General features: G+C 41.7%; 1 protein-coding gene across 2 annotated transcripts; it reads left to right on the forward strand.

Annotated features, from left to right (window-relative positions):
• Positions 1-3,378: 3,378 nt before the first annotated feature.
• On the forward strand, positions 3,379-24,509 carry ccndbp1 (cyclin D-type binding-protein 1). Of its 2 annotated transcripts, XM_014131695.3 has the most exons (11): positions 3,379-3,573; positions 3,903-3,962; positions 4,111-4,190; positions 4,404-4,485; positions 5,856-5,952; positions 8,805-8,878; positions 11,707-11,783; positions 12,198-12,451; positions 18,891-18,951; positions 19,275-19,321; positions 23,861-24,509. In XM_014131695.3, the coding sequence occupies exons 1-11, from the start codon at positions 3,390-3,392 to the stop codon at positions 23,967-23,969; spliced, it is 1,125 nt and encodes a 374-aa protein (XP_013987170.2). In that variant the 5' UTR covers positions 3,379-3,389; the 3' UTR covers positions 23,970-24,509. The 2 variants fall into 2 exon arrangements, with proteins under 2 accessions (XP_013987170.2, XP_045547345.1); XM_045691389.2 differs by lacking the exons at positions 18,891-18,951; positions 19,275-19,321.
• Positions 24,510-55,190: the final 30,681 nt, after the last annotated feature.

A 55,190-nucleotide genomic window follows, 5' to 3' on the forward strand; every position in this document is an offset into this window, starting at 1 on the left:
GGTCACAGGTCCAGGAATGGCTCAAGAATTGCAACATTTACCTAGAACTAACGCTGCAGATAGCAATACTGGGTGATTTGAAAAGTCATAGTCAATCAATAATGTAATTATTTTATCAAAAATGTTTCTTTAATTTACAATCTGCAGAAGCTATGAGAATAGAAAGGTGCAGTACTTTTGTGAAGCATCACAGCACAGTTGAAAAATATATGGCAAATAGAAATCCAAAATGGATGGTGTTAAGAGATAGACGGGAAGGGTTGAATGGAGATGAAGGGTGGAACTAACAACAATCATTGTAAAATATATGGGGTCTGTAAAATGTATATAGGTTCAGAAATTGTGAAATACCGGTTACAAATAGAAATCAAACTGGATGGACATCAAAAATAGAGGAAGGACTAAAAATAAACAATATTGTGTCTGTAAAATGTGTATAAACTAAAGATAGTCTTGTAAGTGTTATTGTTTATTAGTTTACTCCAATTGGGGGAGGGATGGTAGGGTTTGCGGGGAATAATAAAGGTATATTCTAAAAAAAGTATGTGTAATACATGAATACACAGACCCAAAAAAGATATGGGGGATTGGAAATGCAGACATTTACATTGATGGAAGTGTAACCGATGTGAAATGGCTAGTTAGTTAACGGTGGTGCGCGCAAGGGTCGCTGGTTCGAGCCCAGGTTGGGGCGAAGAGAGGGACGGAACATACACTGTTACATTGATGCTGTTGACCCGGATCATTGGTTGCTGCGGAAAAGGAGGAGGTCAAAAGGGGGGTGAGTGTAACCGATGTGAAATGGCTAGTTAGCGGTGGTGCGCGCTAATAGCGTTTCAATCAGTGACGTCACTCGCTCTGAGACCTGAAGTAGGGTTTCCCCTTGCGTTGCAAGGGCCGCAGCTTTTGTGGCGCGATGGGTAACGATGCTTCGTGGGTGTCAGTTGTTGATGTGTGCAAGGGTCCCTGGTTGGGGCGAAGAGAGGGACGGAACCTACACTGTTGCAGAACCAACAATCTTTCCTCAATATTAAAAAAAGTCAAAACCAGGAGGACGAGAGACTGGGGAAAACCAGGAGCACTGCTAGTTGACTTGGCAAACAAAACAAACTGGCACAAACAGACAGAAAACACATGGATAAATACCCAGGGGATAAGTGGGGAAAATGGGTGACACCTGGAGGGGGGTGGAGACAAGCACAAGGACAGGTAAAACCGATCAGGGTGTGACAGACAAAGTTCCAGTGAAACTCTCTGCTTTTCATTGGCAGGTTTTCTTGTCATGGTCCTTAATTTATAAGCATAATTTTTCTCCACACAAATACATATATGGAATAATCGGGACATATTGTATAAAAATACTTTTAGAATATTGTTTTTAGAATATTGGTTCTGAAATAATATCCTATTGGGGAGCCAACTTTTAAATGCAGAGGGTCTTTTACTTAATTATAAGGAATTCTTATCACTTTACAAGATCCCTGTTAACTTAAAGATTTTGCAATTGTTTTAGATGCCATGTGTGTCAAGACCTGACCCTCAGAACATACCTACAATTAACCCCGTTGACTCATCAGTAGGAAATATTTGTTTTTCTTTTAGTCCATTCAACAACAATAGAGCTATACGAGCCTTGTTTCAACAGGATCTATATCTTATGTCATGCCTTAATTGGAATGGTTTTATTGATGATGTCTGTTGGAAAAACGTTTGGATGTTGCCACACACATACCTTGTGTGGCACATAACTTTGGGGCGGCAGGTAGCCTAGTGGTTAGAGTGTTGGGCCAGTAACCGAAAGGTAAAAAAATGTAATAACGACTTATTAACAAAATTAAGGAAGTTTATTTTAAAATTATTCATAAATATTATCCTGCCAAAGTAAAAAAAAAAATACAAAAAAATTAAAAATGTACCTTTTGTAATGACCACCCAGAAACACGGTTGCATCTTTTTTGTAATTGTATTCGTGTAAGTAGATTTATAATTTAACACATTTATGAAGATTTTACACAATTATGGAGAGATGTGCTGCTTGGATTATTTACTTTTGATAGAAATAAGTAGAAAATTGTATGTAATTAATTTAATTATTCTTTTGGCCAAATGTCATATTCACAAATGTACATTTACAAACGAAACACCACATTGTATTACTGTACAAAAAGAAATTGAACTATATTTTAAGAGAATTAAATACTGTTATAATGATAAATGTGTGTATGTCCCTTAACGTCGTTATGTAATGTGATATTGTACCCCCTAGCCCAATTGTCCTTTGTATATTCTTTATATATACTTTTGTTCCCCATGTACTTTTTGTATTGATTTGTTGTTAATAAAATAAAATATAGGAATACGACTTTTAGATCGTGAAAACTTCTATCATACATTTTTAATACTGGCTGGTAGGTTGTCTTCTCTCGAAGGAGCCATTGAGTTCTACCTCGAGAATGTTTTATTTAATAACAGAGGGTCAAACACATTTCTCCTATTTGTCTGCCTCTTCAGTCCAGAGTGCATTGCATGGTGCGGTACGAATGCCAGACTCCACTCTATGAAGCACATTGATCTGTACTGCAGGTCGAACATTGGGATATTGTAGACTCCTAAATTGATAGCGCAGTTTGTTTAGGTGATTTTACAGCTAATTAGCTACTTCAGATGCAGTTATTGACTTTGGTATTGTTGTGTGTAGCTACTTTTGCTAGCTAGCTAGCCAGCCATACCATAGAGAGCATTGCATTGTGGACTTTGTAGTCGATTTGAGCTGCAACAGATTTTCAAGACAATTTTCATGTGTTGCTACCAACCTTATTCTAACGACAAAATTAAAAATTTGTTCACAAAATGTTATGTAACACTAATATGTGGACAGGAATGAGTGGTTTTGGGTGGATTTATCTTTTAAATATATTTTAGTTATTATGTTTACTTTTGATCCTTAAGTATATTTAACACCAAATACTTTTATACTTTTACTAAAGTAGTATTTTACTGGATGGCTTTTACTTGAGTCATGTTCTATTAAGGTATCTTTATTTTTACTCAAGTATGACAATTGGTACTAACCGAAATATGCAAATATATGCTAGAACGCGGCAATAGGATCTCGCTAGCAAGTGCTTCGCTCTGCCCACTATGAATAATTTGCTCCGATTTGAAACGACAAGGCCGTGGTCTATCTTGGGTTAGTTATAAACATATTTGACACAGCTGTTCGTTTGAATGACGTTTATTGGAGCACCACCATTTGTTTTTTAATTGACAAAACTTCAGATAAATTAGGCATATCTGAATTAATTTGTAGGCCTACTGTTAGTGAAAGAAACGAATCTGATTGTAGTAACATGAGACTGCCCCAAGGTGGGGTCAGAAACCGAGCTATAATGGTGGGTCACTTATTTTCTTCCGACTGCCATTACAAAAATGTTCTAACTAACAATTTGTTCCAGAATAGCATGAAGTTGTGTGTACATGGTGCCATGAGTGCTGATAATTCTTGTGCGGACGTGTCGGTACCTTTACGGAATCTCCTGAACTCGGTCCAGTGTGTTCGAGACCGAGTAAAGGGTAGCTATGTGAATGGTGTTACCAGCTTTTTGTATCGATATGTTTACCATTTAGATAGCTTGCTTCAATCTAGAGCCATGTGATAGCTGTTGTTAGTTAGCAACATGGTGGTAACGTTAGCTAGGAGGCTAGCTAGCTAACGTTAACAACACTGTTTTGATGCAGAGCGCAAACATGGCGTCCCTTCTGAGGGAGCTAATTAGGGATCTGTGTTTTAGTTTCTCAAGTCTTCCTAACTAGCTCATGGTTGCTAAAGATATAATTAATTATCTAAGTAGCTAGCTAATTAGCATATAAACAAAATAGTTGTAACGTTTGTTTGTCTTCAGATGGGGAGTCCAACGAGTCCAATGGGGTGTTCAACCTGTCAAACTTCTGGGATACGCTGAGTTGAGTTTTGCTTTCATTAACACACAGCAACATGTGACTCCATTGCGCTGACATTTCCTTTAATATTTCCTTTGGTTTTCTTTCTAAGGCTTCGGTGATAAACATTTTTTTTAAATCTGTGAATAACGTTAACCCTCCAATCCCCAGCGCAAGCAGTGAAAGCAGCCTCACAGGAAGCCACTAAGCTCAGCCTTGCCTTCTCTAAACCTCCCTTGCCAACACAAGAGGTAAAACTGAGTTTACAAATGTTTAACTAAATTATATGGTTCTCCTCAGTGACTGTTACTCAACGGTACAATAGTTGTCGTCATCCCTCATAGACACTAGCATTCCCTGTCGTCTCTAAAACATGGGATTGAAGTTCAATTTTAATTGAGTTATAACCATAATGCTAGTAAACATTTTGTCATTAGTAAATGTTTCCACTTCCTCCTCATCAGGATGGTGAGAAGTTTGCTGAATCCATCCACAAGAGCGTTTTGGCACTATCCACTGTGTATTACTGGTTGCCCAAAAGCGATGGTAAGCTACAGTAAATGCAGAAAGTATGTATGTATGTATGTATGTATGTATGTATGTATGTATGTATGTATGTATGTATGTATGTATGTATGTATGTATGTATGTATGTATGTGTGTATGTATATATACACGGGTGTGTGTATGTATGCTGCATGCTGCATGCATGCATGCATGCATGCATGCATGCATGCCAAGTTGGAATTATTACCTTGATCAATAGGGAAATACTCGGATTGCTTGAAGTCAACATAATATGTGGTGGTTAGAGTTCTCTTTTGAGGTCAGTGTAGATCCACAATACAATTCTCCGGGTAGGTGGTGGGGGGGAGTGAAGATTACAGAATCATGTCTGTCCTATGAAATAAATTCCCAAATGTATTCTACAGCATTTTATTTTCTTTGTTATGCTGTGTGCACTGAACTGACATGCATGATTGTTGCTGACACTCAGATATTCAGATGAAGGGAATTAAATAGTCTATAATGTGCACCGCCGCAGCCCTCAACTCAAACAGTGGTTCAATGCCAATACTTTATCACTCAGGGTGTAACTTTCCAGTGGTACTATTTTTGCCATGTTATTAAAACAAAATCGGACAACCCCATAGTAGAATAGTTTACCTTTTTACCTAGTCGGCTTGTGTGTTCTATGGGAGAAATATTCCTCTCAAGGCTCACTCTTAATAAAGGGACAATGGTGTCTTACAAGGGCAATTAAATGCTTTATAATAAAAATCCTTTATTTTTTTTCTTAGAGTGAATAATAATTGTAAATAATAATCAGGATGTTGTGTCCAATGGGTAAATGCAGAAGGACAAACCCCATTCTTCAGCCTATGTATTTATAGCCACTATGCTGCATCAGTTGGGCTATAACTTAAAGTGCTTATTGCTAATGATGTATATGATAATAGACACATGGTCCATTATGTTAAAATATTATCATTTTTACCAATACGTTATTGGGCTCATTTCTGAGGTGCAAATTATATTTTAGATGGTGTCAACAACATTTTATTTAAATTCATTTTGGTGTAAAAAGTATTCTCAGTCCTTCTACATAAACATGATCCCGGAGAGGATCCCAGACCCCCTATGCAAGGAGACTGGAATTGGTCAAACTCGCAGTTTAATACATGTACAAAATGACCCTCTTTCTCTACAAGCATGATGGTCATTACTTTTTTACATGAAAGGGGTGGTTAACCTGGCCTCAGAAAATCAATCTGAGATCGACTTAACTTTCATGTTTTGTTGTTGCTTTAACCCCAAATGCCCCCCCCCCCCCCCCAAAAAAAAACAACAACCAGACAGATGTTGTACTCTACGGAAGCTAGTTGTCTTTCAATTCTCTCCTACTCCTTGTGTAGGTATCACATTGAGGAGACTAGTGAGAGATGCCACAGCTGAGGTGCTAGATGGCATTGTGCAACTGGTGGACGTCATCGTCAGTTCCCCACTACAGAGGTAACACTGCCCACAGCTTTGAAACAATCTACACTGAAATGAATTACAATGTTAAGGCTAGTTATTAGTTAGAATTTAAACTAAAATGTTTTTTTTTTACATGGATATTTACTGTGTAGGATTTGTTATTGCCTACATTTGGAGTGCAGGAGTTTGGAATTGAACAGAGTAATTCTATGGAGATATTCTGTCATAGATACAAAACATAAACGATAAAATAACTATTTTTCAGGGTGTTCTTAGTAGAATTAATGCAGCGTCTTAAAGGAAAAGGTTCCCAATTGTTTTTCTCACATGTATTCAATCAACTCACTGTTAATACTCTCAGAAAATTTAATTGACAACTTTCACCTATTTAAGAAATCTTACTTGAAGCTCTGTCAAGCGAAATGTTTCTGCTTTGGCAATTGCCTTCAAAACTTGTGGTCTTTGCAGCCAACTTTGCTCGCTTTGACAGCATTTGGGTAAAGCCGGTGGACCGACAGGCAGTCAACCAGTTTTAAAGTTGAAGAGCGATAATGGAGGAGGCTGCTTCAAGCTTAGTTGCAGAAGCACAAACAATCATTTTGTTACTAAGGCATGTGTATCGCTGTAGGTAATCTGCAACCAGTGACAGTTTTCATGCCCTCATTTAGCTCGATAGAGGTGGAGGGATCAGGCCGCAATGCGTTGTGGGAATCGAAGGCCTGGGAGACAGGCCAAGCTCGAAGGTCGTGACGACAAAATATTACATTTTTTGACGGGCAGTAGTTGTTATTGAAGATTTGCCTACAACATACACTACCGTTCAAAAGTTTGGGGTCACTTAGAAATTAGCCAAGATCACTTTCACAGTCAAAAAGCAAGCCGAGATCTTATACTCAGACTTTTTGTCATGTAAAATAAATATTACCCTAATAAAAACAGTTCTGTAGGAATGAGGTTTGTGCAGTAGGCCTAATATATTATTACAGCATTTTGACTATATGCCTGACCTGCCAATATTGTTCTTCTCAGACCATATTATTTCAGAACTTGAGCTTTGATGCAAAATAGATCAGTTGGTGAAGCAATTGCGAGGTACAGCTGAACATAAATTGAAATAATTCGCTTTTTTATTTTACTGGACTGATGGTCATGCTTTGAAGACAACTGCTCTAGAAAGAGCCCAGAGTTTCCGACTTGGAATTCCTAGTTGGATGACCGTTTGTGAGTTCCCAGTTGTGTTGAATGCACTGAAGTCGGAGATTTCTGAGTTCCCATTTGTTTTGAAAAAGGCATTAGTATCCACGGAGGGAGGGATAGAGCAGCAGAGGCTGCTCATGGTCCCTGCTCTCTCCTTCCTTTCATCCGGTGAGACTGACCAGAGAGGGGACACAGTCTTAAACCTGATGGAAAACCTTGAGTCGCTCTGCATCTGCCTCATGCACAAATTCATGTTGTTACTATGACCAGAGAAAGTTAAATATTCCTCAATACTAAAATAGACACGACGAGCTGCTAATAATGAATAAAAACGCAGGGATATCGATAAACTTGCCTACTCATTCATTGCAGCTGAAGTGGGAGTTGGGAGAAGTGTTTTGTAATAGTGTTGATTAAAAACTTAAACATTAACCCATTAAAAACAAACTCTATGCTGTATTATTTGACAGTCTCTGGTCATGGTTTTAAAAGTTTGATATTCTCTTAGGCTGGTATCAAACTTTGCTGTGGCCAGGTCGTGGAAGCTTGTAGGCACAGTGATTTGAGCTATCCGATTGGCCAGCGCAGTATATACACTTAGCCACAGATCTCCCAGTATGCTAGGTCGGCCAAGTTTGTCTTTTCAGAAAAACGAAATTGTCCAAAATGGGAACACTTTGCCTACCCGGTGCGCAGGACTTCTGAATCAGGTGTGGCTACCACCAACAGTGCAACACACCAAAAAATTACGCAGGCCTTTATCGTTGGCTTTTCTATAGAAATGTTTGGTGATCAACTTGGGTGAACTTTGCCTTTTTAGCATATCAACTATAGCAGTAAGCAGGTTTCGATCCAAACATTTCAATGCAGATTAATTACCTGACACATGGGAAAGTCAACGCTGGGCTGATGGAAAAAGGAAATGTCAGTACAATTTCATAAATGCCAAAAGACAATTTGTTTGTTCAACATGGTGGAATCTTTTTGTGTCAGTAAAATTAATTGTGTGAAATGGCGATGGAAACAGCTTTTTATTCGCAAATCACGCCATGATATGTTGTGTGGTCCTCCCACTACTACTTGGGAAAGTATGTGGTTTATTAGGCAACAGATAAAATAAGTTATGAACTTCACAGGGTGATGAAAGTGCACGGTGATGAGCTTGATGCACTTTTCCAATAAATATTGAGGGTTCTGTTCAGGTGACATGACGATTGATGCTTGGCTGCCATTTGACAAATAAAAAATAATCTCGCTCTTAATAGCATCATCATTTAGGCTAGCCTACCTCCACTGTATCTGCGAGCTATTGGCCAGAGCGCATGTGCGAAGACGGGAGTGGGCACATTTGCTATATAACGCAGCAGTTTTTGTAACAAAACCATTGGTAGAGTTGAAAATGCGATTGAAACCCATCTTGTATTTTTTTTATTCGTTACATGGGAATTTAACCGCAAAGTAATTTTTTTATGTGCACTACGTCATCACACACAGCCTTTTATCCGCACAAGTCAATTTCATAGAAACATCTCTGGCGGGGAAATGTGCGTATTGTTTTAATGCCGATTTTTGCATGAAAATTTGTCGCCAATTGGATGGAATCCTAGCTAGAGTCTGTCAGACATAGTAGAATTATACAGTTTTATTGAAGGATCTACAATACTTACTAAAGCTTTTTTATTATTTAGTTTATCACAGGAACAGCTCCAATCTACAGGTGGGGTATGGTCAGCGTGTGACCAGTTTGCACACTTACCAAGAGGTGAGTAAACTTTACAGAATCCATCTAGTTCAGCATGTATTGAATGTTGCAGATAAAAATGCCATGAATAGAGCTAGCATGATTGCTTACTGTACATGTGAGATAGATTGTGTGAACAAGACGTGTCTATTTCTATCTGAACGTTCCACAGCGGTTTGCCCTGCTGAACGCAGCCCTGAGCCTCAATGTCCAGAAAAGTATACTACGAAGCAAGCTAGATCTACTCAGGGTTTTCTAAAGCTAGCCAGTTTCAATTACCTTCCATTCCAGCTCAGGCTTTATACGTACTACGACAGTGCATATTGCTCGTTTGCCTGCCGCTAACTCTAGCAGACTTGTAACTGCGTGTGCCTGTCACACCTGGCTAGTCGAACGCCAGACTCTTAAGACGATGTTGAAACATCAATTAAAAAGTTTTGCAAATTCAGCAGGCTATCATGTGAAATTGACTTTTTAGAAGTGCCGTCTTTATTTTATTACTTTGGTGTGGTTATCGATGCACAAGCACCTTTCTTCCCCACTAAAGTGTTACTCTGTGTGAAGTTTCCAAATGTGTAATGTGATAGGTATTTTAACATGACTATTTTTAACACACAAAAACATTTGATTTAATAAATATTTAATCAGTCTTCTGCAAATCAAGTGGATGATGACACAATCTTTGTAAGAGGGAGGGAATCTGATTTCATTGGTCCTCAACTTGCGCCTCTGACACTTCATTCAGGTTAAATGTAGTTAGCCTACCCCGGAGCAGGTTAGATCTGAATGATTCGTTGCCATAGAAATGTACCTGTATAAAAGGTGAGCCAATTTCATGGTACCGGTTATCCTAAATAGAACTCAAAGTTCACTAAAGTTGCCTCGCTCAACTCCTCAACTTACATTTGTAGTACAGGGCTCTTTTTAAAGCAAGAATCCTTAATTGTAGCAATAACAAAGCAGCCACCCTGCTTCTGTTTTAGTAAAAAGGGGATGGGCCTGGAGAATTCATAGACAGCTATGGAAGGAAGGACTGATCATCCATGATATCAAAATTATAGTTTTAACTGTTTTGAGGCTAAACAGTTTGTTTACGTTCTTTACAAACATTGGAGTCAAACAAGCTGATATTTTGGGTTGATCAAAGCTCATGAGGCATTTAAGTATACAGTGCTGTGAAAAAGTATTTGCCCCCTTTAATTTTCTCTTTTTGGTACTGAATGTTATCAGATCTTCAACTGTTGGGTTGTGTCAATTCGAATCTGGTATCAGAACAAACGTCAGCACAGAGTAACTTCTGATTTCTTTGTACTTTAATGCAAACACTTGAATGGTAAATATGATGTTCGTATATACGGGCTCACTGAAACACCACGCAGGGCAGACAGAGAACTGCTCGACCCATCCTTTGTTCTCCCTTATATACTCTGACAGAGATAGTTCCCGCTCACTGCTGGCCTGTCAGAGGGAGGATGAGCATGGTTTAAACTTACTCATCCTGTCACTGGCGTGCAGGCTGGTCCCAGCCTCGTGACGCACTTCCTTTACACTCTGAGCCCGTTATTGTATTTCAGTATCAAGTGGTTTCTTATGTGACTCTAGTTTGAGAAACAGCCTTCTGCATGCCTCAACAGTTTTACACCCTATTTAGCCACACAAGCATGTAGCTTAACAAAACAATAGAACATATTGATACATGTGCTGATGTAAAAAGATAATTATTCCTCACACAACCAAAACCTAATATTAGATAAAGGGAACCTGAGAGAATAAATAACATAACCTTATGAAATAAGTATGTAATTGTTATCTAACACCCAATGCCCCGGTGTGAAAAAGTAATTGCCCCCCCCCCCCCCTTACTCTTAACTGGTTGTGCCACCTTTAGCTGCAATGACTCCAACCAAATGGTTTCTGTAGTTGTGGATCAGTCTCACGTCACTGTGGAGGAATTTTGGCCCATTCTTCCATGCAGGACTGCTTTAACACGGCGACATTTGTGGGTTTTCAAGCATGAACTTCAAGTTAAGTCCTGTACATCTCAATTGGGATTAGGTCTGGACTTTGACTGGGCCATTCCAAAACCTCATTTGTTGCTTTTTAGCCATTTTCATGTGGACTTGATTGTGTGTTTTGGATCATTGTCTTGCTGTGCTTCAGCTCCCATACGGATGGCCTGACATTCTCCCTTAGAATTGTATGATTCGGAGCAAAATTCATGGTTCCTTCTATCAAGGCAAGTCGCCCAGGTCCTGAGGCAGCAAAGCATCCTCAAAGCATCACACTACCACCACCGTGCTTGACCGTTGGTATAAGGTTCTTACTGTGGAATGTAGTGTTTGGTTTTATGCAGGCATAATGGGACCCATGTCGTCCAAAAAAGTTATACATTTGAAAAAGTTATACACTGTCCATGGAACATTCTTCCAAGATCATCCAGGTGCTTTTTGGCAAACCAAATTTTTGGGGGAGATGGGTCCTATTATGTCTGGTGAAAACCAAACATTTCATAATACTTGGCTCTAGTCTAGAACATATTTTTCTGACAAAGATGAGCTGTGTAAGAAAAGGATGATACATTTTGATTGGCACCCAAATAATCAAGTGTTTTATGTACAAGGAAAAACAATGCCAAAGCAATCGCCAACTGTGTACATTCCCATGTTAGTACAGTATATTCCTGTAAAAAAATCTATAGTGTGTATATAATGTCTGGCCCAGAGCCATAAATATACATGGTTAGGCATGCAACTGCTGGTGTAGAAAGGGCTGTATAAAACAATCTGATTGTTCCCGAAAACCATAGGGCCATAAGAGCATGTCTGTGCCTGTCGTGTTTGTCCATGCAGATAACCGGGAAGCAGTGCTGGGGGTCTTGGCCTCCTATATCGGGGTGGTAAAGGATGCCATAGAGGAGATGGAACAGGTGCTCTTTACTCTTTCACCAATGATGGCTTCATTTCACTTCTCACCACATTTTCTTCAGGAAAATAACCCTTTTATAGTTGTAGCTAACTTAAAATGTCTACACGTTTTCCATGAATATATTAGCATTTTCATTGAGCTGAAAATGTAATGTCACCTTATGTTGCCATGTCGTCTGTCTCCTTATGTCCCTTTTGTATCCTACACTTGTCCTCATGTTCGCTTGGGTGAACACTCATTCACTACAAAGCATTGGATTTGTGGATGCTGAAGGGAGTTTCCACCATATGTCTTGTACCAGTCATTTCCTTTTAACTCAGTGAAAGGAAGTGAACAAGTGCACACTTCGGGAGGAAGGAACAATAATTGTGACAGCCCTAGTTTATATCCTCAAATCCCCTCTCCCTCCCACTAGGCGCAGGCTGAGAGCCAGGACCCATTCAGTGACGTGCTGGATGACGAGGACCAGGACTCGCGGGGCAACCAGGACACATACTGGTCCGAGGAGGACCGCCAGCTCATGGCGCCCTGCCAGGGCCTGATGAAAGCATCTGCTGCCTGCCTGAGGAAGCTGTTGTCTGCCGTCAAGGCCAATGGCAACGTAAGCATGCCAGAGACTGTGGCGCAGCTGGACGACCTGGCCGATATCGCCAAGGAGATCAGCCCCAGGTAAAAGAGGATGGTCGATTCCAAATCCACTCCTAGCTCTTTCCTCACCTATTCATTTAAAGAGATGGATAAGTTAAGGCAGTTTAGTCTACATAAGTGCTTATTAGGGTGTAGAGTAGAGGTCGACCGATTTTGATTTTTCAACGCCGATACAGATTATTGGAGGACCCCCCCAAAAAAAGGCCGATGCCGATGAATTTTTTTGTAATAATGACAATTTCAACAATACTGAATGAACACTTATTTTAACTTAATATAATACCTCAATAAAATCAATTTAGCCTCAAATAAATAATGAAACATGTTCAATTTGGTTTAAATAATGCAAAAACAAAGTGTTGGAGAAGAAAGTAAAAGTGCAATATGTGCCATGTATGAAAGCTAATGTTTAAGTGCCTTGCCCAGAACATGGGAACATATGAAAGCTAGTGGTTCCTTTTAACATGAGTCTTCAATATTCCCAGGTAAGAAGTTTTAGGTTGTAGTTATTATAGGACTATTTCTCTCTATACGATTTGTATTTCATATACCTTTGACTATTGGATGTTCTTATAAGCACTTTAGTATTGCCAGTGTAACAGTATAGCTTCCGTCCCTCTCCTCGCTCCTACCTGGGCTCAAACCAGGAACACATCGACAACAGCCACCCTCGAAGCAGCGTTACCCATGCAGAGGAAGGGAAATGACTACTCCAAGTCTCAGAGCGAGTGACGTTTGAAACGCTATTAGCGTGCACCCGGCTAACTAGCTAGCCATTTCACATCGGTTACACCAGCCTAATCTTGGGAGTTGATAGGCTTGAAGAGGTGGAACGTTCCAACAGGAATCTGTTCCAAAAAACGTAAAGTAAAAGGTTGCCAACCAACAACGCATACAAAGTAGCAATGCATACAAACCTAGCTAACTAGCTGCCAAATAGGCATCAACTCACCACGTAGCTTATTCTTAATGTTTGTCCATAGGCAAACAGACATGTGAGGACAGACATTTTTTGGAATAAACGTGATGAGTGAAAAACGCAATGAAATGTACCACTCCCTACCCGGTATCTTATTCTGCCGCTATACAACTTTGTATGCGTTGTTTTTTGGAAACCTTTGGAATAGATTCCTGTTGGAACGTTCCACAAATTATACCCACCCAGGTTGAAGTCATAAACAGCGCAATGCTTGAAGCACAGCGAAGGGCTGTTTGAATGGATGCTTACGAGCCTGCTGCTGCCTACCACCGCTCAGTCAGACTGCTCTATCAAATCAGACTTAATTATAATATAATAAACACACAAATACGAGCCTTAGGTCATTAATATGGTCGAATCCGGAAACTATCAACTCAAAAGTTTTTTTTCTTTCAGTGACATACGGAACCGTTCTGTATTTTATCTAACGGGTGGCTAAGTCTAAATATTCCTTTTAAGCATTGATGTTTATGATTAGGTACATTGGTGCAACGACAGTACTTTTTTGCAAATGCGCTTGTTAAATCAACACCCGTTTGTCGAAGTAGGCTGTGATTCAATGAAAATTAACAGGCACCGCATCGATTATATGCAACGCAGGACACGTTAGATAAACTAGTAATATCATCAACCATGTGTAGTTAACTAGTGACTATGTTAAGCTTGATCGTTTTTTTTATAAGTCTAATGCTAGCTAGCAACTTACCTTTGCTTCTTGCTGCCCTCGCGTTACAGGTAGTCAGCCTGTTAATCCTTGTGGAGTGCAATGTAAGGCAGGTGGTTAGAGCGTTGGACTAGTAACCGAAGGTTGCAAAAACGAATCCCCCCCTGAACAAGGCAGTTAACCCCCGTTTCTAGGCCGTCATTGTAAATAAGAATGTGTTCTTAATCTGACTTGCCTAGTTAAATAAAGGTGTCAAAAAATAAAATAAAAACGGCAAATCGGTGGCCAAAAATACCGATTGTTATGAACTTGAAATCGGCCCTAATTAAATCGGTCGACCTCTAGTGTAGAGCTAGGTTAGAGGGTGACAGGACAAAATAGTGTACAGTGCAATTTCTAGCTTGTAACTTTACCACACCTAGTATGCGTTGACACGCCATAAAAACACACACTGAAAAGTACTTTATAGAGTATTTAACTTTGACAATTCTAGTCTAATGCACTACTCAGAAGTTCCGTAGATTATAATATGAAAATGTTGCATGGGAACTCTACCCCTAGCCTAGTTGATTCACCCTCATCATATGAATCATCCATTAGAGAGTGGTTGAATTACTCTCACGAAAGTTATGTTTGTATGTTGCCTGTATGTGGTGGAATATTCTTATCAAGTGAGAGACTGTCATTTCTTTAAACAATCAACTTTATTCAATATCGATTAATTATTGAAATAATGAAACCGTCGACCCCACACTCCGAATTGTGCGTTGCCGAGTGCCTAACTGATAATGATAAAACTGACATTATATAGGACTTAAAAGTGCTTTGTCAGCACTGGTTCCAGTACTCCCATAAGCCACCTTGTTTCATCTCCTGATTATCTACACGGGATGTTGTTTTACCACCAACCCTGGCTTAGTTTCCCAGATGCCAGGATGATGAGACAATGAGGTGTTGTTCTAAACTCTTCCAGGCTATCTCTATCCCAGGTCACACACCACATCTTGTCTATGGAATGCCGTCTGTAGGTTATCATCAGTCATTGTCAACTCGAGCTACAGTTGAAGTCGGAAGTTTACATAAACTATTTTGATTGGACTCCAATCTAAGTAGTTTTTCAACCACTCCACAAATTTCTTGTTAACAAGCCATAGTTTTGGCAAGTCGGTGAGGACATCTACTTTGTGCATAACACAAGTAATTTTTCCAACAATTGTTTACAGACAGATTATTTCACTTATAATTCACTGTATCACAATTCCAGTGGGTCAGAAGTTTACATACACTAAGTTGACTGTGCCTTTAAACAGCTCTGAAAATTCCAGAAAATGATGTCATGGCTTTGGAAGCTTCTGATAGGCTAATTGACATCATTTGAGTCAAATAGAGGTGTACCTGTGGATGTATTTCAAGGCCTACCTTCAAACTCAGTGCCTCTTTGCTGACACCATGGGGAAACCAAAATAGATCAGCCAAGACCTCAGGGGGGGGAAAAAGTGTAGCCCTCCAAGTCTGGTTCATCCTTGGGAGCAATTTCCAAACGCCTGAAGGTACCAGGTTCATCTGTACAAACAATAGTACGCAAGTATAAACATCATGGGTCCACGCAGCCGTCATACGGCTCAGCAAGGGGACACGTTCTGTCTCCTAGAGATTGAACATACTTTGGTGCGAGAAGTGCAAATCAATCCCAGAACAACAGCAAAGGACCTTGTGAAGATGCTGGAGGAAACGGGTACAAAAGTATCTATATCCACTGTAAAACGAGTCCTATATCGACATAACCTGAAAGGCCGCTCGGCAAGGAAGAAGCCACTGCTCCAAAACCGCCATTTAAAAAAAAAGACTACGGTTTGCAAGTGCACAAAAATATTACTTTTTGGAGAAATGTTCTCTGGTCTGATGAAACAAAAAATAACTGTTTGGCCATAATGACTATCTTTATGTTTGGAGGAAAAAGGGGGAGGCTTGCAAGCCGGAGAACACCATCCCATCCGTGCAGCACGGGGGAGGCAGCATCATGTTGTGGGTGTGCTTTGCTGCAGGAGGGACTGGTGCACTTCACAAAATAGATGGCTTCATGAGGAAGGAGAATTATGTGGATATATTGAAGCAACATCAAGACATCAGTCAAGAAGTTAAAGCTTGGTCGCAAATGGGTCTTCCATATGGACAATGACACCAAGCATACTTCCAAAGTTGTGGCAAAATGGCTTAATCTCTCTGGGAAATGTGGGACGCTAGTTCATATTTATATCTAAAAAACCCATTTTACATTGGTGTGTAATGTTCAGAAATGTTTTGCTCTAACTTCTGGTGAATGAGCACATCAATTTACAGAAATACTCATCATAAACTTTGATAAAAGATACAAGTGTTATGCACAGAATTATAGTTAAACTTCTCCTTAATGCAACCGCTGTGTGAGATTTCAAAAAAGCTTTACGGCGAAAGCACACTTTGCAATAATCTTAGTGCAGCGCTCAGACACCAAAACAAGCCATACAGATACCCGCCATGTTGGAGTCAACAGAAGTCAGAAATGGCATTATAGATATTCACTTACTTTTGATCTTCATCGGAATGCACTCCCAGGAATCCCAGTTCCACAATAAATGTTTGTTTTGTTCGATAAAGTTCATCTTTATGTCCAAATACCTCCATTTTGTTCGCGTTTAGTCCAGTACTCCAAATTCAATAAGCGAGCGAGTTTAGTCCAGACAAAGTCAAAATAGTTACATTACAGTTCGTAGAAACATGTCAAACGATGTATAGAATCAATCTTTAGGATGTTTTTATCATAAATCTACAATAATATTCCAACTGGACAATTCCTTTTGTCTTTAGAATTGAAAGGAAAGGCAGCTCGCTCTCACGGCTGCACGCATGATTGAGCTCATGCCAATTTTCCAGACACCTGATACAATCAGCTCTTATTCTCTCCCCATTCACAGTAGAAGCCTGAAACAACGTTCTAAAGAATGACATCTAGTGGAAGCCTTAGGAAGTGCAATATGACCCCACAGACACTGTATATTGGATAGGCAATCACTTGAAAAACTACAAACCTCAGATTTCCCACTTCCTGGTTGGATTTTTTTCTCAGGTTTTTGCCTACCACATGAGTTCTGTTATACTCAGACATCATTCAAACAGTTTTAGAAACTTCAGTGTTTTCTATCCAAAACTACAAATGATATGCATATTCTAGCTTTTGGGCCTGAGTAGCAGGCATTTTACTTTGGGCATGCTTTTCATCCAAGCTCCTCAATACTGCCCCCCTTTCCTAGAGAAGTTAAGGACAACAAAGTCAAGGTATTGGAGTGGCCATCACAAAGCCTTGACCTTAATCCCATAGAAAATGTGTGGGCAGGACTGAATAAGCATGTGTGAGCAAGGAGGCCTACAAACCTGACTCAGTTATACCAGCTCTGTCAGGAGGAATGGGCCAGAATTCACCCACTTAATGTGGGAAGCTTGTGGAAGGCTACCTGAAACGTTTGACCCAAGTTAAACAATTTAAAGGCAATGCTACCAAATACTAATTGAGTGTATGTAAACTTCTGACCCACTGGGAATGTGATGAAACAAATAAAAGCTGAAATAAATCAGTCTGTACTATTATTCTGACATTTCACGTTAAAATAAAGTGGTGATCCTAACTGACCTAAAACAGGGAATTTTTACTAGTAAATGTCAGGAATTGTGAAACTGAGTTTAAATGTTTTTGGCTAAGGTGTATGTGAACTTCCGACTTCAACTGTATCTCTGGCAAAAACCCATTTCCTTGACCATAGCCCAGACTAACTGCAGGAAGCTAAAGTGGATCCCATCCCTTTACAGAAACACAGAACTAAACAGAATAGAAAGGTCATACTATAAGTTTATATAATCGTCTAGCAATATCAAGAAATAAGGTAAATGAATAATTTTCTCCCACACATATTAAAACCGTGACACACACTTATGCAGGCACACACCTACTGGTAAAGTGATAATTCACTTGAATCCGGTGTTTGGAGGAAACTTGGCACGGTTGGCTAACCGTGCCAATATATCCTCAACACCGCCTTCGAGGGCATTATCACTTTTTTATACAACGGGTTACCAACATATTCAAATAATGATTGGCATATTTTCATTAACGTTATTTTGATGAATTTATTCATACTATTTCTTCCTTCCACAAGATATAGTCCCGACACAAATCTAGAGTTGCTACCAAAACCAGCTTTCTATCGGTTCCGTTGCCAGTCTTTCTGTTATTTTTCTATGGACACGACCCAGTTGTTTGGGATGCTCTGGATCGTGTATGAAAGCGTGTTCCAGTTCCCGCGAATATCCAGCAACTTTGCACAGCCATTGGAGAGGAGTGGGACAACATTCCAAAGGCCACAATCAACAGCCTGATCAACTCTGTACAATGAACTGATATTGTTGCATGTTGGGTTTTTTATATTTTTGTTGAGTGTATTTATAGGACAGGCGCCTATCAGTAACAAAGCGATTTTGGAGATTATCTGCAGATAAATTATGAAAACATACGATGAAGATGTTGAATCATCACTGCAGGAACAATGGGTAGTGTAGAGAGCCTCATTCTGGTCCAAAATATGATCTGCTCATATAATGACTGAGAGTAGTTTGTTCTCATGCTTGTGCATCATTAGCCAAAGTATATAGTGTCCACACCAGACACTTACCTTGGGGACGAGGTCACAGTATATGATAGATCTAGTAATCTTTGCAATACGCTTAACTCAGGAACCAACGCTTGTTTATGGGGTTGACCTCTGACTCTCTCTGTGTTCTTCCAGTGTTGATGACCTGGTGCTCAGTCTCTACCCACCCATGGATTACTCAGGAGTGGATCAAAACGTAAGGCACTTGGATCATTTGTGTCATAGACAGTGTATATAATTAAGTGATTGTACCTCAGTCATGACGAAAGGTGTGCTGTTTAATTGGAAGTGGTGGCTCCAAATGAATAATAACATTATTTAAATGTTTTACTTTGTTAATGCTATTAGGTTTTCCTTATTGAAAGGCTTTGTTGAAATACAATAGGGGAGGAGACAGACAACTTGGCATGTTGTATACATTTATTTTCTGCAGAAGTATGTTTGGGATGGCTTGTATTGTTAAAGCAACATTTACTTTTATTATGTTTCTTCCAAATGCTCTCTTTGTCTTCATTCCAGGCATGTAAACTGACCTTGGTGCTAAAGAAAGTGTTGGATATCATCAGGTGTGTATAGAAGGGCCTGTTTGTCTGCGTGGCTCACACAGACAGTGTTATGTTTTCACCTGTTGGCTACTGAAACAGCCACTTGGCAGGGCTTATCTATAAATTCTTCTTAAGACCTGATAGAACTGGCTTCTAATGTCAGACAGTACAGTCGTGGCAAAGTTTTGAGAATGACACATTAATTTACACAAAGTTTGCTGCTTCAGTGTCTTTAGATATTTGTTAGATGTTACTATGGAATACTGAAGTATAATTACAAGCATTTCATAAGTGTCAAAGGCTTTGATTGACAATTACATGAAGTTAATGCAAAGAGTCAATATTTGCAGTGTTGACCCTTCTTTTTCAAGACCTCTGCAATCTGCCCTGGCATGCTGTCAATTAACTTCTGGGCTACATCCTGACTGATGGCAGCCCATTCTTGCATAATCAATGCTTGGAGTTTCAGAATTTGGGTTTTTGTTTGTCCACCCGCCTCTTGAGGATTGACCAAGTTCTCAATGGGATTAAGGTCTGGGGAGTTTCCTGGCCATAGACCCAAAATATCAATGTTTTGTTCCCCGAGCCACTTAGTTATCACTTTTGCCTTATTGCAAAAGGTCCAATCCCTGTACCTTTTGCAGAATATCAGTCTGTCCCTGGTGTTTTTCCTGGAGAGAAGTGGTTTTCTTTGCTGCCTTTCTTGACACCAGGCCATCCTCCAAAAGTCTTCGCCTCACTGTGCATGCAGATGCACTCACACCTGCCTGCTGCCATTCCTGAACAAGCTCTGTACTGGTGGTGCCCCGATCCCGCAGCTGAATCAACTTTAGGAGACCGGTCCTGTCCCTTGCTGGACTTGGGCTCTCCTTGAAGTTCTTGATGATCCGATAAATGGTTGATTTAGGTGCAATCTTACTTGCAGCAAAATCCTTGCCTGTGAAGCCCTTTTTGTGCAAAGCAATGATGACTGCATGTGTTTCCTTGTAGGTAACCATGGTTGACAGAGGAAGAACATTGATTCCAAGCTCCACCCTCCTTTTGAAACTTCCAGTCTGTTATTCAAACTCAGTCAGCATGACAGAGTGATCTCCAGCCTTGTCCTCGTCAACACTCACACCTGTGTTAACCTCTCTGGGCTAGGCGGGACGAATTCGTCCCACCTACGTAACAGCCACTTTAAGCCTGTGGCGCAATTTTCAAAACCTTAAAAATCCTATTACTTCAATTTCTCAAACATATGACTATTTTACAGCTATTTAACCTCTTGGGGCTAGGTGGGACGCTAGCGTGCCACCCGTGGTGCTTAAAGACACGACTCTCGTTAATCTAACCACACTGTCCGATTTCAAAAAGGCTTTACAACGAAAGCAAAACATTAGATTATGTCAGCAGAGTACCAAGCCAGAAATAATCAGACACCCATTTTTCAAGCCAGCATATAATGTCACCAAAACCCAGAAGACAGCTAAATGCAGCACTCACCTTTGATGATCTTCATCAGATGACAACCCTAGGACATTATGTTATACAATACATGCATGTTTTGTTCAATCAAGTTCATATTTATATCAAAAACCAGCTTTTTACATTATCATGTGACGTTCAGAACTAGCATACCCCCCGCAAACTTCCGGGGAATTCGCTAACATTTTACTAAATTACTCACGATAAACGTTCACAAAAAGCATAACAATTATTTTAAGAATTATAGATACAGGCCGCCTCTATGCACTCGATATGTCCGATTTTAAAATAGCTTTTTGGTGAAAGCACATTTTGCAATATTCTAAGTACATAGCCCAGGCATCACGGGCTCGCTATTTAGACACCCGGCAAGTTTAGCACTCACCATAATCATATTTACTATTATAAAAGTTTGATTACCTTTTGTTGTCTTCGTCAGAATGCACTCCCAGGACTGCTACTTCAATAACAAATGTTGGTTTGGTCTAAAATAATCCATCGTTATATCCGAATAGCGGCGTTTTGTTCGTGCGTTCCAGACACTATCCGAAATGGTAAAGAAGGGTCGTGCGCAATTCGTGACAATAAAATTCTAAATATTCCATTACCGTACTTCGAAGCATGTCAACCGCTGTTTAAAATCAATTTTTACGGCATTTTTCTCGTAGAAAAGCGATAATATTCCGACAGGGAATCTCCTTTTCGGCAAACAGAGGAAAAAATCACAAAGGCGGGGGCGGTCGGGTCACGCGCCTAAGCCCAGTGTCCCTTGATCGGCCACTTGAGAAAGGCGATAATGTGTTTCAGCCTGGGGCTGGGATGACGACATTCTGTTTTTTCCCGGGCTCTGAGCGCCTATGGACGACGTAGGAAGTGTCACGTTAGAGCAGAGATCCTTAGTAAAAGATAGAGATGGAAAAGAAGTTCAAGAAATGGTCAGACAGGCCACTTCCTGTAAAGGAATCTCTCAGGTTTTGACCTGCCATTTGAGTTCTGTTATACTCAGACACCATTCAAACAGTTTTAGAAACTTTAGGGTGTTTTCTATCCATATGTGATAAGTATATGCATATTCTAGTTACTGGGTAGGAGTGGTAACCAGATTAAATCGGGTATGTTTTTTATCCAGCCGTGTCAATACTGCCCCCTAGCCGTAACAGGTTAACCTCTCTGGGTGCGTCCCACCCTAGTCAACAGCCAGTGGAATCGCGTGGCGCGAAATACAAATACCTCAAATGCTATAACTTCAATTTCTCAAACATATGACTATATTACACCATTTTAAAGACAAGACTCTCGTTAATCTAACCACATTGTCCGATTTCAAAAAGGCTTTACAGCGAAAGAAAAACATTAGATTATGTCAGGAGAGTACCCTGCCAAAAATAATCACACAGCCATTTTCCAAGCAAGCATATATGTCACATAAACCCAAACCACAGCTAAATGCAGCACTAACCTTTGATCTTCATCAGATGACACTCCTAGGACATTGTTATCCAATACATGCATGTTTTGTTCAATCAAGTTCATATTTATATCAAAAACCAGCTTTTTACATTAGCATGTGATGTTCAGAACTAGCATACCCACCGAAAACTTCCGGTGAATTTACTAAATTACTCATGATAAACGTTGACAGAATACATAACAATTATTTTAAGAATTATAGATACAGAACTCCTTTATGCAATCGCGGTGTCAGATTTTAAAATAGTTTTTCGGCGAAAGCACATTTTGCAATATTCTGAGTACATAGCTCGGCCATCACGGCTAGCTATTTTGACACCCACCAAGTTTGGGGCTCACTAAACTCAGAATTACTATTAGAAAAATTGGATTACCTTTGCTGTTCTTTGTCAGAATGCACTCCCAGGACTTCTACTTCAACAACAAATGTTGTTTTGGTTCCAAATAATCCATAGTTATATTCAAATAGCTCCGTTTTGTCCGTGCGTTCAGGTCACTATCCGAAGGGTGACGCGCGAGCGCATTTCGTGACCAAAAAATTCAAAATATTCCATTACCGTACTTAGAAGCATGTCAAACGCTGTTTAAAATCAATTTTTATGCTATTTTTCTCGTACAATAGCGATAATATTCCAACCGGGAAACGTTGTATTCATTCAAAGGCTGAAAGAAAAAAATTGAGAATTCTCGTGAACGTGCATCTGTCTCACTGTCCCCAGGCTGACCACTCAAACTCTCCTGCTGTTCTTTGCCCAGAGACAGCAGACACCCCATTCCACTTTCTGGCGGCTTTAGAGAGCCAATGGAATCCTTAGAAAATGTCACGTTACAGCACAGATGCTGTATTTTCGATAGAGATGCAACAGAAGAACAACAAATTGTCAGACAGGGCACTTCCTGTATGGAATCTTCTCAGGTTTTGGCCTGCCATATGAGTTCTGTTATACTCACAGACACCATTCAAACAGTTTTAGAAACTGTATAGTGTTTTCTATCCAAATCTACTAATTATATGCATATTCTCGTTTCTGGGCAAGAGTAGTAACCAGTTTAAATCGGTACTTTTTTTTTTATCCGGCCGTGCAAATACTGCCCCCTAACCCCAACAGGCTAACGAGAGAATCACTGACATGTCAGCTGGTCCTTTTGTGGCAGGGCTGAGATGCAGTGGAAATTTTATTTTGGGATTCAGTTCATTTGCATGGCAAAAAGGGACTTTGCAATTCATTGCAATTCATCACTCTTCATAACATTCTGGAGTATATGCAAAATCCCATCATACAAACTGAGGCAGCAGACTCAATTCTCAACTTTTGGCCAAGACTGTACAATGGTAGCGGATGAGCTACGGTCTACCGAGAGCCACTAGTTTCTGATGCATCATAGTTGTAGGGAGGAAGCCAGCCATTACACCTTCATGAGAGAAATAATGACTTAAGTTGCTCTTTACATCACCGCTCACTTAAACTCTTTCTGTCTCAATATTATTAGTTTCCTCCTTAGTTTTCTGTCAAGGGGACCAGTCTGAGAGGATTTGATTGGTGGATGAATGAGGGAAGGAAGAAAATGATTGCTTTTTAGTGTACTCTACTTTGACACAGCCTTCTTGTCCTCCTCCCTCAGGGTGAGTCACGTGTGTTTAGAAGCAGACCTGAACTGGGTGCAGTTTCTGAACGGGGCCCTGGATCACAACCTACAGAAGATCAAAGCTCTGATTCAAGGCTCCAGCTAGATGAGCGGAGGGTGTGCGTGAGGTGAATGGAGACAAAGGTGTGTGTACACGTTTATGGAGAAAGGGAAGGTGTGTGCACATGTGTGAAGAGGACTGGGGGCATCCTCTCTGACCCTGAGCTCAATGGACTTTGTTGAATGTTACACAAGTGTGTTTACTTCCCCCTTGTGTACACAGTCTATACATCAAGACAGCAGACATATTTGCAAAACGTAAAAATCTTGCTTCATGTGTGTATAAATATTTATAGATTAATTTTGGCTTTACCACTCATCTAGCTGGATGTTTTGCAGTGGCATAAGTCTGTTTGGAGATCTTTAATCAACAGGCTTGAGTTTGCAAAGAACAATAACAAGAAGATTCCGTTTGCATATACCTGTTTTCATAGAATTTGTACACAGTCAAACTACAGTATTATACATTGAGGGAAAGCGATTTCTTGTGTACTTCTGCTGCCCACTTTTTGAAAATTTGAATTTTTGCTGAATATTGTTCAACAATGAAGACCATGCAATAAAATATGATTTTATTAAATGACAATGACCGGCACTTTGTAAATACAAAATAAAAGTAACTCGCCCAGCCTTGCACTCAAACATGAGCAGAATTACATTTATTTTTCAGAAGTGGTTGTCGTTATTCTTCATGAGGGCTTTACGATCTTTGCCTGTAGACACCGGTCACATTGCAGCTTGCCTTAATATCTGTGAATTGACCACAGTCGAATTCAGCCACTAGCTTCTTTGGAGTGAAGGGCACCTGCACACGTACCCGATGCCCTGGTTTTAGCAGAGGAAATCTGAGGAGACATGAACAAATTATACCTCCAAAACATTTTTAGACTTCTGAACTACAAACACACACAAGGTTGTGTGTAAAATATCACATGAGAGAACTCAAAGCTGTAACCACATGACCAACCCATGGATGAATGCATGTCCTTTCTTGTTTAGCCAAGAGCTCAAAAAATCTCTCATGGACAGACTACATAAATGGTATCGTCAAAAGATTGAGATATGACAATTTAACCTCTCTGGGATGCTAGCGTCCCACCCGCGGTACACACTATTCAACAGCCAGTGAAATAGCAGGGCGGCAAATTTAAAAACAAATCTCATACTTCAAATTTCTCAAACATACAACTATTATAACCCATTTAAAAGATGCACTTCTCATTAATCCAACCACATTGTCCGATTTCAAAAAGGCTTTACGGCGAAAGCATAACGTTAGATTATGTTAGGAGAGCGCCGAGACAAGGAAAAACCACACAGCCATTTTCCAAGCAAGGAGAGGAGTCACAAAAAACAGAAATACAGCTAAAATTAATCACTAACCTTTGATCTTCATCAGATGGCACTCATAGGACTGCTTGTTACACAATACATGTATGTTTTGTTAAATAAAGTTCATATTTATATCCAAAAACCCCATTTTACATTGGCGCGTGATGTTCAGAAAATGTATTGCCTCCAAAACCTCCGGTGAATGAGCGCATCAATTTACAAAAATACTCATCATAAACGTTGATAAAATTTACAACAGTTATTGAAAGAATTATATATACGCTTCTCCTTAATGCAACCGCTGTGTCAGATTTCAAAATAGCTTTACGGCGAAAGCACATTGTTCAATATTCTGAGTACAGAGCTCAGCCATCAAAGCAAGCTATACAGACACCCGCCAAGTTCTGGGATCACCTAAACTCAGAATTAGTATTATAAATATTCTCTTACCTTTGCTGATCTTTGTCGGAATGCACTCCCAGGACTCCCACTTCCACAAGAAATGTTTGTTTTGTTCGATAAACTCCATATTTATGTCCAAATACCTCCTTTTGTTCGCGCGTTCAGATCACTATCCAAAGGCAAAATGCGCAAAACCAGAGACGAAAAGTCAATGTTCCATTACCGTTCGTAGAAACATGTCAAACGATGTTTACAATCAATCCTTAGGGTCTTTTTAACATAAATATTCAATAATATTCCAACCGGACAATAGCGTATTCATTACAGAGGAAAAAGAAGGAACGGCGTGCCTGTGCAGTAAACAACTCATTGATCCCAGGTTTGAGACGGCTCTTATTCTCTCCCCAGTAACAATAGAAGCATGAAACAAGGTTCTAAAGACTGTTGACATCTAGTGGAAGCCTTAGGAAGTGCAAAATGAACCCTAAGTCACTGTATACTGGATAGGGAATCACTTGAAAAACTACTAATCTCAGATTTCCACACTCCCTGGTTGGATTTCTCTCAGGTTTTTGCCTGCCATATGAGTTCTGTTATACTCACAGACATCATTCAAACAGTTTTAGAAACTTCAGTGTGTTTCATATCCAAATCTACTAATAATATGCATATCCTACCTTCTGGGCCCGAGTAGCAGGCAGTTTAATTTGGGCACGTCATTCATTTGAATTTCCAAATACTGCCCCCTGTCACTTAAAAGTTAATGAGAAATCGTAGTTCATTACATTTACATTACATTTAAGTCATTTAGCAGACGCTCTTATCCAGAGCGACTTACAAAATGGTGCATTCACCTTATGATATCCAGTGGAACAACCACTTTACAATAGTGCATCTAAATCTTTTAAGGGGGGGTGGGGGGGGGGTTAGAAGGATTACTTTATCCTATCCTAGGTATTCCTTAAAGAGGTGGGGTTTCAGGTGTCTCCGGAAGGTGGTGATTGACTCCGCTGTCCTGGCGTCGTGAGGGAGCTTGTTCCACCATTGGGGTGCCAGAGCAGCGAACAGTTTTGACTGGGCTGAGCGGGAACTGTGCTTCCTCAGAGGTAGGGGGGCCAGCAGGCCAGTGGTGGATGAACGCAGTGCCCTTGTTTGGGTGTAGGGCCTGATCAGAGCCTGAAGGTATGGAGGTGCCGTTCCCTTCACAGCTCCGTAGGCAATCACCATGGTCTTGTAGCGGATGCGAGCTTCAACTGGAAGCCAGTGGAGAGAGCAGAGGAGCGGGGTGACGTGAGAGAACTTGGGAAGGTTGAACACCAGACGGGCTGCGGCGTTCTGGATGAGTTGTAGGGGTTTAATGGCACAGGCAGGGAGCCCAGCCAACAGCGAGTTGCAGTAATCCAGACGGGAGATGACAAGTGCCTGGATTAGGACCTGCGCCGCTTCCTGTGTGAGGCAGGGTCGTACTGGTTCAGGTGCTTTGGTTTTCTGTCACTGGTTATTTGGACATAAGGATTGGGTGACGGTAGTGCTGAAAGTGGGGGAAGGGATTTCAAGCAATGATTTCAAGTGGGAAGTTTTTGGAAGGGTTGGCTGATTTAGTTTCTGTTTAGAGGGGTGGACATTTCGCAAGTCTCGTTTAGTATTTCTTCCGCCAGAACCTAATCAAGCATCTGAGGCAATTCCGTGAGACTTTAGTTCTGGGTTTCTAAGATTAAGAGCTAAATTGTTGGGAGAATTGGTTCCACATGGATATTTAGGTTTTATGACAAACTGAAACCTCGTTTGTAAAGCCAGCAGAGAGGTGTCACATCCAACTGGGCCCAAACTGGTTAAATGGATGTAGAATCTGTGGCAAATACATTGGATTTGAAAGTAAACTGTTTTGAGGGTAACATTTCAAGCATGTGATTGTCATGGTAACCAATTTTCTACAAGGTTTCTATGTGTACCTTTTTTGAAACAACGTCAGATCTTCAATGTAATATCCACTTAAAAAAAATAAAAATGTGTGGGCAGCACCTCCTACTGGAGAGTATCTTCAGTGTCCCATCCACAGATTTAACTATGCCCAGCACTATTTAGCTTTGATATTGTCACTGACTATTACCAATGTGCCATTGTGAGAATGATTTGAGAAATCTCCACTTAATAGATTCACTGTTGCTATTGAAGTTATTCCAATGGGTAGGTTCAACAGAGCAAGTGAAATGTAACTATACTTTATCAATCGTATAGCATCAATGATGAATGCCATTTAGTCCGATTATAGCATTTGGGAAGTAATTAACATTTTTTTTAATTCAACCCAGGTTTAAACAAAAAATAAATCCCATATAGGCCTAGAGTTTCAAGCTTTGGTTGATTTCAAATGGAATCTACAAGTTAATAATAAATATTTTGGATTCAGGCCATCTCAAACAAAAATCTAAATTAAAGAACAGAATTAAGCCAGTGGCTCAGATGGAACAGCAGTAGGTACATCTCCTTTAAATGTTTATTCGGTTCCGTTGTCAACCAAACAATTCAAATATTACTTTTGTAAAACGGCAAATAGCATAGAATTAGTAATTTAATTACGTCCTATCAAAAGGCCTCCTGCAGGGATGGGCTGGGATTAAAAATATATTTTTTTAGATAAAAATATAGGACAAAACAGACATCACGACAAGAGACGACACAACATAGAAACCTAAGACGACAACATAGCAAGGCAGCAACACATGACATAGTAGCAACACAACATGGTAGCTGTACAAAACATGGTACAAACATTATTGGGCACAGACAACAGCACAAAGGGCAAGAAGGTAGAGACAATACATCACACAAAGCAGCCACAACTGTCAGTAAGAGTGTCCATGATTGAGTCTTTGAATGAAGAGATTGAGATAAAACTTTGAGTGTTTGTTGCAGCTCGTTCCAGTCGCTAGCTGAAGCAAACTGAAAAGACGAGCGACCCACGGTTGTGTGCTTTGGGGACCTTTAACAGAATGTGACTGGCAGAACGGGTGTTGTATGTGCAGGATGATGGCTGCAGTAGATGTCTCAGATAGGGGGGGAGTGAGGCCTAAGATGTTTTTTTTTTATAAATGAGCATCAACCAGTGGGTCTTGCGAGGGCTATACAGAGATGATCAGTTTACAGAGGAGTATAGAGTGCAGTGGCGTGTCCTATAAGGAGCATTGGTGGCAAATCAGATGGCCGAATGGTAAAGAACGTCTAGCCACTCGAGAGCACCCTTACCTGCTGCTGTATAATTTACGTCTCTGTAATCTAGCATTGGTAGGATGGTCATCTAAATCAGGGTTAGTTTGGCAGCTGGGGTGAAAGAGGAGCGATTACGATAAATCTAGACTTGGCTTCCTCTAACTTTAGCCTGCATCTTTGTGTGCTGAGAGAAGGACAGTGTACTGTCTAGCCATACTACCAAGTAGAGGTCGACCGATTATTGGAGGACCAAAAAAAGCTGATGCCGATTAAGCGGCCAAGTTTTTTATTTTTACATTATATTTATTTGTAATAATGACAATTACAACAATACTGAATGAACACTTATTTTAACTTAATATAATACATCAATAAAATCAATTTAGCCTCAAATAAATAATGAAACATGTTCAATTTGGTTTAAATAATGCAAAAACAAAGTGTTGGAGAAGAAAGTAAAAGTGCAATATGTGCCATGTAAGAAAGCTAACGTTTAAGTTCCTTGTTCAGAACATGAGAACATATGAAAGCTGGTGGTTCCTTTTAACATGAGTCTTCAATATTCCCAGGTAAGAAGTTTTAGGTTGTAGTTATTATAGGACTATTTCTCTCTATACGATTTGTATTTCATATACCTTTGACTATTGGATGTTCTTATAGGCACTTTAGTATTGCCAGTGTAACAGTATAGCTTCCGTCCCTCTCCTCGCTCCTACCTGGGCTCGAACCAGGAACACATCGACAACAGCCACCCTCGAAGCAGCATTACCCATGTAGAGGAAGGGGAACAACTACTCCAAGTCTCAGAGCGAGTGACGCTTGAAACACTATTAGTGCGCACCCCACTAACTAGCTAGCCATTTCACATCGGTTCCACCTGCCTAATCTTGGGAGTTGATAGGCTTGAAGGGATGGGTATAATTTGTGGAACGTTCCAACAGGAATCTGTTCCAAAAAACGTAATGTAAAAGGTAATTTTCAACCGCAGTCCCTGGGCAGGTTATTAAAAACAATTACAATATAGACAATCATTGAACAGTGAGCACACGCAGAGTAACATAGGACAAGCAAGACATAGCATACAGACAGAGCAACATAGGACAAGCAAGATGTAGCATACAGACAGAGCAACATAGAACAAAAAGCAACAAGACAAAATCCATAAAAACAACAAAGTGTTTCCACACCTCACAAGCTACAGACAACAGACAACATGGAAAGCGGCAATACACAGCTAGGGATTATGTTCACAAGTCTGATTGACCTTTAGCCATGTCTTCATGCATTTTGTGAAAATGTGATATGTGGTGCAGTTATGTGTGTCTGATGGCAGTGTATTCCAGACATGGGAAGCTCTCACAGAGAAAGCAGATTTACTAAAGGTGCTTTTCCTTAAGGGAACTATACAGTCACCTCTCATGGCAGACCTTGTGGATCTGCTGCCATATGTTTGGGTTTTCTGTTTTACAAAAATACTGAGTGGAGGGGGAGCTAGGCCATTTAGGATCTTGAATACAAGACATGCGTCGGTGTATTGCACAAGATTTTCCCAACTCAGGAGCTCATGCTTTCTGAGGATGTAACAGTGATGATGGCTATTGGGCTTCCTATCGAGCACTTTGAGAGCCTGTTTGTAGACAGACTGAATAGGTTTTAATGTTGTATAGCAAGCTTGGGTCCAACTAGTCAAGCAGTATGTTAAGTGGGGGAGTATCATCGATTTGAAATACAGTTTTGCTACCTCTGTGGTCAAACAATTTCGTATAAATCGGAAATTAGCTAGGTTGAATTTGGTTATTTGAATTACCTTTTTCACATGCTTTTTAAAAGAGAGGTTGGGTACTTAAAATCAGATACCACCTGGAGCTTCTCCCCTGACACATAGACATCTGGCTCAGTAGCATCTGTTGCCCTCTTTGTGAAGAACATGCAAACTGTTTTTTTCACATTGAGATGCAAACACGAGTCACTGAGCCACTTTGTAACCTGGACCATTACAGTAGTGAGTTCTTGTGCAGCTTGTTGTTTGCTCTTTGCATGCACATATATCACTGTATCATCTGCATACATTTGAACTTCAGACCCAGTGCAGACGGAAGGCAGATCATTAATGTACAGGCTGAACAGGAGGGGCCCCAGTATTGACCCTTGGGGCACGCCCAGATCATAGCTAAGAGTGGGCGACAGCTCATTGCTCACTCTGACACACTGAGTTCTGCCTTCAAGGTATGATTTCATCCATCTCAAGGCATCGGGGGAAAAGTTGAACTTGGACAATTTTGTGATGAGAATCTCATGGTTAACAGTATTGATTTTAAAGAAAGGCATTGATGTTTATGGTTATGTACATTGGTGCAACGACAGTGCTTTTTTCGCAAATGCGCTTGTTAAATCAACACCCATTTGTCGAAGTAGGCTGTGATTCAATGAGAAATTAACAGGCACCGCATCGATTATATGCAACGCAGAACACGTTAGATAAACTAGTAATATCATCAACCATGTGTAGTTAACTAGTGATTATGTTAAGATTGATTGTTTTTTTATAAGGTAAGTTTAATGCTATCTAGCAACTTACCTTGGCTTCTTGCTGCCCTTGCGTAACAGGTAGTCAGCCTGCCATGCAGGCTCCTCGTGGAGTGCAATGTAAGGCAGGTGGTTAGAGCGTTGGACTAGTAACCGAAGGTTGCAAAAACGAATCCTCCCTGAACAAGGCAGTTAACCCCCGTTCCTAGGCTGTCATTGATTGTTATGAAAACTTGAAATCGTCCCTAATTAATCGGCCATTCCGATTAATCGGTCGACCTCTACTCCGAAGTACTTGTATGAGGTGACTACCTCAAGCTCTAAACCCTCAGAGGTAGTAATAACACCTGTGGAAGGAGGGGCATTCTTCTTACCAAACCACATGACCTTTTGTTTTGGAGATATTCAGAACAAGTTTAAGGGCAGAGAAAATCCGGAGAAGGGGCCAGCTGAGTATAAAACTATCATCTGCATATAAATGATGAGCGAGCTTTCTACTGCTTGAGCTATGTTGTTGATGTAAATTGAAAGCGTGGGGCCTAGGATCGAGCCTTGGGGTATTCCCTTGGTGACAGGCAGTGGCTGAGACAGCAGATTTTCTGACTTTATACACTGCACTCTTTTAGAGGTAGTTAGCAAGTCAGCCCAAAGACCCCTCAGACACAAATACTCCTTAGCTGGCCCACAAGAATGGAATGGTCTACCGTATCAAAGGTTTTGGCCAAGTCAATAAAAATATCAGCACAACATTGCTTAGAATCAAGGGCAATGGTGACATCATTGAGGACCTTTTTAAGGTTGCAGTGGCACATCCATAACCAGAGTCAAAACCAGATTGCATACCAGAGAGAATACTATAGACATCAAGAAAGCCAGTCAGTTTTTCCAAAACTTTTGATAAACAGGGCAAAATAGAAATAGGCCTATAACAGTTGGGATCAGCTTTATCTCCCCCCTTCAAGCTGATTCTATACCATTTGAGGCCAGTTCATGAAGGCTTGCTCATTAAAGCGTCTATGACAGGTCCTTTCACTGAGCAGCCATTACGAACACAGGCAGTGATCACTAAGGTCATTACATAAAACACCAGACTGATACCTATCAGGATTATTTGTGAGGATAACATTGAGGAGAGTAGCGCTTTCTGGGTGTTTTGGAGTCATACCTTGGGGGATTGGTAATAATCTGAGTAAGATTTGGGGAGTCCCATTGCTTTAGTACCAGTTAAGGTCACCTAGCTGGACAAATTCAGACTTAGTGTAAGGGGCCAGGACAGCGCTTAGGGCAGGTAGGGTTTAGGCTGATTCTGATGGAGGACAATAGCACCCAGCAACAGTCAACAAAGAGCCATTTAAAAGTTGAATGCTTAAAACCAGCAAATCAAATTGTTTGGACAGACTTGGAGACAACCGAGTGCTGAAGATGATCCTTGTTCACAATCTATCTTGCCGAGAAAGGTTAAGATCAATATTTAAAGCACTCTTCTGACCAACATCTGGATTGGAGCTGTGAACCCACAATTTCAATTGAAAACCCAGGCTTTTATGAGCGAAGAAATCCGAGCACAAGTCAGAATTGGGGCTAGCAACAGTAGATGGGCCAGGGTGTACATGCACATTTCCATAAATCATCAGCAGTAATAAAATCACGGCAGGGGACAGGGAGAGCTCTGCAGTGTTGATTTGACATTTGAATGTGCATTAGATGGCAACAAGATCATATTGTACTGCAATTTCATCAGGTAACATGAATACTAAGCCAGCGAGAGGTGGTTAGAATAGGATGGGAGGCCAAAAGTCTGTAACCAATAGGGAGTCGGAGTCCTGAGTGTGGGAACAAACAGTCTGTCCCAGGTTGGGTAAACAAAGTTTAAAGTCAACAAAGCATGCAGGAGTCATGAGGCAAATAGCAAAATGCACAAGAAAAAAATAAAATGTAAATTAAGGCTCTTACAAACTAACGTAACAGTATTTAATACATCCTTGGCCTCATTGAGGTTACTGTAATTCATGTGTTATGTAATCAAAGTGTTGCAGGTCTGTGGAAATCTTCACAATTGCTATGATCTGCACAGATTCTCAAGGCGTTGATCACTTGCGCCAGGTATGCCATGTTATGTCATCTCAATTGCAATGCAGGTCATTTGGTTGTGCTATTAGATGAAGCACAGTGATACAAAATTAAGTTGTATAAATAAACAAAAATATGACGTATTTCCATTTGAACTTTGTGCTTTTAAATGGTTGAAAGTGCAGTGATAACACATTTAGGAGAGAACGAAATCAAAAATCAGACATTGATTTTCCATTGGAATTTGGTTGATGGTAGTGATAACACATTGGAAATTCAACAAACTTTTGGCTGTCTTTATTTAATGGATGAAAATAGGCTGGAATCCCATTGATCAATGTATCTACCAAATATTACTCAATTATCCACGTTGAAATAAAATCTAATTGTATGCGCCGAATACAACCGGTGTAGACTTTACAGTGAAATGCTTACTTACGAGCCCATTCCCAACAATGGAGAGTTAAAGTAAGACAAATATTTGCTAAATAAAAAGGAAATAGTAACACAAAAACAGAGATGATATACAAGGAGTACCAGTACCGAGTCAATGTACAGGGGTATGAAGTAGTTGAGGTACTTGAAATAATACTGTATGTACAGGGGTATAAGTGACTAGGCAATCTAGGTTGTATAATAAACAGAGTAGCGGCAGCATATGTGAAAGTGTTAGTGTGTGGCTTTAATATGCATGTGTGTTTTGGAGTGTCAGTGTAGTATGTGTGAGTGTGTTGGTAGAGTCTAGTAAATGTGCATCAGTATGTGAGGGGAGTTGAGCTGTCTGAAATCTCGCTCATGGAGTGGTGCTTGCGCACTGTTCCGTTGCTCCACATCCTATCCAACCACTCAGCAAAAAAAACACTCACTCACAGGGAAAAAAGCTGCCTTCATTAAAATCACAATTTAATCAACACCCATCACCCTACCATTTGGTTTTTAAGTATTGAAACTAAAACATGATTAGAATGACGATTTTAATAAACATGAAAAGGTGACCTTAGGAAGCGCTCATCATTTCAAATAAGCTACATGTCGTATTAAACAGCATATAAACACACATTTACATTTACATTTAAGTCATTTAGCAGACGCTCTTATCCAGAGCGACTTACAAATTGGTGCATTCACCTTATGATATCCAGTGGAACAACCACTTTACAATAGTGCATCTAAATCTTTTAGGGGGGGGGGTTAGAAGGATTACTTTGTCCTATCCCAGGTATTCCTTAAAGAGGTGGGGTTTCAGGTGTCTCCGGAAGGTGGTGATTGACTCCGCTGTCCTGGCGTCGTGAGGGAGCTTGTTCCACCATAGGGGTGCCAGAGCAGCGAACAGTTTTGACTGGGCTGAGCGGGAACTGTGCTTCCTCAGAGGTAGGGGGGCCAGCAGGCCAGAGGTGGATGAGCGCAGTGCCCTCGTTTGGGTGTAGGGACTGATCTGAGCCTAAAGGTACGGAGGTGCCGTTCCCCTCACGGCTCCGTAGGCAAGCACCATGGTCTTGTAGCCGATGCGAGCTTCAACTGGAAGCCAGTGGAGAGAGCGGAGGAGCGGGGTGACGTGAGAGAACTTGGGAAGGTTGAACACCAGATGGGCTGCGGCGTTCTGGATGAGTTGTAGGGGTTTAATGGCACAGGCAGGGAGCCCAGCCAACAGCGAGTTGCAGTAATCCAGACGGGAGATGACAAGTGCCTGGATTAGGACCTGCGCCGCTTCCTGTGTGAGGCAGGGTCGTACTCTGCGAATGTTGTAGAGCATGAACCTACAGGATCGGGTCACCGCCTTGATGTTAATGGAGAACGACAGGGTGTTGTCCAGGGTCACGCCAAGGTTCTTAGCACTCTGGGAGGAGGACACAATGGAGTTGTCAACCGTGATGGCGAGATCATGGAACGGGCAGTCCTTCCCCGGGAGGAAAAGCAGCTCCGTCTTGCCGGGGTTCAGCTTGAGGTGGTGATCCGTCATCCACACTGATATGTCTGCCAGACATGCAGAGATGCGATTCGCCACCTGGTTATCAGAAGGGGGAAAGGAGAAGATTAATTGAGTGTCGTCTGCATAGCAATGATAGGAGAGACCATGTGAGGATATGACAGAGCCAAGTGACTTGGTGTATAGTGAGAATAGGAGAGGGCCTAGAACAGAGCCCTGGGGGACACCAGTGGTGAGAGCACGTGTTGCGGAGACAGATTCTTGCCACGCCACCTGGTAGGAGCGACCTGTCAGGTAGGACGCAATCCAAGCGTGGGCCGCGCCGGAGATGCCCAACTCGGAGAGGGTGGAGAGGAGGATCTGGTGGTTCACAGTATCAAAGGCAGCAGATAGGTCTAGAAGGATGAGAGCAGAGGAGAGAGAGTTAGCTTTAGCAGTGCGGAGAGCCTCCGTGACACAGAGAAGAGCAGTCTCAGTTGAATGACCAGTCTTGAAACCTGACTGATTTGGGTCAAGAAGGTCATTCTGAGAGAGATAGCAAGAGAGCTGGCCAAGGACGGCACGTTCAAGAGTTTTGGATAGAAAAGAAAAAAGGGATACTGGTTTGTAGTTGTTGACATCGGAGGGATCGAGTGTAGGTTTTTTCAGAAGGGGTGCAACTCTCGCTCTCTTGAAGACGGAAGGGACGTAGCCAGCGGTCAAGGATGAGTTGATGAGCGAGGTGAGGTAAGGGAGAAGGTCTCCGGAAATGGTCCGGACTAGAGAGGAGGGGATAGGGTCAAGCGGGCAGGTTGTTGGGCGGCCGGCCGTCACAAGACGCGAGATTTCATCTGGAGAGGGGGGAGGAAGAAGTCAAAGCACAGGGTAGGGCAGTGTGAGCAGGACCAGCGGTGTCGTTTGACTTAACAAATGAGGATCGGATGTCGTCGACCTTCTTTTCAAAATGGTTGACGAAGTCATCCGTAGAGAGGGAGGAAGGGGGGGGAGGGGGAGGAGGATTCAGGAGGGAGGAGAAGGTGGCAAAGAGCCTCCTAGGGTTAGAGGCAGATGCTTGGAATTTAGAGTGGTAGAAAGTGGCTTTAGCAGCAGAAACAGAAGAGGAAAATGTAGAGAGGAGGGAGTGAAAGGATGCCAGGTCCGCAGGGAGGCGAGTTTTCCTCCATTTCCGCTTGGCTGCCTGGAGCCCTGTTCTGTGAGCTCGCAATGAGTCGTCGAGCCACGGAGCAGGAGGGGAGGACCGAGCCGGCCTGGAGGATAGGGGACATAGAGAGTCAAAGGATGCAGAAAGGGAGGAGAGGAGGGTTGAGGAGGCAGAATCAGGAGATTGGTTGGAGAAGGTTTGAGCAGAGGGAAGAGATGATAGGATGGAAGAGGAGAGAGTAGCGGGAGAGAGAGAGCGAAGGTTGCGACGGCGCAATACCATCCGAGTAGGGGCAGAGTGAGAAGTGTTGGAGGAGAGCGAGAGGGAAAAGGATACAAGGTAGTGGTCGGAGACTTGGAGGGGAGTTGCAATGAGATTAGTGGAAGAACAGCATCTAGTAAAGATGAGGTCAAGCGTATTGCCTGCCTTGTGAGTAGGGGGGGAAGGTGAGAGGGTGAGGTCAAAAGAGGAGAGGAGTGGAAAGAAGGAGGCAGAGAGGAATGAGTCAAAGGTAGATGTGGGGAGGTTAAAGTCACCCAGAACCGTGAGAGGTGAGCCATCCTCAGGAAAGGAACTTATCAAGGCGTCAAGCTCATTGATGAACTCTCCAAGGGAACCTGGAGGGCGATAAATGATAAGGATGTTAAGCTTGAAAGGGCTGGTAACTGTGGCAGCATGGAATTCAAAGGAGGAGATAGACAGATGGGTCAGGGGAGAAAGAGAGAATGTCCACTTGGGAGAGATGAGGATTCCAGTGCCACCACCCCACTGGCCAGATGCTCTCGGGGTATGCGAGAACACGTGGGCAGATGAGGAGAGAGCAGTAGGAGTAGCAGTGTTATCTGTGGTAATCCATGTTTCCGTCAGCGCCAAGAAGTCGAGGGACTGGAGGGTAGCATAGGCTGAGATGAACTCTGCCTTGTTGGCCGCAGACCGGCAGTTCCAGAGGCTGCCGGAGACCTGGAACTCCACGTGGGTCGTGCGCACTGGGACCACCAGGTTAGAGTGGCAGCGGCCACGCGGTGTGAAGCGTTTGTATGGCCTGTGCAGAGGGGAGAGAACAGGGATAGACAGACACATAGTTGACAAGCTACAGAAGAGGCTACGCTAATGCAAAGGAGATTGGAATGACAAGTGGACTACACGTCTCGAATGTTCAGAAAGTTAAGCTTACGTTGCAAAAATCTTATTGACTAAAAAGACTAAAATGATACAGTACTGCTGAAGTAGGCTGGCTAGCAGTGGCTGCGTTGTTGACTTTGTTTGAAAGTGTAGCTGGCTAGGTAACCTCGATAGTTTCAGTACTACACCATTATTATGATACAAAGGCAACTATGTAGCTAGCTAACATAACACTAATCAAGACGTTCCTTTGTAATGTATTTAGTTTCTACAATGCTGCTCGTCGGTAATAGTTGGCTAGGTTTGGAAGATGGCGTCGCGGAGGACGAAAATAGCTGGCTAGCTAACCTCGATAATTACTCTAAACTACACAATTATCAAACTATGACAAAGACAACTATGTAGCTAGCTAACACTACACTAGTCAAATCGTTCCGTTGTAATGTATTAGTTTCTACAGTGCTGCTAGTCGGTAAAGGTTGGCTAGCTAGCAGTGGGTTTGATGATGACTAGGTGTGTTGACTAAGTCTGGAGTCTGGAGAACGGGGTCGCGTCGCGGCGGATGAAAATAGCTGGCTAGCTAACCTCGATGATTACTCTAAACTACACAATTATCTTAGATACAAAGACAGCAAAGACAGCTATGTAGCTAGCTAACACTACACTAATCAAATCGTTCCGTTGTAATGTATTAGTTTCTACAGTGCTGCTAGTCTGTAGAAGTTGGCTAGCTAGCAGTGTTGACTGAGTTTGGAGAACGCGTCGCGGAGGACAAAAATAGCTGGCTAGCTAACCTCGATAATTACTCTAAACTACACAATTATCTTTGATACAAAGATGGCTATGTAGCTAGCTAAAAAAAAAAAAAAAAAATCTAACCGTTGTAATGAAATATAATGTTACCTGCGGAGCGAAGTGCAGCACGACTACTCGCTCCAAACCCGGAAAAGTGGGTCAGGACACTAAATGGGTCAGGAGCCAAACAGGCAGCCTAAGAAGGAATGAAAATGAATTACTTAGGCTATATTATTTCAAGGCTAAAGCCTCCAAATAATTACATTTGTGAGTGCGACACTAGACTGGCAGGGACATTAAGCGCTCAGCATTTAAACAACATTTCATTGTATTAAATCATTATGGGCTGTGACTTATTTAGAATTAAATACCAATTAAATGTTAAATGCCTAATTAGTCTCGGTGCCTTTTGAATTAATTTTTAGAAAAATGAGTTTGGCCAGGGTCTGTGGTTTCACGCTCATGTGATGGTCAGGGGCGGAAATCGCGGGGGGGACGGGGGGGACACGACCCCCCCCATCCTGGGAAAAATATGATTTGTCCCCCCCAATATATCACTGAAACATAACTATGTAATTTAAATAATATTAATAATACGCAATGAAAGCAATTGTGCTGATTATAGACACTTAACAGCGCGTTTTTAAGTTTCAAAAGATTGCGACCCCCCCACCCTTTTCCTCACAATGGTTTGATCCACTGGCAAAGTAACAGAGGGGTCGTAGCCACTGTCTGAAAGGCACTCAATGAACGTAACTGACGTGAGGTTAATCCAGTCAATCGCGCACACACACTAGCTGAATATGCACAGCTAGCGCGCAAATATTAACTATTAAGCTAGCTAGTACCTATTCCATTTATGTGGCCTCGTCAAAGATGGAATCTTTGCTATGGTCAATTTATTCCGAGATCAGCATGCAGATGACGTAAGTTAGTGCTTCAAAGTCCCTGTGATAAGGTTAGCGATAAACTGATTTAACCCAGGTAGCAAAGATTATAGCAAACACCACTGAAACTGAATTGGTGTTCGCAAGCTTTGCAAATTCAGCTATTGTTGGAAGCCAGCCAATATGAAACAAACTATTAAAATTACAAAAGGTTGCAGCATATGTTGTGTAAATGGTGAACTCATACAGCTGTCAACTCTTGTCATTTTAATCCGTTTCACATTTGCTAGCTACCTTTTAGATCGAAGCCCAAATAGAATGATAAAAGATAAGATGATAGTAGCCCATCTCCTACTGTAAATAACCAACACACTGTGTGTAGCCAGCCAGCCAGGTAGAAAAAATGGCAGAAAAATAAAAGACGGACATCAGAGTATTTTTCAGTACACCAAAACGCAAAGTAAGAACCCTAGTAGCCTAATATCTCAAAGACTAGTTGATAAAATGTTCATAAGAAAGAAATGAAATTCTAATGGAAATTTTTCACAATGATGTTATTAGGCAGAGCAGGCAACAGATTGCACACAGACAGCAGAGTTGGGGACAGATATGCAGGGACAGACTGGCAGAGACAGGGAGTCTCAGGTAAGTTTGTTGAGTCTTTGTTTGGCAACATTATGAAAGGTTCTCCATTTGTTTTACTTGTAAAATAGGAACATAATTGGAAAATGCCATGGATACCCCCACTCTCAACTTAAACTGGTGACTGAACTAAGATTTGTTAAAGGCAATGGTATTGCTGTTGTGAATAGTTGTGTAGTTTTGGGTACCGGTAGTTAGGAGTACGGCAAACACCTTATTTCTTTGGTTCCTCAATATACATTTACCATATTACAATGTAGGCTATGTGTTACAGCACTACTTTTGGTGTCCCCCTCAGGAATTGCTCTTGAGAAAATGTCATGTAATTGTCCCCCCCCAAAGTTGATATCAGATTTTCGCCCCCGGTGATGGTGACTGGAGAGCAGGCCAGCAGCGGAGAATAACCCCTCCATGCTTGCAGAGCCACTGGGGATGCTTAACACCCTTTGGGCCACTCTTGCCAGGCTGGGCAGGGATGCAAAGTTGTTTAATTTTATTTCTATAGGTAGGCTGAATGTTTTTTAGGCAAAATAACCCCATCAAAACAGAAAGCTCCTTGAAATAGGTAAAATGCCAGGCCTATTGGGCCAAGCTTATTGATGGGATATTGTATAGATAAGAAATTTAGTTTATAAATACTTTGCTACAATGACAAACTTAGCTAGCTGCCCACCTTTTTCCTTTTTGTTAGCATGTGCATATATTAAGTAAACCATTATGCTTTCAGTATAAGTACCTTTTCAGATTCCACAATGATTCTTCAGTTTTGGCACATCATGCACTTGCTTGCTCTTGGTCCTCCTCATCTTTGTATGTCACCTTGTTTTTGCACCTGTGTGTTTTATCAGTTTCTTTATGAAACTATTTAGCGAACTCCATGACATTAGCTAAAGCAAGGGGCTATAGCAGCACACGACAAATGCATGCTGGGCCGGGCATACCCTGAGCACCACTTGGAGAGAAATTGGAGCGCGGAGAAGGCCAACACCTTCGGGAAACTCCGCACTCCAGTCAAATTGGGCACGCTCTGCTTCAGCTCGGCTCCGCTCACATACTCTGGTGTGCATAGAGCCAGTGCAAAACAATTAAGATAAATAATAAACAGGGTCATTGTAAATTGTTCAGTAGTCTTATGGCTTGGGGGAAGAAGCTGTTGACTTGGGTGGCTGGAGTCTGACAATTTTTAGGGCCTTCCTCTGACAACGCCTGGTATAGACATCCTGGATGGCAGGGAGTTGGGCCCCAGTGATGTACTGGGCCATACACACTACCCTCTGTTGCGCCTCCTGAGGGGGAAGAGGCTTTGTTGTATCCTCTTCACAACTGTGTTGGTGTGTTTGGACCATGATAGGTCCTTAGTGATGTGGACACCGAGGAACTTGAAGCTCTCGACCTGCTCCACTACAGCCCCGTCGATGCGATGTGTTGTTCGGCCCTTTGTTTCCTGTAGTCCACGATAAGCTCCTTTGTCTTGCCCACGTTGAGGGAGAGGTTGTTGTCCTGGCACTAAACTGCCAGGTCTCTGACCCTCTCCCTATAGGCTGTCTCGTCGTCGGTGATCAGGCCTACCACCGCCGTGTCGTTGACAAAAATAATGATGGTGTTGGAGTCGTGCTTGGCCAGTAGTGGGTGAACAGGGAGTATAGGAGGGGACTGAGCATGAGTGCGGTCTTAATGACAGCATCAGTTTGGTGGTAAATAGACAGCTACAAAAAAGGTTTTAGTATCTATGGTCTACAGCGTATCATGAGGTATTCTAACTCAGGCGAACAGAACCTTGAGACTTCCTTAATATTAGAGATCGCGCACCAGCTGTTAAGGGACACAAATCCCCCCCCCCCCCCCCCGATCTTACCAGACTCTGTAGTTTTGTCTTGCCGATGCATAGAAAAACCAGCGAGATGTATATTATCCATGTCCAGAGAAGCATAGTGTATTACAGTTCTTAATGTCCTGTTGATAGGATAGTCTCGAATGGAACTTGTCCAGTTTATTCTCTAGTGATTGCACATTCAGCAATAGAACAGAGGATAGAGGTGATTTATTCATTCGCAGCTATAGTTTCATCAGGGTGCCTGCACGCCGACCTCTATAGCGCCTTCTTCGAGTATTTAAGCCCTGGTCCGGGATAATCAATGTCTTTCGCTTGCGACTTTTTGAAGTACTGAATAAACTCACACTGAATAAACCATATCTCTAGTGGGTGTTACTGATATTGGGATGGTATTTACTAGATCAACTGTTCAGATGACAGTCTAACACGCTATTTTGATTTTCATCTTCAGACTCGCAACAAGTTTATTCACAGGCCAACCGTTTATTTCCCTTGCAAATTGTTATTCTCGCTACTAGAATGTTTGCCACCTACAAATTAAAATGGTTACCTAAGAGTATGTAAAGAGCCTTGGGGCTTGTTCCATAATGACCCCAATAAATGTCACTCAGAGAATGTTGAGTTGTTCTAGGGAAGTTATTGGAGTGGCTGAAGGATCTGACAGATTGTGAAATAACAAAATGTCGGGACTGTACAGTACTCTCTTTGATGATGAGTGAAGGCCTCTCTAGCGCAATGTCTTTCTCTGTGATGTACACTTCCTCACTATTGACCTTGTCTGTTACCACAGCCAAAACCTTGATGCTGTTGTTCTCCAGCATGTGCTCACTGTACACAGAAGGGGATGTGGATGGGGATTGTCAGATCTGTCAACACAGTCAATGCATTACAATGTCATGGTATCACAGGCCAACATACTGTAGTCCACAGGACAATGTTAGTGACCTTTTCAAGACCTTAACTATTTGCCCTCCTGAAATGCACCACCTTTTTGTCATAATCAGTCATTGAGATTGATGCATGCGTCAAATCCAGGATGTTGACAAAGAATTCTAAAAGTTAATAGCTGTAATGCGGTTTTCAGAAGCGTTTCCCAATGGCCTACTCATAAAAAGAGTTCAAGAGACATTGTCACTCTACCTTGGTTTGGACGGATCTCCTTTTCTTTAAATTTAGTCTTTATCTGGGAGGATGGGATGCCAGTGTATCTTATGGCCTGAGCGTTGACATGGATTAGTAGTGTCTGGGAGACACAGTGGTTGCTTTTCAGTACAAGCTTGAGGTCAATCTGCGCAGTAATAACACAAAATACCCCAGGAGTGTGTTAGTGTGAGATGAGATGGAAGTTGGACCGTACCAGTGCTTTTCTCCTGTGGGGTGGAGGCTACAGCCTGCCAGCCGTCATAAGGAGTCTCCAGAGAGATCAGGCCATCTCATCCAGGACTCCACCCACACATGGTAGTTCCTGAGCAGAAACACAACAGTCTTTAAGACCTTATCCAATTGACAACTCTCTAAGTAGCCACAATGACCTCATGTAGCACTTACCATACACTATCATGGGCCTTATGGGGTCAGACTCAAAAGTAGTTGACTGTCAGATATGTCTATGTCTAGAGGGTTTAGAGACAGTGATGGCCTGCCTGTGCACATGACACCTGCGAACACCCAACACTGGCCATACTTGACTGGATGGCCGCCATATTTGAGCCACCGCCTTAGTACCTCCACACTGCCGTTCCAGTGAGTGGGGGATATGCCACCAACGTACTGACCATCCCACCGCCCCATCAGGACACCTCTGTCATTGTTAGCACTGATCTGGGCGAGGAAAATAATGTTGAAATTATAACATTTCCTTAATCTGTTTTGTTTCTAAAATGTGAGTTAAGGGCTGGTTTCCTGGACCTGATTTAAGCCCTGGACTAAAAATCATGCTCAGTGGGGAATCTACATTGAACGTGCTAATACTGTAAAACTTTACTTACAATGCATTCGGAAAGTATTCAGACCCCTTGACTTTTTCAACATTTTGTTACGTTACAGCCTTATTCTAAAAATGGATGAAGGTTTTTTTTGCTCATCAACCTACCCCATAATGACAATGCAAAAACAGTTTATTTTTTCTTTTTGCAAATGTATTAAATATAAAAACCATTACCACATTTAAATAAGTATTCAGGCCCTTTACTCAGTACTTTGTTGAATCACATTTGGTAGCGATTATAGCCTCGAGTCTTCTTGGGTATGACACTACAAGCTTGGCAAACCTGTATTTGGGGAGTTTCTTCCAGTCTTTGCAGATCATCTCAAGCTCTGTCAGGTTGGATGGGGAGCACCGCTGCACAGCTATTTTCAGGTCTCTCCAGAGAGTCCGGACTCTGGCTTGGCCACTCGAGGACATTCAGAGACTTGTCCCGAAGCCACTCTTGCAGTATCTTGGCTGTGTGCTTAGGGTCGTTGTCCTGTTGGAAGGTGAACCTTTGCCCCAGTCGGACGTCCTGAGAGCTCTGGAGCAGGTTTTCATCAAGGATCTCTCTGTACTTTGCTCCGTTCATCTTTCCCTCGATCCTGACTAGTCTCCCAGTCCCGGCCGCTGAAAAGCATCCCCACAGCATGATGCTGCCACCATGCTTAACCGTAGGGATGGTGCCAGGTTTCCTTCAGACTTGGCATTCAGGCCAAAGAGTTCAATCTTGGTTTCATCAGACCAGAGAATCTTGTTGGTCAGAGTCCTTTAGGTGCCTTTAGGCAAACTCATAGTGGACTATCATGTGCCTTTTACTGAGGAGTGGCTTCCGTCTGGCCACTCTACCATAGAGGGCCAATTGGTGGAGTGCTGCAGAGATGGTTGTCCTTCTGGAAGTTTCTCCCATCTCCACAGAGGAACTCTGGCGCTTTGTCAGAGTGACCATCAGGTTCTTGGTCACCTGCCTGACCAAGGCCCTTTTCCCCTGATTGCTCAGTTTGGTTGAGCAGCCAGCCCTAGGAGGAGTCTTGGTGGTTCCAAACTTCTTCCATTTAAGAATGATGGAGGCTTACTGTGTTCTTTGGGACCTTCAATACTGCAGAAATGTTTTGGTACCCTTCCCCAGATCTGTGCCTCGACACAATCCTGTCTCGGAGCTCTACGGACAATTCCTTCGACCTCATGGCTCGGTTTTTGCTCTGACATGCACTGTCAACTGTTGGACCTTATATAGACCGGTATGTGTGCGCCTTTCCAAATTATGTCCAATCAATTTACCACAGGTGGACTCAAATCAAGTTGTAGAAACATCAAGGATGATCAATGGAAACAGGCTGCACCTGAGTTCAATTTCATGTTTCATAGCAAAGGGTCTGAAAATTAAAAAAATACGTTTTTGCTTTGTCATTATGGGGTATTGTGTGTAGATTGAGTAGGGAAAAATATAATCGAATCAATTTTAGTATAAGGATGTAACGTAACTTTTTCCACATTTTGTTAAGGGGTCTGAATACTTTCTGAATGCACTGCACTTTAGGTCAACAGGTGTAATGCATTATGAAAATACTATTTTCATTGTTACTAGTGGTGTTCAGATTTCCAGTCCTACCATGGCACTGACCACCCTGCTGACATAGATGGGGTTGCAGAGAAGTCATCTGCAGGGTTACTGACACTTGGGATTCATATCAAGGAGCTTCAGGCAAATGTCCACGATATTGTCTTCAAACTGGAGAAACGAATATATGAGAAACAATACATTTGGGCAGGTTAGCTAGCTAACTTACAACGATTTCTAAAATGAACTAACATACATATTGAAAATAGACTCCAATAAATCAGGTAGACTAAAGGCTTGATTCAGTCTGTATCACTAAAGCGTTACAGATTGCGAAATTGAAACTAATTTCTGATTGAGCCGATATATGCAGTTACCGTGAATGCAGTCTCCACTAACGTGGGAACGTTGCCCTTGGATATCACATACTCCTGCCTTTCCTCTTCTCCAGGTAGATATACCTCTACAGCCCAGCACAAAAGACAGTAGTTTCAAAACATGAATTCTATGTTTTTGGTCTCTTCCCAACCTATAAATATACATGGTTTACAATCTCACTAAATTAGCCATTTCCAGTTTCCTAAACTGATAAGGAATATCAGGAATGTGCCATTTCACACACTCCATGGATATCAAATATTCACTTGTGTTATCATGGCTGTAGTGAGACACCTCGTGTTCTCCTGCATGTGATTAAGAAAGTGAATTTGTTACAGTTCTATTGAACATTTCTATGTATGCTTTACACAATTGTAATTTGTCTACAGTAGTCTTGCTTTACCATATAAGTCTCGTTCAAAGGAAGTGTACAGATGTCAAAGAATTTCCCCATGAGTGAGGGATAATAAAGTTGTATTGAATTGTGTTTACCTTCACACCAGGGGTTAAACAGCACAGGGTGGTGCCCTCTGTGGCAGTGGCCCTTGTCTTTAAATACAGGCTGTACTCTCCCACTGGGGTGTTTGCTGGGCTGGTTACACTTAAGGTGACTGACACTTCCCATGGCCTCAGGGAGCCCGAACACGTACCTGCTCCCCAACGTCTCTGAAGGCTGGGGCCCTGGATGAAGATGGGGGATTAGTTTAGGGTTGTGCTCAGTAGGCAAGAAATGGAAAACTTTCGAAAATGGATAATTGGTTGAGGTACTATGTTTGTCCAAAAATAAACAGTATTTTCTGTCCGCGTTACTTAGTATAGCAGAGATCGCTACCTGTCTCCATGGTCAACTCCAGTGGGCCTGAAGGGGCCATGGAGGTCAAAGGTGACCAGGAAGGACCACTGAGATGTCATTGGTGTTGTGGGCTTTGTTGTTCTTCTCACAGTGGAGCTCCACATTACCAAAGTCTTAAATTTTTTTTAAAAAGATTATAAAAAGATCAGCATTTCTTTTGCTACTACCAAAGTAGAAATTAATCAGGAATTCCTGCTTTTCTTTCATTTATCCTCCGTATAATTGAAACGTATCCCTTAGCCAAAATACTGATATTCTATATTGTCCTGATCATATCATTTAGGCCAGGATTCAATCCGATTGCTGATTTGGACAATGCACCATTTCAAGGTATTTTCCGATTGAGGCAACAAATGCAATGTTTAACATGAATGTGGTCTGCAAACACATAAAATGTGCATTGTGGACATCAATCTGTTTCTGTTTTTGTCATTGTCTTGCCTAATATTTGTTGACAAAGTTTTGCCTGACAGCAACAAAGCAGAAACAGGTTGTCGGTTTGGCTGGTTGAGACTATTGGAATGAGAAACAATTCAGCCTTTCATCATGCATAATGCATGCACAATATGCATAAAAATTGGTGAAAGAGAACCTTGGGACAGTATGAAAAAGCAATCTGTTTTTGCACTTTTTTTGCAGAGTAGCCTATGACATTTAATTAAAGTTAAAACTCTTTTTTTTTTTATGGCAGTGAGGAAATTTAGGGCCATAAACGGCAGGAAGTATCCAAAAAAGGAAGCTTGTACTGATAACATTTTATAATAAACTACAGTGTAACTATAGAAAATATGAACAGACACAGGAACAAATCCGCATGTTATGTCCTGCTATAACATAATTTGCTGATCTGCCCATATCTGTAAATATTTGTATATAGTTCTCTGCAATATACTGTACAGGACAATTTTTTTTTCATTTTTTTAAGGGCTCTGAAGTAAAAAAAAAAAAAAGCAGTCATCAACACAAAGGGTGGCTACTTTGAAACATCTCAAATATATTTTGATTTGTTTAACACTTTTTTGTTACTTCATGATTCCAAATGTGTTATTACATAGTTTTGATGACTTCACTATTATTCTACAATGTAGAAAATAGTAAAAATAAAGAAAAACCCTGGAATGAGTAGGTGTGTCCAAACTTCTGACTGGTACATCTCTCTGGTTTTTCCATGCATCATCTAGACCGGACAGCAGCCTCTGGTAAGGTGAAGGGGGAAGAGGTGCGTCTCTTTGATAACAACAGCTTGTGCACAATCTCTAATGTTAAAGTCTCAAGTTTTTGCTCGCCAGAGTTAGAATACCTCATAATAAGCTGCAGACCATACTATTTACCAAGATAGTTTTCATTTATATTTTCGTAGCTGTCTATTTACCACTACAAACTGATGCTGGCACTAAGACTAAGCAAATAAGAAAATGCACATCCAGAGGCGGCGCTTCATGTGGCCAGGGATTTTAATGCAGGGAAACTGAAATCGGTTTTACCTAATTTTTACCAATATGTCACTTGTGCAAGTAGAGGTGACAAAACTCTTGATCACCTTTACTTCACAACAGTAACACATACAAGACTCTCCCTCACCCTCCCTTTGGCAAATGCAGGGAGTTGGACGGAGACATGTTGGACTGGGGGAATAGAATGGGGAGTTGGGAGTGTAGGCCCACCTTTTTTTGTTTCTCTTTTCTTTAATTACTAATTTATTACAAAATCCTGTTTGATCAATATGATAATCCCCCCCCCCCCCCATTAAAAAAATACGCTTGTTGGATGTGGCAGGGCTTGCAAACTATCCCAGATTTCATAGGGAAAACCAGCTGTGTTTGCTCGCTTTTACTATTCACAAGGCCGCACGTCCTGACGGAATACCAGTACGTGTAGTCAGAGCATGCACAGAAGTGTCTTCTCTGACATATTCAACCTCTCCCTGACCCAGTCTGTAATACCTACATGTTTCAAGCAGACCACCCTGTGTCCCTGTGGCCAAGAATGCCAAGGTAACCTGTCTAAATGACTATTGCCTCGTATCACACTATCGCCCCTCATGGGTGCGTGCTTAGTACCCTCCTGCACTCCCTGTTCACCCACAACTGTGTGGCCACGCATGACTCCAACACCATCATTAAGTTTGCTGACGATACGACGGTGGTAGGCCTGATCACCGAAGATTATGAAACATCCTACAGGGAGGAGGTCAGTGACCTGGCAGTGTGGTGCCAGGGGGAAACCTTTCCCTCAACATCAGCAAGACATAGGAGCTGATCGTGGACTACAGGAAACGGAGGGCCGAGCAATCCCTCATCTACATCGATGGGACTGTAGTGGAGCGGGTTGAGAGCGTCAAGTTCCCAGGTGTCCCCATCACCTAGGAATTAACATAGTCCACACACCAACATAGTCGGGAAGAAGGCACGACAACATGTCTTCCCCCTCAAGAGGCTGAAAAAGATCCTCAAGAAGGTCTACAGCTGTACCATTGAGAGCATCTTGACTGGCTGCATCACCACTTGGTATGACAACTGCTTGGCATCTGACCGCAAGCTGCTACAGAGGGCAGTGCGTACAGCCATCCAGGACCTCTATACCAGGCAGTGTCAGAGGAAGGACCTAAAAATTGTCAAAGACTCCAGCCACCCAAGCCATAGACTGTTCTCTCTGCTACCGCACATCAAGTGGTACCGATGCACCAGGACCCAACAGGACCCTGAAGAGCTTCTACTCCCAAGCCATAAGACTGCTAAATAGTTAATCAAATAGCTACCCGGACTATCTGCATTGAGCCCCTTTTCAAATCAAATCTATTCAAATTGTATTTGTTACATGCGTCGAATACAACAGGTGTAGACCTTACAGTGAAATCCTTACTTACAAGCCCTTAACCAACAATATACGCTGCTGCTAGTGCTTATTTATCCTGTTGCCGAGTCACTCTACCCACTCAAACACCTCGTACCCATGCACATCAACTCAATACTGATACCCTGTGAATATAGCCAAGTTGTTTACGAAGCATGCAACAAAGATTTTTAATTTGATTTTAATACATTTTTAATGTTTTTTTGTTTTAACCCAACCAAGCCGCACTGCTTCTTGACACAATGCCCACTTAACCCGGAAGCCAGCCGCACCAATGTGTCGGAAGAAACACCGTACACCTGGCGACCGTGTCAGCGTGTACTGCACCCCGGCCCGCCACAGGAGTCACTAGTGCGCAATGGAACAAGGACATCCCTGCCAGCCAAACCCTCCCCTTACCCAGATGACTCTGGGCCAATTGTGCGCCGTCCCATGGGTCTCCCGGTTGCGGCCGGCTGCAACAGAGTCTGGACTCGAACCCAGAATCTCTAGTGGCACAGCTAGCACTGCGATGCAGTGCCTTAGACCACTGTGCCCCTCGGGAGGCCTGACAAATACAATTGTATTTGATTTTGATATAGTGAAAAGTAATTTTATGTTTAAAATAAATTATGAAATTTGTTAATAATAAAAAATAGAAAAGTGAAGTTAATAAGGTTAACAGGTTGTAATAACTGTTTAGATACTATGATGTGCAGTTTAATAAAGTATAGGCTAGCCACATCACGTCAAATAAGGAGATAACAGCAAGTCTTCAGTATTAGAAATACAGTATTGCTATTAACATTTTTGGTGCTGGTGGTTCTTTTTTTGTCTCTCTCTATATATGACTGCATGCAATATTCTATGTACTATTCTATGTTTTTCTTCTAAGCCATATCACATTGAATACATCCATCGTTGTGGACGTGACAGGTAAGCTTGCATGCATGATATCATACAGGCTATGATTTTTTGGACTAAATAAGTTATTTTACTGACTGTTTAAGAATGATTAATAGTCAGAATAGTGGTGTTTCACTGTGAAGCTAATATTGCATTAGTACTGCTAATGTTTTTTTCTAATGAGTAGGCTTGCATTGTGATTAATTCACAACTATCACACCTGTGCATATTATTAAAAGACACCGATGTTCAAGATTATATATTAGTTGATAACTCATTTTGAAAGGTGATATGATGCAATCTAACTATACTGAACAAAAATATAAACGCAACATGCAACAATTTCTAAGATTTTACTGAGTTAAAGTTCATATAAGTAAATCAGTCAATTGAAATACATTCATTAGGTCCTAATCTATTGTTGGGTTCTGAGAATATGAAATATACTTATTCATGTCACTAATGGAGTGCTCAGGTTTAGAGGGTCTACAGCAGAAGTTAATAAGTGTTGTAGGAGTGGGTGCAACTAAGCTTGGAATGTGTTGAGTGCAGGGAAACAATTGCATGTGGCAGTACTGATAAGGGGAGAAACCCGTTGAAGGCTCATATCACTTAGCTCCCTGCTTAGCAATAATGATGCAATGTGTAGCGATAAGGAGGATACTCCACCCAAAGTGGGGTATGTATACTACCACGGGGGAAGCCATGTCTGACTTACAGCTGTATCGACCCTTTGGGAAGAATTCAACTTGGTGTCCGTGAGTTATTTACTCAAAATTAGAACCTAACACTATGGATTTCACATGACTGGGATTACAGATATGCACCTGTGGACACACTTTCAAATTAGTAGATTCAGCTATTTCAGCCACACCCGTTGCTGACAGGTGTGTAAAATCGAGCACACACCCATGCAATTTCCAAAGACAAACATTGGCAGTAGAATGGACTTACTGAAGAGCTTAGTGACTTTCAACGTGGCACCATCATAGGATGCCAACTTTTCAACAAGTCAGTTCGTCAAATTTCTGCCCTGCAAGAGCTGCCCCAGGCAACTGCAAGTGCTGTTATTGTGGTAACGTCTAGGAGTAACAAAGGCTCAGCCGTGAATTGGTAGGCCACACAAGCTCACATAACGGGACCGTCTAGTGCTTGAAGCGTGTAGCGTGTAAAAATCGTCTGTCCTCAGTTGCAACGCTCACTAACGAGTTCCAAACTGCCTCTGGAAGAAATGTCAACACAATAACTGTTTGTCGAGAGCTTCACGAAATGGGTTTCCATGGCCAAGCAGCCACACACAAGCCTAAGATCACCATGCGTAAAGCCATGTGTCGGCTAGAGTTGTGTAAAGCTCACCATCATTGGACTCTGAAGCAGTGGAAACAAGTTCTTTGGAGTGATGAATCACGCTTCACCATCTGGCAGTCCGATGGACGAATCTTGGTTTGGCGGATGCCAGGAAAACACTACCTGCCCGAATGCATTGTGCCAACTGAAAGTTTGGTCGAGGAGGAATAATGGTCTAGGGCTATTTTTAATGGTTCGGCTAGGTCCCTTAGTTCCAGTGAAGGGAAATCTTAATGTTCCAGCAAAAAATGACATTCTAGACGATTTTGTGCTTCCAACTTTGTGGCAACAATTTGGGGAAGGCCCTTTCTTGTTTCAGTATGACAAAGCCCCCCTTACACAAAGCAAGATCCATACATAAATGGTTTGTCGGGATCGGTGTGGAAGAACTTGACTGGCCTGCACAAAGCCCTGACCTCAACCCCATCGAAAACCTTTTGTGATGAATTGGAATGCCGATTAGTGCCCGACCTCACTAATGCTCGTGGCTGAACGGAAGAAAGTCCCCGCAGCAATGTTCCAACATCTAGTGGAAAACCTTCCCAGAAGAGTGGAGGCTGTTATAGCAGCAAAGGGGGGACAAACGCCATATTGATACCAATGATTTTGAAATGAGATGTTCGACAAGCAGGTGTCCACATACTTTTGGTAGTGTATGTGTGTAGTGCATTGTACCATCAATTGGGGAAAGAGAGCCTAAAATATCATATTCATTTGTACATATCCACTATATACATATGAAAGCACTTTACATATCTATTCTGAAGAAAAACAAAGGCAACATGTAAAGTGTTGGTCCCATGTTTCATGAGCTAAAATTAAAGATCCAACATTTTCCATCTCTCAAATTTGGGGCACAAATTTTTTACATCCCTGTTAGTGAGCATTTCTCCTTTGCCAAGATAATCCATCCACCTGACAGGTGTGGCATATCAAGAAGCTGATTAAACAGCATGATCATCACACAGGTGCACCTTGTGCTGGGGACAATAAAAGGCACTCTGAAATGTGCAGTTTTGTCACACAACACCACAGACATCTCACGTTTTGAGGGAGCGTGCAATTGGCAGGCTGACTGCAGGAATGTCTATCAAAACTGTTGCCAGATAATTGAATGTTAATTTCTCTACCATAAGCCGTTGTCGTTTAGAGAATTTGGCAGTGCCTCCAACCGGCCTCACAACTGCAGACCACATGTAACCACGCCAGCCCAGGACTTCCACATCCAGCTTCTTCACCTGCGGGATCACCTGACGGGGTGCTGAGGAGTATTTCTGTCAGTAATAAAGCCCTTTTGTGGGGAAAAGCTCATTCTGATTGGCTGGGCCTGGCTCCCCAGTGGGAGGGCCTGGATGCCAACAGCTCCCCAGGCCCACCCATGGCTGCGCCTTTTCCCAGGATATGAAATCCATAGATTAGGGCCTGATGAATTCATTTCAATTGACTGATTTCCTTATATGAACTGTAACTCAGTAAAATCTTTGAAATTGTTGCATGTTGCGTTTTTATTTTTGTTCAGTATAGTAACCCTATTTGAAGAACTCATACACTCAAGAACTCATACATATTTGGACAAATTCACTAAAAGTTTTTTAAAGTCCCATATTCCTGGCACGCAATGACTACATTAAGCTTGTGACTCTACACACTCGTTATAGACTTTTGCAGTTTGTTTTGGTTGTGTTTTGGGTTATGTTATGTTTTGCCCAATTGAAACTGAATGGTGAATGATAACTAGAATAATTTTATTTCTAAGTGAGTATATAAAGTAAGATATTTCTGAATACTTGTAAATGAATCATGATAATGCCATGATTAAGAAAAATTAGGTATGAATAATGATGAGTGAGAAAGTCAGAAGCTACAACACATGCTAACCTCTCACCATTACCAGTAACAGGGGAGATTAATATTGTTTGTTTTAATCTTTTGGGGGGATATGATATTTGTCCCTCTGTAACTTCCTCACTTCTATCATTCACAAATAATTCATAATTATCCATAATGCATAATCATGGTAGCATTAACGTTAACCTAAAATAGCAGGTATAACATAAACGCCTGAAACTAGATCCCCTACATACTGGTCTTGACGAGTAGAAATCAAACTACAGGGGTCTGACTTCAAACTGAAACTGGTAAGTCTCATTCAACTTTGTATCTAATGCTCTTTTTGAGAGATTACATTTTACAGCATTCCATTCACCCTGTTGCAACTGCATTTTCACAAATTTGCAACCCTTTGTGCTCTTGTTCATCAGCTGCCGTCCAGAAGCATCCGAGAGCGAAGTAGATTCGGTCATGAAACAGCGGTTGCAGCAATCAGCAGACTGGAAAGGAGGGAGAGGGGACAAGCCAGGGGTGCGAAGGCATTACCATTCTCCACCCTCAAAATATACCCCTCTTCCCAAGTCCATCATGGCGCAGGTGCCTTCGCACCCCTGGCTTGTCCCCTCTCCCTCCTTTCCAGTCTGCTGATTGCTGCAACCGCTGTTTCATGACCGACCATTCTCCACCCTCAAAATATACCCCTCTGAGGGATGGTATGTGCTATCTACTGGGGGTAGAGATGGGGAGGATGTGTCCATCTAACGCTGAGGATAGACACCTTTCCTGTCTCTCCTTCCAGCAGCTCGGAAAATATACACTAACCCTATTAACACTAGGTAGAATTTTGAGGTTTTGACCTCCTGTTTCATTTTTTATTTGATTTCACCTTTATTTAACCAGGTAGGCCAGTTGAGAACAAGTTCTCATTTACAACTGCAACCTGGCCTAGATAAAGCAAACCAGTGCGACAAAAACAACAACACAGTTACACATAAACAAAGGTACAGTCAATAACACAATAGAAAAATCTATATGTACAGTGTGTGCAAATGTAGAAGAGTAGGGAGGTAAGGCAATAAATAGGCCATAGATGCAAAAGAATTACAATTTAGCATTAACACTGGAGTGATAGATCTGCAGATGATGATGTGCAAGTAGAGATACTGGGGTACAAAATAGCAAAAATAAATAATATGGGGATGAGGTAGTTGGGTGTGCTATTTACAGATTGGCTGTGTACAGGTACAGTGATCGGTAAGCTGCTCTGACAGCTGATGCTTAAAGTTAGAGATAAGTCTCCAGCTTCAGTGATTTTTGCAATTCGTTCCAGTCATTGGCAGCAGAGAACTGGAAGGAAAGGCGACCAAAGAAAGTGTTGGCTTTGGGGATGACCAGTGAAATATACCTGCTAGAGCGCGTGCTACGGGTGGGTGTTGCTATGGTGACCAGTGAGCTGAGATAAGGCAGGACTTTACCTAGCAAAGACTTGGTGTGGGTTTAGCGACGAATATGTAGCGAGGGCCAGTTAACGAGAGCATACAGGTCGCAGTGGTGGGTAGTATATGGGGCTTTGGCGACAAAACGGATTGGCACTGTGATAGACTACATCCAGTTTGCTGAGTAGAGTGTTGGAGGCTATTTTGTAAATGACATCGCCGAAGTCAAGGATCGGTAGGATAGTCAGTTTTACGAGTGTATGTTTGGCA

This window comes from Salmo salar, chromosome 12 (genome assembly GCF_965601325.2).
Source record: "Salmo salar chromosome 12, fSalSal1, whole genome shotgun sequence".
In the NCBI taxonomy this organism is placed as follows: domain Eukaryota; kingdom Metazoa; phylum Chordata; class Actinopteri; order Salmoniformes; family Salmonidae; genus Salmo; species Salmo salar.

Excerpts from the sequence above, each read along its gene's own strand:
- ccndbp1 (XM_014131695.3), top strand. The coding sequence starts at position 3,390 with ATGGTGGGTCACTTATTTTCTTCCGACTGCCATTACAAAAATGTTCTA. Across the intron at positions 12,452-18,890 it reads GCCAAGGAGATCAGCCCCAG|TGTTGATGACCTGGTGCTCA; the intron begins GTAAAAGAGGAT and ends GTGTTCTTCCAG. Across the intron at positions 18,952-19,274 it reads ACTCAGGAGTGGATCAAAAC|GCATGTAAACTGACCTTGGT; the intron begins GTAAGGCACTTG and ends TCTTCATTCCAG.